Source organism: Malus domestica, chromosome 15 (assembly GCF_042453785.1).
Source record: "Malus domestica chromosome 15, GDT2T_hap1".
Lineage (NCBI taxonomy): Eukaryota > Viridiplantae > Streptophyta > Magnoliopsida > Rosales > Rosaceae > Malus > Malus domestica.
This window is the reverse complement of record NC_091675.1, coordinates 49604671-49670913: the sequence shown is the minus strand read 5'-3', so window position 1 is coordinate 49670913 and position 66243 is coordinate 49604671. Positions and strand designations below refer to the sequence as shown.

General features: G+C 38.2%; 1 protein-coding gene, 3 long non-coding RNA genes and 1 pseudogene across 4 annotated transcripts; 4 read left to right on the top strand and 1 right to left on the bottom strand.

The window, feature by feature from the left end:
* Positions 1-11114: 11114 nt before the first annotated feature.
* LOC103425276 (uncharacterized) lies at positions 11115-18007 on the top strand. Its single transcript, XM_008363361.4, has 11 exons — positions 11115-11277; positions 11357-11572; positions 11771-11866; positions 12582-12670; positions 12757-12885; positions 14131-14251; positions 15670-15748; positions 15858-15967; positions 16981-17159; positions 17324-17420; positions 17596-18007. The coding sequence occupies exons 1-11, from the start codon at positions 11197-11199 to the stop codon at positions 17890-17892; spliced, it is 1494 nt and encodes a 497-aa protein (XP_008361583.2). The 5' UTR covers positions 11115-11196; the 3' UTR covers positions 17893-18007.
* Positions 18008-18494: 487 nt separating this feature from the next.
* On the bottom strand, positions 18495-35464 carry LOC103425275 (phosphoglycerate mutase-like protein; annotated as a pseudogene).
* On the top strand, positions 21507-22446 carry LOC139192186 (uncharacterized). The gene is made up of 3 exons (XR_011576134.1): positions 21507-21689; positions 21773-21936; positions 22038-22446. It is a non-coding gene; the product is annotated as an uncharacterized lncRNA (long non-coding RNA).
* Positions 29828-30129, top strand: LOC139192187 (uncharacterized). The gene is made up of 2 exons (XR_011576135.1): positions 29828-29951; positions 30035-30129. It is a non-coding gene; the product is annotated as an uncharacterized lncRNA (long non-coding RNA).
* Positions 32375-34119, top strand: LOC139192188 (uncharacterized). The gene is made up of 4 exons (XR_011576136.1): positions 32375-32507; positions 32609-32677; positions 32779-32847; positions 33883-34119. It is a non-coding gene; the product is annotated as an uncharacterized lncRNA (long non-coding RNA).
* Positions 35465-66243: the final 30779 nt, after the last annotated feature.

Genomic DNA, 66243 nt, shown 5'->3' with positions numbered 1-66243 from the left:
ATATTTTGGTTGGGTTTTTGTCATCTGGATTTCTCAGAGCTTTTTTTTCATCTGGGTTTGGCAATTCGAGCATTTTGGATGCTGAAATTGCAAACCAGAAGCATGTTTGATGCAATTCGAGCATTTTTTAAGAATATAACTTCGGTTTTGTCATCTGAGTTTTATCAGATACGGTATCAAAAATCAAATAGTTGTCATCTTCCTAGGCCCCAAATCCGTTAGCGTGAAAATCAAGGCTTTAATGGCGGAGTTGTTGAGCTAACCAGATGCAGAGGAAGCAGGTCTTAGCAATCCGGATGTTTTTGGGGGGTCTCGCTAATACCACCTAACGAGGGTGTTAGTCGAGGCGAGTCCCTCGTAGTACCATTAAAAGTAGTCCCTGCTTGGAACAAACATTGGACTACACTAAGAGTTAGTCCAGTCCAGTCCAGTGAACTTTAGTGAGGGAAAACAAACACCCCCTAAATCTTTGGGACCTTGGACTTTGACTTTACCTTGGGCTTTTTGTGGCTTCTTACCCGCCCTGCACCATTTTATGGGCCTAAAAGTTTCCAAAATAACAAAGTTCAAGAAAAGAAGGGATTATCGAAATCAATTTCTTTTGACAATTAACCACCCAAAATGAGGTTTTTTTTTTTTTTGAACAAACGATATTATCTACAATAAGGGGTGGGAGAGTGGGCTAAGCCTTACAATGAACTATTAATAATGTGGTTCAAATTCCCAAAATGGAGAATTTTTGTCAAACGTAGTGTGTATCACGTGTGCTCCGTCATCGGGGCATTAAAACATTCTAGCATTGAACTCTCTAAAATTCTACAAAACGGCTATCATTTAACTCTTTTCTTTTCCACAAAAGTATATCATTATAAGTTCAACTATTTTCTTTTCCACACCACTTAATACTACGCTATAGTGGTATTCCTATTCATTTGTAAGCGATAGGTCTTAGGTTTGATTCTTGCCAAAAACAAATTTGAACCAAATCATTGCTAGTCCATTATGAAGCTCAATCCACTCACCCACCTTGTAGGGTAGATAATATCGTTTGTTAAAAAAAAAAAACTTTTTTGTTTTCCACAAAAGTTTATCATTAAAGTTTATAGTATTTTATAGAGTCTATAGTAGGAAGAAACTAGGTTTTCATCCCTCAGTTTTCTATTTCATTAATTGGAACCTTATTCATTTTCCATTTTTTTATTAAGGTCCCTTGACTTTTATCCACACAATTATTCCAATAATAAAAGATTTACATGTCAGCATATTTTATATTTTATATTTTATAATTAAAAATTATTTAACCATTTCAATTATATCCATTTATTGTTAGAACGTTACATTTGATATATTTATGGCTAAATTGTGTACATATATTTCTGTTTTTAATTGTACCCATTTTAATTTGTAACAATTTTTTAATCTGTACCAATTTCGTTTTTAGTTTTAACTTGTACCCACATATTTAATTTCTTTTGTGCCCATATTTTAAACTTTTATTTGTACCCATACATAATTTTTTTTTATACCAATAAATTATAATGTATCCATTGGTCCCATTCATATATCTATATTGTACCCATATTTCATAAAATAATGAATCACTTTTTTTGGTAAAATGTATTTTTTTTTTATGAAAAATCTATTCACTTATTTTATCGATTAAATACATATATTTTGTAATAAAAATGTACCCTTTTTTAATTTAAAGCGTACCCATTTTAATTTAAACGTATCATATTTAAAAACAAAAAAAAATATTTTATTTTAAAATATAAAAAAATGGAAGCTATATATAGAGGTAACAATTTTTACTATATTTCAAGGAACTCCACTAGTTTCTAACCATGTCAAGGAGAGACAAAAGTATCAAAACAATTAAAGCCATACCAAAAAATGTGAAAACAATGTTTTAAAATACCAACCATACCCCTAAGATTTTAGGCTTTTAATAGAACCCAGCCTTCACAACTCCAACAAAATTAATATGTGCCATAAGCTTAACCAATCCTCGACTATTGATGCAGGACAAGTTTTGAAACTATAAGTAGTTTGAGTTTAGTTCATTTATTACTATAATCAGTTCAATCAGTCCTGAACCATTTTTGCAGAATCAGTTCAACCTGTCTTCAACAATTATTGCAGAATCAGTTCAACCAGTCCTTGACCATACCATTTTTGCAGAATTAGTTCAATCCGTCTTCGACCATTGTTGTAGAATCAGTTCAACCCATCATCGATCATTTGCAATATCAGAACAACTTATCTTCGACCATTTTTGCAGAATCAGTTCAACCCATCCTCGACATTTTTTGCAGAATTAGTTCAACCTGTCTTCGATCATATTTGCATAATCAATTTAACCTGTCATCGACCATTGTTGCAGAACCAGTTCAAATTGTCTTCGACCATTTTTGCAGAATCAATTTCAAATACATGTAAAATTAGTTTTGTATACTTTTTTTACTTAAAATATATATATATATATATATATATATATATATATATGCAACTTAATTGACTTTAATACTTAAAATATATATATATATATATATATATATATATGCAACTTTCTTACTCATGCAAGGGAGGTGAAGGTTACAAAAGAATCAAGAGCATCGTAGAGCACGAAATTGAATCAGTTTTATATATTTTTTAATAGAATCAATTTGTATAGTTTTAGAAGAATTAGTAAAGGGGAAGCTTAGTTTGTGTTGAGTTGGGTTAGATTGATTCTTACTTGGTACTTGTAAGTTCCAAAGAATTTACTTTTTTATCAATCAAATTAATTTCAAAGTTAAGTAACATCCTCCTTCAAATTAAATTAATCATTGTGTATTAATTTAATTTCTCTTGTGCAAGCTCCATCATGTGTTCAATCCTTTGAAAGTTGATTGAACGACGTCCAAATGTATAAGGATATAAGATTGATGCTTGTTTTGTAATTTGGTATTTTGTTCACTTGGATCAATTTTTCTTATCCTTTTAAAAAGTTGGAGGGCATATTTGATGTACCTGAAACAAATAAATTTGAATTAGGTTTTCTAAAGTCTTATTCCTAAGTGTAAATATAATTGTTTTAGCTTTTGTACTAGTTAGCCTCACCTAATGATGGGAAGCTCTTTCTTGCGGCAAAAAGGTGTAGATGCCCAACCTTTACATACTACATCATTTCTTTGAAGTTTGAACCCCGAGAAACAAGGCGCCTAGGTGGCACGAACAACTTCAATGCTGTAGAGAGAAATGTGAAAAGATACCAAAAATAAAAAGTATTTTCGTAAGTTAAACTCTAGAGAAAAAAAGAGCAAATGATGTCATCTTTCACATTTATTATTTCTTATCTCTCCTTGAAATGTTTAAAAAGTGTTATCTCAATATAAAATTAAGTATTAAAAGTATGCTCTATGTGTAATTTTTCCTAAAAAAATCTGATCAGATTTCACACAACTTAAAATTGAGGGAAAAATTAAAAGCCCCTTTGGTATTAATCTTTGCATGCTTTTAGAAGGAATTTTTAATTTTTGTTATTAAATTTTTTAACTAATACTGAAATTTAACATTTTCTTCCTCATGTAAGGTATTCAAAATGATATGATTCAATCTAAGATTTTGATCAACCAAGTAATGGAACCAAAGTCTTCCTTATAATAGTATGTAAAAATCTATCATATTCGTGAAAGTCAATCACTTTTAAAATTGAAAACAAAAGTCCATATAAAACTCAAACAAAAGTCAATATAAATCTCAATACACTACACCCCTAGTTTGGTTGGGATTTGTTGGGCAAGGAATAATAGAAGGTAAAACTTGATCTGATATGTGATGAGCAGTTCTAGAAGAGTGGTTAGATAAAAAGAGAAATATTAAAGCACTAACTTTTCTTGAGCATTAGAAGATTGTTCAGTAGGAAGGAATAAAATTTGGGTATAGATACAAGCTAACATTTTTTTTTGGATAAATACGCACACTCATAATAGTTTTTAGGCTTTGAGCAAACCTTGTACACTTAAAGGGTGCAACTTAGGTTGAGTCAACTTACACCGGTTATATCGTTCTTTGAGAATTTAAATAACTGTGTCCTTGTGTTATTAATATTCTCAATCTGATGTTGAACCCACTCTCTTTTGATTGTTCGAAAATATAAAATTTATTAAATGAAAAATGACCGACTTGATTGAAAATATAACTCCAATTATTACTTCAACATAGCATGATCTTGTAAAGATAATTAGCCATGGAGCATAACAATTAACAATCGTGTTTATAACTACATAGTCACTCCGCATCAATTGAAATTTTCTTTCCCTTTTCACAATAAGATCCACTAGCACTAGGTATGAAATAATTTATACCTTTCTTTAACACCACATGATCGTTTCTTGAATGATATCTATCCATCCCCCCAGCATACTGGTCACAATGCTCGAAGCTATATTCGTTAGCAACTACATAGAGATTAGGATCGGTATATTTGAAAACTATTCCAAAAACAATAAAGAAAATAAATTGAGTAAAACCAACTAATAAACTTGATGATGCATGAAAACAAATTGAAAACAAGTCTTGTTATCCAGAACATCTCTAGCCTTGAACTTCTTGCCTTGAGTCCAATAAGACAAGTCACCATGAGATAGGGATGGCAACGGGGCGGATTGGGTTCGGATGTGCCATCCCCATAACCGAACCCATTTGTTTTCCCAGTACCCGAAACCGTAAAAAACCCGAACAGGTATTCACCGTAACCGAACTCGTTGGGTAACAGTTTTCCCATTATGAATTTATGATATTTCTTTGTTATGAAAAATGAAGCAAGTGTTACAACACACTTGCTAAAATTTAACTAATTAAACGGTGATTCTTAAACAAACAAAATGGACACTAAAATGATCATATTCAAAACATCAACCACTTTCAAATGGAAATCTTAAAAGCATAACAACAATACTTAGATGTTCTGGAAAAGTTGATCATAATTCAATATACTCCAGCAAAAACAAGAAATTTAGTTGCAAAAAAAAAAAAAAATCCAAAATGCTCCACCTAATACCTTGCTCACATAACATAATAACTAATATTTTTGTCGTGTCCACAAAACAAGCAACTATAATTCATGATGTTCCAGTTCTTCCCTCAGAACCATCTTCACATAACTCAATGAAAACAATGAAAAATAAATAAGCATGATTTAAAAAATAATCCGTTACAAAAATTTAATATGCATAATTCAATGTATGTACAATTCGGTGTATAAAACTATGAAAAAAGAAATAAGCCAATGTATGTAACTATTCAGTAACAAAAATATAATATGCATGATTACCAATACTTACCTCATCCACATCCACATCCTCAAAGTTGGAGCAGCAGTCAGTATGCTCATCGGAAGAAGAAGTTGTTTATAAAAGAGCAAACTTACATTAGCTTGTAAATTGAAAGTATATTAATAAAGTAGATTTAGTATATAAGAACAAAAAATATAATACAATGCAGATAATATTAAGACTTTGAATACCCTTAATTTCATTTCATAACCAATCTTGAGCACATATTAAGGCTTCTAACGTTTTCGGATGAAGTTCATTACGGTGAGGACTTACAAACCTCCCAACTGTAGACACTGGAATTACCAAAATATCTTTGGCCAAAGAGCTCAAGATTAGACATTTAGTGACATTTGATTTCCACCAACAAAAAATGTTTAAGTCAGATGTTCTAGGCAAAATAGTCTCATTCAAATAGTGGTCAAGTTCTGACTTCACATTATATGTGGTCGTCGTACTAGAGACAAAACGATCATAATTGTCCATTAAAAGATCAATATCTTCAAATTCAAACAAATTCAAGTATGATGAAGAAGCAAATAATGTTTGAGACTCCACGTTGGAGTTGAGATTGGACCCATACTTTTTCACCAACTCATAACAAATGTTGCGAATTTTCTCAATTTCACTTGAAGCACTTCTTCCATAGATGAGAGGAAAAAAAATACTCAATCAACTTTATCTTAAATCTGGGATCCAAAACAGTTGCTATAGCCATATGTTTTATTTCATCATATGGAGAGTCAAGCCACCATGACAATGAAATTCTAATCTCACATATTTTTGGAAAATAAAGATTGACAGTGGGGTATTTAGTTCCAGAGAACAACTCTGAGATATTATAAAACAATTACAACTTCTCACAAGTCTCTTTTCCCATCAATCAATTTTTTTCCTCCGGTAAACACTTATATCATGATTCTTGTTGTTTTAAACGATAAAAAACATCTTTGTAGATCAAGGTAGTTTGAATTATAAAAAACGTGGAATTCCACCGAGTCTTACAATCAAGCACCAACTTCTTTGTAGTTGAAATTTTCAATTGACGTGTTGCCTTTTCAATTTTTTCCTCTCTTTTGTGTTGTTGACCAATAAGCAACACTATCATGAATTCTCTCAACACTGCTACCAATCATTTCCAAGTCATCCTTAACAATCAAACTTAATATATGTGCAAAACAACGCATATGAAAAATTCTTCCAGCTAGCAAAAGTGAACTAGTAGAAAGCTTTTCAAGTATTTGTTAGATCATGGAATCATTCGTAGTGCAATTATCAACAATTAAGGTAGAAAACTTACGATTAAGGTTCTAATCTAGCAAGCAATCCATCAAAGCATTTGCAAGTGTCTCAGTGGTATGAGGACAACGACATAGATAAACCTGACGAAAAAATTACAAGAAAAATAATTATTAAAAAGAATCCAATCAAGTTTTATGCCATCTACCTTTCAGACTTGCAATCACACAAAAATTTCAAAAACACCTTATGAAACTACCAATCTTGACATGGGAACCCCTCTGAAATATGGTACAACAATTATCACTATCTTAGTAAATTGGCTAGGTTGTTTAGTTGTTTTAGATTAGGTGTTGGTATGTTGGGCAAGGATGATGAAAAAGATATGAAATATTTTTTTTTCTTCAAACTTTGGACTTATTTTTGTTCTAGATACTTTGTACTATATCTACCTATAATTTATGCTTTTATGTTTCTGGAATTAAAAGTCTAAGTTTTTGTTTTTTTGTCTCTAAACAATCCTAAAATTAGAAGTTAAATGAACATGATAATAATAAAAAAAAAATTACCTTATAATTTAGCTCTGTAACAACCAAGAGTCATCAATAAAATGTGTTGTAATCACCATGTATCCCCTTTTCTAGTTATTTGTAATCCACATATCAGTAGTTATATCAACTCTGCATTTTATCTTATCCAACAGTTGCATTGTTTTGGACCTCTCATAATCAAAAATTTTAAAAATATCACTCTTGATTGTGTTTCTTGACACCAACTTGAACAATGGTTGAACAACAGTCATGAACCTTCGGAATCCAAAATGCTCCACCATGGAAAGAGGGTCCTCATGTAATATTATCATTATAGCAAGCTCTCTCATTGCAGTGTCTTGATCAAATGCATAGAGCTCTACTTTTCCATCTCCTCTATTTTGTGTCAATGTTTGCTTCAATCTTTTTTGTTTATGATACACACATACCTTTAAATGATTTCGCAAATGGTTGGTGCCGTTTACGGTTGCTCCACCAAGTTTCTTTTTACAATACATGCATATTGCCATCATTTTTCCATCAATAAGTTGTCTAGTGAAATGTTTCCATACCTCACTTCGGAGATTCGATGTATTACATTCACCTCCAAGTTCCTCAACCATTTTCTCACCCTAACCTTCTAAATCTTGAGTATCAACCACATTCGGAGTTGCTATATTTTGGGGCTGAGTAGTGTGATTTGGTACTTCTTGAATCTGAATGATTGGATTTGGTTGAGATTCTTGATTAGAATCAATTGGATCATATTGTTGAGAACGAAATTTCCTTTTAGTCATAATGGATTACTGCAAACAAAATTAAAAGAATAAAAATTAACAACAAAGTAATTAATTAAACAAGAAAGAACCAATTAATTAAACAAGAAAGAACAAATTAATTAAACAAGTACACAAGTGTTTTTAACAAGTACACAAATATTAGGAATGCCATGACTTTCAAAGTACTTGATCCAATAGATATAGAAATTGAACTCAAGCGAAGACTGCTTAGATGACTGACCATTTGATTCATAAACAAGCCCAGGTTTGTCATTCGAACCTTGTTTTTAATTCCCTTGGTCATTTAAGTGAGAGCTTTTGTCTAGTTACCTAAACCCTATACTAGGTTAAAGCCCTCTCCTTAGAGAAGGCAACTCTTATTTTCAGAATTGAGGTATGTTGATTATACCTATAACTCTTTTGTTATGAAACTTTAATATTCAAGATGATCTATCTGAGGGACATGACTAAATTTATGCATAATGCAAGCTATCTCGCGGTTGTTAGATGAAAGCAAGTCATTCACCGAATTTTCCGCTACCTCATCAAGGGACATAGAATCGAGCAGACCTTTATTTGAAGAATAATTTGAAGAAAACATAGAATTTTCCGCTACGAAATTTTCAACCCCAAAGAAGAATAATTTAAAGAAAACATATATATTGATGGATTCAGAAACTTCGAGATTTGCAAAAAGTTGAAGGCTTGATTCTTGAAGCAATATCTGCGGCTGCTAATTTGTAAGAGAAAACAAATAGGTTTTTCTCCCCAAAATTGAAGTATTGAACCATCTTTTCTGACCTTTGAGTTCTTTTAGATTCCATGATTGATTGAAAGCATTACAATTTTTGGAATAAAGTTAGTGTTACAGACCTTTGAAGTCTTGCACGCTTAAGACCTTTGGAGTATCCCAGAATCCCTCAATTGATGATAAAAGTTGTTGGAGAAAAAAAAGGGGGATTTCATTCTTTTATAAAAAAAAATAAAAAATAAATATTTATATTTTTTATTAAAGAATGAAAACGGGGCGGGTTATGGTACGGGTTCAGGGCGAATACCCCTATAACCATAATTGAACCCGAAACCGAACAATTTACCCAACGGTTACCCATAACCGTAAAAAACCCAATATTTGATCCCCGAAATCAAACTTTTTGGGTTGATTACCTATGGAGATCGGGTTTGACGGATTAAATTGCCATCCCTAGCATGACGGCTCCATCCTTTCTCACCCCCACTATATATTCTACCGCATCAACTTCTTCACAATGGAGTAGTAAACTAACCAAAACCCCAATTCCAATCACCAAAACTTTGTTCATTTCAGTTGCTTGATTTGATTTGATCCCAATACAAAACCACATTACCAATCAATTTAATACAACATAAGCAACTCTTTAAAAATATTGCAAAAGTCTATCATTTAACTCTTTCTTTTTCACAAAAGTATATCATTAAAAGTATGAAATTTTATAGAGCTTTTACTGGTGAGTAAAAATCTATCAAATCTGTGAGAGTCTATCACTAAAAAACTCAACAAAAGTTCATCTAAATCTCAATACACTTCACCCCTTAGTTTGGTTTGCGATATGTTATGAGTAGTTTTAGAGGAGTGGTTAGATAAAAAGTGTAAAATTTTAAAACATTAAGGACTTGTTTGATACTCTACTTGAATCCAACTTTTTAAACTAAAAAACAATTTTCAAGTTTTAAGCCTTAAAAACTTGTTTGGTAGGACTATTTTCAAAAAAATGAACTCAAGACTAACTAAAAAATATAGTCTATTATCTAAAAACATAAAAAGTGAGTTTTTAGAGTTTTTTAACTTAAACTCACGTTTTTCTTTTCTCTCCCTCCTCCCCTCTCACTCCAAATCTATCTCTCTCTCTTTTCTTCTTTATCTCTCCTTTTTTTTACCTTTTTCGTCTATTCCCCAATCCGCTCTCTTCATTCTTTCGGTTATTTCTCTCACTCTTTTTCCTCTCTATCTCGTCCGATCATCTCTCTTCTTTCTCTTTCCTTCAATCATCTCTTACTTTCTTTCCTCCTCTCTCCTCTTTCTCCCCCTCCTACGACCCCCTCTTTTTATATCTCTTTGTCTATTTTAAGTCATAAGATTTAAAATTTTCAAATCACAAACCAATCAAGTTTTTAAGTTTTAAAGAAAATTGTTTTCAAGAAATGTTCTTAAGAAATGTTTTGAGAAATGATAAAAAATTTCAAATAGGATACCAAACAGGTCCTAAACTTTTGTTGAGCATCAAAAGTTTGCTTAGTAGGAAGAACTAGAATTTGGGTACAGGTAGAAGCTCCAAAAAAACCTTTTTGATAAATACACACTCGTAATAGTTTTTAGGCTTGAGCAAATCTTGTACGCTTAGGGGTGTAGTTTAGGTTAGATCAACTTAACTCGCCATGTCAAATTCTATTTTAAATTCAATTGGGTTGGTTAAAATGAAGTAAAAACTCATATGCACGCAACGCGATCTCAACTCGATCTTTTGTTTGTTGGGGCTAGTTGTACCTTGCCTCCCATGTCAACCCATACTTAACATGATTTATAGTCCATATTCGCTTGTCCATATATTACTTACTACACTTCCTATTATCTAAAGCTACGTATAAATTTTTAAATAACAATACTTGAAATTTGTTGGTGTTTTTCATTTGTAAAAATGAGTTATAGCGTTGCCTTTACTCTTCTTTCGGTTGAAGCTTTTTTGTTGGCATATAAATGATGATTTTGTAAGTTAATTCAACTTTTGCATGGTTGACACGAAAAATGGTCTTGATGCTATTTAGGGCTGGTTTGGTATTGCTGTGCTTTGAAAAAAAGCTGTTGTGAGAATAAGTGGCTGTGAAATAAATCAGCATAGTGTTTGGTAAATTTTTTTGTAAAAGTGCTTTTGGAAAAAAAAGCAGTCTGATAATGGGTCTTTTCATTAAAGAAGCACTGTAGCTCTGTGTGTTTTGAAAAAAAGCCAGTTTTCCAAAGCTACAAATAGCAGCTTCAGCTTTTTCCTTTGATTTCAGCTTATTCTCACAGCAGCTTCCAAAATAAGCCTTTTTTTTTTCAGTTTACCAAACGCCTAAAACCCTCACAACTTTTTTTCATGGGTGCTTTTTTTTTAATCACCTCACTCCCAAACCACCCCTTAGTAAAATCTTATGTCGCCAGCTGATTTTGATTTAATGGGCCGACCCGTGATCATGCTCTAATTTGCGCGACTCGCAAGCCCGGCCCGGCCATTAACACAAAACAAACGACTCCTGTACCGACTGCGAAGAAGCTCATTGGTCCGGCCACAAAATCATAGCGTCCGTGCAACAATGGTGAAAGCCGTCGTCGGCGAGGAAACCCAGCTCAAACTAGCCGAGGATCGCCTCGAGAAATCCTCCACCCCCGTGCAGGTTCTCTTTCTCTCTCTCTCTCTAAAGATTGTTGCTTCTGAGTTTTACGGTTTTTGATTTGTTGGTTATGAAAATTCAGGTGGGGCTCCTCATAGGCAAGCTCAGCTCCTCTCTAGACCGAGGCTTCGTCTTCGATTTGATCCCAACGCCGCCGAACGACGCCGGAGCGCCTGCTTGCTCCGTCCTCGAGCCTGCCAAGGACGACAAGAGAAAGGGGCCTAAACCCAAATCTCAGCCCTCCGATTCCTTCTCTCTCTCCATTGACAAGGACTGGGTCGCTGAACATGCCCGTCAGGTAAACAATAACATATAAAAAAAAATGTTCCTGTATATATCTATGCTTGCATATTTATATTCCTATTTGTGTGTGTGTGTTGTGTTGTGTTGTGCGTTTGTGTAATTTACAATATTTGATCTGGTTTCTGGGTTTTGCTCATTGTGCTTGTGTATTTGTAATAAGGGTTGTGACGGCGCAATTTATTTGATGTTTCAGGTGTCTAGAATGTTAGTGGGTGGCATGAAAGTGGTTGGCATATACATTTGGGCTAGTGATAGCGCTTTTAAGAATTCGAACATCACGCTTTGCCAGGTATTCTTTTGTCCCGAATTCGATTGGTCTTGTTTGATATATGGATGTTTCTTTGTAGAGCTTGATTCTGGTTGCTAAAATGTTGATCAAGCATTACTTTGTGGACTGTGCTCTCTGAGCTTGGTTGTGTGTAGAAGGTGATGTAGGATACAGTTGGGCAGCGAATTTAGATAGTGTAGCGGAAGAGAAAACGCCAAAAACTGAAATTAAAACAAAAATAAAAGATATCTGGTTTTGACTCTTTAGGAAATCAAAAGACTAAAACCCTAAATATTAAAATACTAAAAGCCTAGAGATTAAAAGATTAAAACACCCTTTGATTTAGGCCAGACTCCACTTTGGTTCCGCATCAAAAGGATGGTGGGTTTAACTGTGCATAAATCCCTGCTTAGTCACGGTGAAATATGTTGGAAGGATAAATATGAGATTGATTGGTGAAGGCTTGGTTTCCATAGTCAGCTTTTGGCTGTTGGATGTTGATGCGATCTGTTAGGCATATCAAGTAAAGCTGGAATTCATGAAATTAGGTCTTATACAACATTTGGAAATTTTACAGTTACCATAAATCAAGTAGTAAAGAAATCTTGGCTTGTTATAATGGGTCAGCTATGATCAATACAGGACTGCCTATATTCATTTTAAACTTGTAGCTAACATATGCAAATCTGTGGAAAAAAATGATTTTTTTATTTATTAATGGAAAAGGCCCTTGCAGACTGTAATGGGAGTTGCCAAAGCAGCGCCCCTCTCAGAGATTGATTGGGATGAGAGACTGCTTATTCACATTTGTTATAGTCCAAGGAGGTATCTTCCAACCTGAGTTGTCCCAATTATTCCCTCTTAAATTGTCAAATTTTATTTCAGGCTGACTAAAGAGGTTATTTCTGTAGGTGGACATGTCGAAATTGTGCAGTAGCTTCAAATATTACATCAAGTAGCCTAAGGCCTTGTGACTTCAAAATGGGAAGGGTCCTAAATTCCCTTCAACATTTTAGGTGCATGTACAACTTTGATATCAGGTACTGTCAGCTTTTCTTATTTAATGATCTTTATTTAAAGTAGAGGATTTCTTTTATTTATGGCTTCTGAATATGTAGGAATTTGTTTTTCCTCTCAATAGTTCAGGTTGTTGAAAGTCCTGCCTACCAGAGTGCTCTTGTGCTATATTTATATTTTCTTAAAACTTAAAAATAAATTTTCCTGTGGTTTTCACACACACCTAAAATTTTGGACCCTTTTTTTAATATACTTTTCCTTTCAGTAGCCCAATTGAGGATAATTTTGAAATCCCCTTTTCATCATGGATTGAAATTTTAAAACACCCGATGCCATTTATTTTGATTTTGAAAACACCCAATTTTGTTGATCGAAAGAACATGAAAGGATACAGATTCCGTCAAACATGAAGTAAACGATGAACTCAGTTCAAGGAAAAGCAAACAGTGAGCTGATTATCCAACTGTCAAGTATATTAAACTATCAATATCTAACCAAGATGCTATCTTAGTGGCATACCTTATTTATCATCTCAGTTGATTTCTTATCCACTATTGAGTCATATCCAAAGCCAACACTGAAGTTGAACCTTGAATCTAAACCCTTTGCCTTTTGCGGTGTTCGAGTATTCATAGGAGCTTTCAAGACTTTAGAATGCTAAACCGGCCAGAAGCAGACCTATGTCAGTATAACCCTTCTTTTAAGCACTTTGACAGTGATCCTGGATTGGAATGAATCCACATATAGACTTTCCAAAAAACTGGTTAACAGACGACATTCAGATGGATTGGACAGAATCCACATAATAAAGAATTTCCAAAAAACTGGTTAACTGATGACATTCGGATCACAATTCTATTTTCTTTTCGTCTTAAAACCTTGGCACAGATCTAAGCTACGATCCTCCCACATGTTCAATCTTTATTTTAGCGGTTTCCCCAGAGATCTTTATCATGAATGCAACCTTCATTTTGCTCCGCCGTTCACTGGGGCTTCGGTCACCGGCTCCCCTGTCATTTGGTCACCCACTTCCTTGACCTTCTGGCATTAAATAACGAGAGATATGTAAAAGCAGGTCCGGTTACGCCTAATCCTAAATTGAATGTAACTTGTACTGAGCTTCTACCTCTCCCACTTGATAGATTGCATTCTCATAGTACTGCTGGTCTATCCAATTTAATAATAGTATTTTTGGTTGTTGATGCTTAGTTACAACACTAGTACTATAGTGGTATTTGGGTTTTCTCATGGTAGTTATTCTTTCCCAGATTGCCCATATTTCACAAGAATTCATCAAATCTCCAAACTTTTAGTGAAGCCCTTTGTCATGGTATTTCAGTTCATGCGAAAGATTTAAGAAGTGCAAAAGCCATGTTTGATGGAAATTTGGTAAGTAGGCCATTGACTTGTTCCTCTGAAAGTGAAAATTACTGTGCACATTTTTTTAATATGCAAAACTGTGGTACCTCAAATGCCTGTTAATGTGCTGGATTCTTGTGTGTAAGCTAGTGCACTGGATGCAGTGTTTGTTAATGCTCTGGATTACCATGGGTTGGTTCTATTGATTTGTATGTTGATGATATCTGTGATGTAATGGTATACCATATATGTCTTAAATTCCAAAGTAAAAGTTTTTTCAGTCTTCATTGCATGCGCAACTTCTTCTTTTCAACTTTGATGTTTTCTTTGCAAGTTGATAGAAGTATTCTAAATCTGGTAGCGATGCCTGTAGGAATGTGCTGTAGAAAGTTACCTATAATATCTCTAGACTTTTACGTTTTGTTTATTTCAAGTCGTTGTAGGTGAGAAAGTTGATGCAGCTCGTCATATTAGAATTTTGTTTTGTGCTTCTCAAAATTAGGTTTAAGCCAGATTTTAACAACGATTTTCATCTATTAGCAAATAGAATTATCATAAACACAAATTTATCCACAAAGTGATGAATAAACATTCATCATTTTGCGGATAAAAAGTTCCTGTGTGCTTTATTGGACCTGGTTTTGACATATATGCAATTGCCACAGAAGTTCAATATATCTCTAGTAGGCTGACAGAATCTTGGTTACCACTAGGTTCGAGCCTATATATATTTTTCTTCTATTCAGGTGAACCTAATTTGGCTCTAAGACAAATTCAAGGTGTACTAGTGTTCTCTTGCTACTCTAGGGAGTAGGGACTATATTTAAAGCAATCAGCCGGACTCTTAAAAGTTTTCGTTATCATTTAAACCTTTATAGGTGATATTAGAAACCCATGTTCTTGTTTGTGAAGTAACTTTTTTCTTTTATTTTATTGCTACCTCTATGATTACGATCGAAATATGAGGAATTTAACCATATTCTAGCTGTGGTAAAAATAACACAAAAATTCATCAAAAGGCAGTCAGCAGAAAAAATTAATAAATAAAACCTTGATCTGTGTCTTAAGGTGGTGCACTTTTAGTCATAGATTCAACTTCTTTTAAACAAAATATGACCTTTCCTTTGAGTAAATTATTATCGTCCTTGAGTTAAGCTTGCTTGCTACAATTTTCCCTGAGTTTCTGCCTTTTCATATTTGCATGCGATACTAACCAATTTCAACACCAACATCACATATGTAATCAAGTCCCTCTCAAATTGCCTATACTGCACAAATTCAATTTTGATTGAACCTTGTGGTTAATTTTACATTTTTTAACTGATGCAGACTAAACCATTAATCATATTTACAGCTTAAAGCATAGTGTTTGAATTGTGCTATCCCCTTGTTGAGTCTTTTAGCCTCAAGTTCTCATCCAGATTTCTCTGTTTTGCATACAACTTTAGGTTGTTAACGATGATCTATGCACATCGGATGGTCTGCATGAAGTCGAGTTGCTTCTACCATTTATGAAAGATACTGAAGGTTTGTTTATGCATTATTAATTTTCCTGTTCAGGTTTTTTTTTTTTTTTCCATGAATTGCTTCTTCCATTTTGAGTTTCTATTTTAATATGCATCTATATTGTGTAAAGCTTGCAGCCAGAAGGATACTGCTGGTGTTGTTGATTTTAGCGGTTCTGTGTGTTCCTTTGCATTTTTAAATCCCAAAGAACCAATTTCACAAGCTGTTGCTGATATTAAGGTATACAAGAGATAGTCACTGTTATTTAGCCATTCCTGATGTTACACTGAAAATTAATATATGTTTTAGTCTGCTAACACTGAACATTTGAAATCCACATTTTATCATTAGTTGACTGTACTGCATCCCATTTATCATTGACTGTTGCATTGCCTTTTTAGAAATTCGGGTAAATGTTTTCTTTTATCCAAATGTAAAGTTTTAATTTTAATTTTAATTTTGATATTTAATTTAGTTCTGGTAAATAAGGAGTTGGGGTCCATTGTCTCTGTGGAAGGTGTCAAGTTTCATTTTCAAAGTCCATGTTACTAGGATTTCCTAAGCAGAGTCAGGTAGCAAAATATCTATTGCATTTTGGTTTCAGAATTGCAGTAAAGATGTTGAGAAGCTTCATTCTACTAGATTTGAATCCTTATCTACATAGGTCATTTGAATCAATTGGCAGTATCTTGTGCATATTGTGGAAATCCAAGGGTCTATGTATTTAAGGAATTTTTTGTTTCCATGATATGGTGTTAAATTTTTAAACTTTGAGGCCTCATTTGATAATGAGGATTGGTTTAGGTAGGACTATTCACTATAATTGAAGGCATTTTAAAGGAAGAAATGAATGACAAATTACTTATTTTGTCCAAGTTGAAGGTTACTCATGAAGAATATTTGTCCCTACTAATCCCCACAAAAAAATGATACGATTAACAGGGACAACTATTCTTCATGAGTAACCTTCAACTTGGACAAAAGAAGGAATTTGTCATCCATTTCTTCCGTTAAAATACCTCTAATATAGTGAATAGTCCTATCCAAGCCAATCCTCTCTGTCAAACGAGGCCTGAGTGTTTTCTGATGTGGTAGAAAGAAAACTTTTGCAGTGTCTTGTGTTAAATGTGGTGTTGCTTGCAATTATCGCACAAAGGCCTTGTTTTGATATTTCCATGATATGGTTTTTGCTAGTTTTAATTCCTCGTAGTGTTCATATCCTGTAAAATCATGGATTGCTTGTATGTTTGTAGGATGACATAATCACGAGTCTGCAGAGTAGACTAGATATCATCTGTGATGAGGCAGATGGCGAGGTGGGTCCAACTGAAACTAGTGGCCAGCAAGCAAGAAATGGTGCTGATATTCAGGAACCAAGAGATGGGATATCCAGTGAAACACCTGTTTCTCAAATTGTTCTTCAATCATTCAGGTCTGTTAGGGCTGTTATGTTTTAATAAACAGAGATTTTCACTACGAATTTGAATTATGCCTGATTATATGCCACTCTGATTTTCCATAGTCCTGTAATCTGCCGCTCACATTGCTGAATGTAGGTCACCGTACTGACCACATTTGTTATGCATTTTAAAACAGACAATCATGCAATCTTTCACTTCCCCGAAGAGTCTTTGTTCCTTGGTTAGCGGGTACATTTGTGTGTGACTACCTACAGCCATCCGAGACATTTGAGGTTCGTACTTATAAACTAAAGATATATTAAGGAAATTGGAAAAAAGATGATGCTCCCTTTCCGTCTCTGGTTCTGAAGAACTCTATTTGGACTCAATCAAGCACGAGTTTTTCAGTTACTCTCTTTAGTTCAATGTGTTAGCAGTTCTGACCTTTTGCTTTCCATGGTTGCTTAGGTTCTGAAAGATCGATGTGTCGAGTTGTTGTCTATGGAAGCTCCAGCAGATGACTCAACAATCTTGGAACCAGAAATAGACGCCCCATCTGCAGTGACCAAATCTTTCTGGGATGTGGTGGTGCCGCTTCCCTCGGCATCTGACTCCTGTTTGGAGAAGAGTGGAATCGAAAAATTAAGGGGAGAAAGTAGCCGAAAATCTACAGAGTTCTCTAATGTCAACGTCATGGCTGCTGGTATATTCCTTCTTCTCTCTATCATTATAGGATACATTCTCATATTCGTAAGGAGATCGTAGTTAAAGCAAGCCTCACTTGTTCACACTAGTTAATTTTTTGTGGTCCTATAAAATCAATTTACTTCTTCCATTGAATTTCCTATTACTTATACAGTAAAAATATGCAGTTGCATTAGATGTGATGAGCATTTTTGATACCGATGATTACGTATTATTGAACATTAATATGATAAATTCTTGGAATCCCTTTTGCTTTGATCTCTCATTCCACGTATAATATGAAATCATGCGTACATTAACAAACCAAGGACCCAGAAATCCAGATTATCTTGCATTGAAGTGCCGAGGCTAGCATTCGGACGATGTTTTCTAATTTCCAGGCTGATCAAAGTCCGACGCAATTCAAATTATGGTACGTACTTAGAATTCCGTTGAATAACCATTTTGTTTTTAGCTATTAGTTTTCACCGTCTAGCGTGGGAAGAGGGAAGAAGAGGAGTGGTCGAATTATACAAGTCTATGACTTGGAGCTAAAGAAATACAAAGCCCTTTAGGATTACAAAACCTAGCTCAATAAATCATGACCGGATAAACAGAATTCCACTCTTAAGCTTAGCAGTTCCAAAATTAAAAAAAAAAAGAAAAAGAAAGGGACTCGTTCTCCCTAGTTTAAAGAATAAATATCCGAGATGCGCAGAACATTTTTTATACACATAAGATTATAAACATTACCCTGTGCTGCAGAATGCAATGTGCATGCTCTTGACCTAAAAGTTGGGATAAAACAACCACCATAACACTTGGTGCATATTTCGCTCTTGATAGACGGATGGCAATCATTTCCAAAAGCACTCAAGGTATGAAACAAGAATCCACTGTGACTAACAATTGCAATCTCCTTCTCTTTACGCGTCCACAACCTGGACCAATTGAGAGAAGAGAAAAAAAAAAGAATTAACAGTTAACACCTTTCCACATTGCCAATACAAGAACACTTGTCAAAATAGCTGAAATCTATAACTTAAATCATTAACATGTAACTTGACGAACTTGTGCGATCTATAAGATTTATTGTAAAACTAAACACCTTAAAAACTTGGAGAAAACTTGGATTACAAGACAGCATGCCAACACCTTAAAAACATGAATTGGCGCAGCATACCTGCAACATAACAATTTTCCTGTAGGCACCAAGAAAAGAATTCATGTTGCTCGCCACAATTTTAAGTTAAGTTTAGATATCATTCTCTTTCTTTTCACCTTTTCTTTTCCTCGATGATTCTTTTTGTGGTCATGAATAATAAAGAAAGCAGTTACCAAAAATGCAATGGAACTTAAGAGTAATTAAGAGATCACCAGTTCAAAAACTTCAGTCCCCTAGCTGCCACTTGTTCATTTTTCTCTCTAATGTCAGGCGTCCACAAAATGTCGTCCTCATTTTCTATCTAAACAATCAATCAAAGTTGATGGTTAGACAAGCACACTGTTCTAAAAATCCCCGCCTAGGCCCCGCCAAGGCGCTAGGCCCCAGCCCACCATCCCGATTAATGCCTAGGCCCCAGCCCACCGCCTAGCCTGCAACTCACTTAGATAGAAAATACATAACTTTCATTTTGCATTTTGTTTTTTTCCAATAAATTGTAAGAGACTTATTGCATACTTGAATGAACAAACATTATATCCTTATTTCACATGTTTTCATTATGTTTCAATACTTTATGATATATATGCATTCTATTTTGTAGTTTATGATGAAATTATATATATTTCAAGTAGAAGCAGACACTTATTTACATGAAATATGATAGATTTACTTAAATCCGCCTAGCCTGCCGCCCGACTAGTACCTAGCGACTTTTAGAACCTTGGACAAGCAACCAAAACCAAAGCTAGTCAACCGACGGCCATAGCTTTTGTCAATTTAATTGCAACAAGTCACTTGCCAGTGAAAAATCAATTGCAGGAAAAAAAGGCCGATACTCGCTAATGCTTCTCCTCTTGTCACATGGATGAACACCCTGCAGGAGAAGAGAAAAACACACATTTAAGTACAATGTCCAGTTAAAACCCAGTGGTTGTGTGAAGGGTGAGAGAAGGAAATTTTGAAATGAACCACTTTACTCAATTTGTGTGAAAAATAGCTGAATAAAATATGTTCAAAATAAATCATCACAGAAGTTTGTAATTCTGGACGAGCAAAAGGGGGCCGGCTCAGAGTTCTGTATAGGTAGTGTGGATCCAGGTATCAAATTTGCATTAACATCTAACATGACAAGCCCTTGACAGGTCAGAATAAAATAGAATTCTTCTATTTAAACCGCATAAGGATGTGCCGTAATGTTACACCATTGAGAATAAAAAATAACTACTGAAATCAGGATTTTCAAATCCTTTTCCCTAAGGTTTTCTTATTTTTATTGCATGAGTGGAGTCCAAATTACCCAAACCAGACCCCATCACACTCTGTGTTTCTTTGTACCTTCTATACATAGCCTACATAGCTGTTACTAGTTTTAACTTTTAACATGGCATACCAAACGTTCGCGGCAAAGCTTCACTGCTATAAATGGTGGGGAGTTTAGACTTGAAATTGCAGGATGGTTACTGTTCCCAGCATTTGCAACCATTAGAGGAGGTACATCTATCCCATCTGTGTATGCTTCACCCCCAAAAACACCCACTGCTGTCTGCATGGTCCTACAAGGCAACTATTGGTTAGAAACAAAAGTGCCTTAACAGCAGCTTAATGTTTCAAGGAACATATACTTATCCAATCATTCAATAATTAGTCAAGTGCAAAACTGAAATAATAATTCTAAAAGCAAAAATAAATGTTCACACTATTACATGAAACCACAAAAAAAAAAATTAATTTCTCTAGCTGGCGATTAGTTGTCATAGCCACTATCAGTTTTCAAAAGAGAGATATCTAAAGCAAGACTGTATGGTTAGCAGTGTCAAGTTTCTAAATACCTGCAGCTGTTCTTTTTGTTTTCTTTACAAAATACAAGAAACAAATGTTATAATTATACAGTGCAAGATACAAAGCTCTTTTTTGAGACATGAAGGGAGCCCGACCAACCTAATTGAAAAGGTAGTATCCTTCTTCATTCAGAGATGGAAGCAAAGATGATCTTAAAGATGAAATAGTAAAGAAATAAAGGCTTGCAGCATGTCCCCTCTTAAATTAAACTGGTGCATAATTTCACCTTTCTCATAGAATCTGTCATATAATGCTATTGGTTATTTTCTTTCCACAAAGTAAATGGGTTTTTACAAGCTTATGTATTAGAGAATGAGTGCATGCATTTCTTCCTTGAAATTCTATCATAAAAGTAAGTGTCATGAAAGTTCACAAAAAAAAAAAAAAAAAAAACACAAGAAAAAGTGGGACTGCTCTAATGATATCCATGCAGAACCTGATCATAGAAATTTTAGGAAAAATTAAAATTTGAACAGGAGATGTCACAGCCCATTCCGGAATTTCATTTCCGAAGACGTGAAGTTACGAAATTACCCTTGGTCGTCAAGTAGGGTTGTGTGTATGTGTGACTTTATTAAGTTGATTTTTGGATGATTTTACTAAAGTTGGACCTAAAGTGAACTAGAGACTTAAAGAAAGTTGGGTTCTGGTTTGATTTGGATGATCACATACGGGGCACGTACACACCCACAGAAACCACCCTCTTCTCTCTCTCCTTCCCCGCACCCTCTCTCTCTTCTCTCTCAGCTTTTCTCTCTCTCTCTGCAACTCGTACGGACGACACCCATTGACCTTCAAATATTTACAGATCGAGGAAACAAAGACCACTATCGTCTTCATCTCGTCGATACAAGTTCATCCATACCCATTTCAGGTAAGAACTTCAACGTTTTCACGTCGAAATCATAAGCACCGAGTTTGACACTATTCATCAACTTTGTATTGGTTGATTTTTAGGAGTTTTCAAGCTTGTAGGAAGATTCGTGATGTCCTTAGGAGGCTTGGGGTAGTTCGTTGGAGGTTTTTGGACGTAAGAATATCGAGATCGAAAAGTTCAAGTTTGACCCGTGCCTTTCGAGGCGGTTTCCGGCCAAACCACGGAGAGTTAGACGTCATGCGAGGTACCATTCTCTTCGTCTCTTCGAGAACTACAACTTTCGTTTTTGTTTCACCCAATTTTGTTGAGTATTAAAGAAGTTATACTCATTTGAAACTTATCCAGTTTCCGGCGAGTCCGACGGCTTTCGAGGCTTTTTCCGGTGAATCCCCGGCGATTTGGGGGTCGAGGAAGGTATGGATGTGTTCATCTCGTCAAGATCTTCATTTTGATATAAAGAACGTTGAAAATGGTGAAGAAATGACAAAGTTATAGCGATTTGAAAAACTGCCCAGAAACCGGCGAACCAGTCCGGCGAACCAAGGTAGGAGACGCGCGTGGGGGCGCGTGAACCCGTGCCCCTCTTGGCGCGTGGGGGCGCGCGAAAAGCCCAAAAATTATTTTAAAACTTTTTCGACGTCCGTGACGTCGAGTAGGTCATTGTGGTATATTCATATACCCAAATTGAGCACCGTATGAGAAGTTATTGAGAATTGTTGGTTATATGCTTTAAATAACGTTTATATAGTATTCACCACGGCGGCACGTGGCCAATGGCCCACCAATGTCATTCTTAGCATGTGTTTAAGGTTCTAGGTTCAGTTTTGATAATTGATGGACGTAAATTGAGTAATTGAACCTAAGTTGGTTACGATTCGTGGTTAGGTGAAAATGTGAATTGACGATCCGACCGTTGGATCGTCATCAAACTTTGATACGTTGTAATACGTAATATTTGAGGATTATAGGAACTTACGGATTGGGAATCTGAGTTACTGATCATCCGGAATTGGAGTTGTAAGTTCATAAAATAGAATGTTAACCGTCACTTGGTTTTGGAAATTGACGGAGATCCGACCGTTGGATGGTAATGAAATTTTAGGATGTTGTCCTAGAGGTATATTGTGGACCTCTGGAAGTTATGGATTTGAAATCTGAGTTGCAGATCTTCCGGATCGAACTGCGTAGTGACGTGTTTTATATAAGTTATATATTCTATCGATATGATTTCTGAGGTTGGATTTGATTATTGTTTTAGGCGCCGATCGTCATGACGCCTTGATGTATTGTACTAGGGAGTTGTAGGGCGAACTCCAGGTGAGTGGGCAGTTTTTGTTTTTTTCGTATTACCTATATACTATTAATTGCCCAAGAAATTGAATTTATATGAAAGTATGTTTTCAATTGCCATGATGCATATTATAATTATATGAATTGATATTGATGTATATCTGTATATATATATATATATATATATATATATATATATATATATATATATATATATATATATATATATATGTGAATTGGTGCTGTGGACGCACAAGTAAGTATCAGATGAGTTTTATGTTATTCATGTGAATCATTGATGATGTATATTATGTTGATAGCTCATAACCTGCAATCATGGTGTTAGTGCTTATATTATTCACCACACCGCACGCTCGCCTTGGATCCAAGTAGGTGGATGTCGTACAGACCACTAGAGGTGGTTCCGACATGCCAGTCGTACAGACCATTAGAGGGGTTCCGACTGGTAGGTGACCTTAGATTATGCGCGCCGATGATTGATGAGATGCACTAGAGCGTATTATTTCACCATCTTAGTCGTACAGACTATTATAGGTAGTTCCGACCAAGGAAGAAAAAATCAATAATATCGGCGATATTTCGCCGATATTATCGTTTTTTTGAAGATCCGATATTTTTTTAACTATCCAAATAATTTTTATCGATAATATCGCGATATTTATAAAATTATCGATAATATCGCAATATAATATTCAAAAATACTTTAAAATGTTGAGAAATCTCAACACATACTACACTTGATCAAAGCCCAAAGGCCAACCAAGCCATGCTTTTCTCAGCATGTGAATGTGCCTTTTATAGGCGTTCTTGGCTTGCTCACTGCCCTCGCTGGGCGATGTGGGACTCAACCAAGGAAGAAAATAGGAATTTCGGCCGAAAATCCACACCCACTTTAAACGGCCATAACTTTGTCAAAACTCAACAAAATCAAGCAAGACAAAAACGAAAGTTGTAGCCCTCGAAGAGACGAAGATAATGGTACCACACATGACGTCTGAATCGTCGTGGTTTGGCCGGAAAATGCCTCGAAAGTCACTGAGGTCGCCGGAAACTGGGTAAGATTCAAATGAGTATAACTTTTTCAATACTCAACGAAATTGAGTGAAACAAAAAGGAAAGTTGTACTACTGGACGAGACGAAGAGATTGATACCTTGCACGCCGGCCAACTCGCCGTGGTTTTGCCGGAAATTACCTCGAAAGCCACTGAGGTCGCCGGAAACTGGGTAAGATTCAAATGAGCATAACTTTTTCAATACGCAACGAAATTGAGTGAAACAAAAAGGAAAGTTGTAGCCCTCGAAGAGACGAAGAGAATGGTATCTCACACGACGTCTGACTCATTGTGGTTTGGCCGGCAATTGCCTCGAAAGCCACTGAGGTCGCCGGAAACTGGGTAAGATTCAAATGAGTATAACTTTTTCAATACTCAACGAAATTGAGTGAAACAAAAAGGAAAATTGTACTACTCGACGAGACGAAGAGATTGATACCTTACACGCCGGCCAACTCGCCGTGGTTTGGCCGGAAAACCAAAACGTTTTGTCTCAAGGGCTGGTACATGTGAACTTGTGACTCCAACTCGGTAAGAGCCAGATCTAATTTAGGGCCTTCTATCCTATATTTGTGGACAACCATCAAATGCTAAAGATTAAACAAACATAATATGTTCTACTGCTTAGCAAAAAAAACTACAAACCCTTTGCTTATCAACAAAAAAAGACAAGTCCTTGCACTAGATATACTTTCAAATTACGTTGAGTAGCAAGGTGATATATGTATTCGGACGAATTATAAAACAATTGACACACTCCTGACTTCCAAAATTCAATTCTTTTACTTTATATAAACTTGAAAAAACATAATCGGCATCCAAATTAAAGTTTAGTCTTATTCAATGTATTGATTTTCAATCGTTAATTGATATACTATAATTTGGAACTTCAACGCCTAGACGCATGCTTATCTGTAAGAAATTTAAAGTGTCAAATTCGGCACATTATTCTTCATCATTTTATTCACTTCCCTTTTTTTTTTTTTTAATATCCTAAATAAAACCTCCAAATATTGTACTAATTCATTATATATAAATGATTATGGTGTATTTAGACTTCTTTCATTAATTACTACATATTTTCTACACTCACAATGTTTGTCAGCTCGCTATATAATCAACTTGATAATGTTAAATCCATCATGCAATGCATTTCTTTCCAATTTTTTGTGATAAACTAATAGATAATTGACTAAATAAACATCCTACAAAGTTTCAATAAACATTTCCAAGTTTTTCTTACAATTTCCGTGGTTTCCATGTAATTTTTATCGATATCGATATTTTACCGATATTTCCATCGATATTTCCGTGTTTTCGGACTACCGATATTTCCGATATTACCGATATTTTCTTCCTTGGTTCCGACTTACGTGCAGTGTAGTGCCGTACAGGTCACAGTTGGTGACTCCGGCAGGGCCGTACATGTCACAGTTGGTGACTCTGGCTGGATGGGATATTGAGCTATAGAATCAGCCGTACAGGACCATTGTAGGGTCTCCGGTTGATTTATTATTTCACCTGATTTATATTGATGCATTCATATTATATTTTGGCATATGGCATGGCATGGCATGGCATATTCTTTCTGAAAAGCGTTGAAGGATTGTAATTTGAGCTTTTGATGATATATATATGTTTATATACTATTTTTCTAGGGAAGTATACATGTTTTATAGCGAGGGGTTAGAAATGTTTTAAATGAAAGGTTTTCGAAAAACTTTGTTTTACTGACCCACTCAATTTTGTTTTGCGCCCCTCCAGGTTCTAGATAGCAGAGCTTTGGTGGCCACGAGGAACCCAACGGTGTTCTGACAGAATTCATAAAAGTAGGACTCACCCTCGGGTGTTTCATCTTAGTAATTGTATTTTTAAAGCTTCCGAACTGTGTAAATGGTTACGTCACTCTCACGTGACGGCCAGCATGCCCTCCTTCGGGACGGGGTGTGTCAGTTGGTATCAGAGCCTAGGTTGCAATTCTGGACATCTTGAGAATTTCCTAGTGTCTTCTGTCAGAACTATACCGCCTCGTAGCGAGCCACGTAGTTCGGATGGGCCTAAATTCCCTGATATAATAGTTTGGGGGGAAACTATTGCCATTGTGATTCAGTATATTATCAAAAGGAACCTTTGAGGCTGGTTATAAGTTAAATTTGAATCACTTTAGGGAAATGAAGAACCTAAGGGATCAGATTGATGGCTTAATCATTTGGGAAAAAGGCGTTTCGGATTATGCAAAGTCAAGGGAATCTTCCTCCCGACAGGTGGGTCGAGATGACTACCTAGTTTCTGAGTGTTGAATCTGCATTTTGATGGAGATAGGAATGTTATCCGATGTTATCGGAAGAACAGCTGTTTGGAAGGTGTTTAAAGAATTGTTTAAGGAAAAGTTAATTCCTCCGGCATATTATTATAGAGAGTTTACAGACTTGCCTTGTTTCCATTCGGATGTTGTTGCTAATCCGGTCGAGGTGTTATGTCGTTTTTGGCTGGCTGGATAATATGAAGAAGTGGCGTTCTTTGGCGACCACTATTCATTGTACTTTTTACCAGGAGTTTACGAGATGTTGTTGAGCATTGAGGACTCTGAGAACATGATCAGCGAGAGTAAAGAGGAATAAGAAAAGAATGAGAATCAGAATAAAGACGATAAAGTTAAAGATCCGTCATATCAAAAAGCCTCGAAAGCCGTCGGACTCGCCAGAAACTGGGTAAGTTTCAAATGAGTATAACTTCTTTAATACTCAACGAAATTGGGTGAAACAAAAACGAAAGTTGTAGTTCTCGAAGAGATGAAGAGAATGGTACCTCGCATGACGTCTAACTCTCCGTGGTTTGGCCGGAAAACGCCTCGAAAGGCACGGGTCAAACTTGAACTTTTCGATCTCGATATTCTTACGTCCAAAAACCTCCAACGAACTACCCCAAGCCTCCTAAGGACCTCACGAAGCTTCATACAAGCTTGAAAACTCCTAAAAATCAACCAATACAAAGTTGATAAATAGTGTCAAACTCGGTGCTTGTGATTTCGACGTGAAAATGTTGAAGTTCTTACTTGAAATGGGTATGGATGAACTCGTATCGACGAGATGAAGACGATAGTGGTCTTTGTTTCCTCGATCTGTAAATATTTGAAGGTCAATGGGTGTCGTCCGTACGAGTTGCAGAGAGAGAGAAAAGCTGAGAGAGAAGAGAGAGAGGGTGCGGGGAAGGAGAGAGAGAATATGGTGGTTTCTGTGGGTGTGTACGTGTCCCGTATGTGATCCATCCAAATCAAACCAGAACCCAACTTTCTTTAAGTCTCTAGTTCACTTTAGGTCCAACTTTAGTAAAATCATCCAAAAATCAACTTAATTAAGTCACACATACACACAACCCCACTTGACGACCAAGGGTAATTTCGTAACTTCACGTCCTCGGAAATGAAATTCCGAAACGGGCTGTGACAATCTCCCCTCCTTATAGAATTTCGTCCTCGAAATTCATACAACCAATCAAGCCACTTAATACACATAAAACAACCTCGGATACATTTCTCTCATTCGATCTTCTGTTTCCCAGGTAGCTTCTTTCACTGAGTGGTTCCTCCACAATACTTTTACCAAGCTCACTGTCTTATTCCTTAGAACCTTGTCTTTCCAATCCAAGATAGTGACTGGTTCCTCATTATACGTCAAATCCAGATTAATCTCCAAAGGTTGAGGAGGAATCACATGCGAAGGATCTGAAACATAATGTCGAAGCATCAAGACATGAAACACATTATGAACCTTAGATAACTCCAGAGGCAATTCCAATCTGTAAGCAACTTCACCAATCCTCTCAATGATCTCATAAGGTCCTATATATCTAGGACTTAGCTTGTCTCTCTTTCCAAACCGTACTACACCTCTCCAAGGTGACAATTTCAAGAATACCAAATTACTCACATCATAAACTCGATCAGAAATAAAATTCACTGGAACTCCATGATACCTCACAATCTTTGTGATGAACAACTTAGCCAATTTATTCAGAGGATACTTCTCCTTCACTGGAATGAAGTGTGCTGACTTGGTAAGCCGATCTACAATCACCCAAACGCCATCAAATCCATTCTGAGTACGTGGGAGCTTATATAATCAAAATCCGTAGTTATATTTTCCCATTTCCACTGAGGAACGGGAAGTGGCTGCATCCGACCAAAAGGCTTCTTTCTTTCAGCTTTGACTTGCTGACAAATAATACACCTACTTACATACTCTGCAATTTCCCTCTTCATACTCGGCCAATAATAAAATGGTCGAATGGTATGGTACATCTTGGTACCTCCAGGATGCATTGTATAAGTTGAACAGTACGCAAATTCCAAAATTGCTTCCTTTAATTCCATAACATTAGGTATAAACACCTTGTTCTGTTGCATAAGCTTGCCATCTGATTCTCTAACTCTGAGGTCTTCCTTTTTCCCGTTATTCCTTGCTTTAAATAAATTCTTGAATTTCTTCGTCAAACGCTTGAGTCTCGAGTACGACCTACCAAATAGGCCTAACTTGAAAATTGGCAAGTACATTTTCTTTTTTATCTTCCATTCCCCACTTTACTCCAGTAGGTCTCAAATCCACAAGAAGACGAACATGGCAATCGTACCAAGCATTAATTCTCGCTGGGGTCTTCCTACTAAAAACATTGGCCACAACATTTGCACGATCACCCTGGTCGTGCAGTCATAATCACTAAGCAACTCAATCCACCTTCGTTGCCTAAGATTAAGATACCTCTGAATAAACAGATATTGGAAACTCTTTTGATTCGTAAAAATCTTGCACTTTTCTTCCCATAAAGACAATGTCTCCAAATCTTCAAAGCAAATGTGGTAACTGCTAACTCCAAAACATGAGTAGGGTAATTCATTTCGTATGGTTTCAATTGTCGTGAAGCATAGGCAATCACCTTATCCGATTACATCAACACGCATCCAAGACCACTCAAAGAGGCATCATGGAGTTCCAGTGAATTTTATTTCTGATCGAGTTTATGATGTGAGTAATTTGGTATTCTTGAAATTGTCACCTTGGAGAGGTGTAATACGGTTTGGAAAGAGAGACAAGCTAAGTCTTAGATATATAGGACCTTATGAGATCACTGAGAGGATTGGTGAAGTTACTTACAGATTGGAATTGCCTCTGGAGTTATCTAAGATTCATAATGTGTTTCATGTCTTGATGCTTCGACATTATGTTTCAGATCCTTCGCATGTGATTCCTCCTCAACCTTTAGAGATTAATCTGGATTTGACGTATGATGAGGAACCAGTCACTATCTTGGATTGGAAAGACAAGGTTCTAAGGAATAAGACAGTGAGCTTGGTAAAAGTATTGTGGAGGAACCACTCAGTGAAAGAAGCTTCCTGGGAAACAGAAGATCGAATGAGAGAAATGTATCCGAGGTTGTTTTATGCGTATTAAGTGGCTTGATTGGTTGTATGAATTTCGAGGACGAAATTCTATAAGGAGGGGAGATTATCACAGCCCGTTTCAGAATTTCATTTCCGAGGACGTGAAGTTACGAAATTACCCTTGGTCGTCAAGTGGGGTTGTGTGTATGTGTGACTTAATTAAGTTGATTTTTGGATGATTTTACTAAAGTTGGACCTAAAGTGAACTAGAGACTTAAAGAAAGTTGGGTTCTAGTTTGATTTGGATGGATCACATACGGGACACGTACACACCCACAGAAACCACCCTCTTCTCTCTCTCCTTCCCCGCACCCTCTCTCTCTTCTCTCTCAGCTTTTCTCTCTCTCTGCAACTCGTACGGACGACACCCATTGACCTTCAAATATTTACAGATCGAGGAAACAAAGACCACTATCGTCTTCATCTCGTCGATACGAGTTCATCCATACCCATTTCAGGTAAGAACTTCAACGTTTTCACGTCGAAATCACAAGCACCGAGTTTGACACTATTCATCAACTTTGTATTGGTTGATTTTTAGGAGTTTTCAAGCTTGTAGGAAGCTTCGTGAGGTCCTTAGGAGGCTTGGGGTAGTTCGTTGGAGGTTTTTGGACGTAAGAATATCGAGATCGAAAAGTTCAAGTTTGACCCGTGCCTTTCGAGGCGTTTTCCGGCCAAACCACGGAGAGTTAGACGTCATGCGAGGTACCATTCTCTTCATCTCTTCGAGAACTACAACTTTCGTTTTTGTTTCACCCAATTTCGTTGAGTATTAAAGAAGTTATACTCATTTGAAACTTACCCAGTTTTCGGCAAGTTCGACGGCTTTCGAGGCTTTTTCCGGTGAATCCCCGATGAGTTGGGGGTCGAGGCAGGTATGGATGTGTTCATCTCGTCAACATCTTCATTTTGATATAAAGAACGTTGAAAATGGTGAAGAAATGACAAAGTTATAGCGATTTGAAAAACTGTCCAGAAACTGGCGAACCAGTCCAGCGAACCAAGGTAGGAGACGCGCGTGGGGGCGCGTGAACCCGTGCCCTTCTTGGCGCGTGGGGGCGCGTGACAAGCCCAAAAATTATTTTAAAAATTTGTCGACGTCCGTAACGTCGAGCAGGTCATTGTGGTATATTCATATACCCAAATTGAGCACCGTATGAGAAGTTATTGAGAATTGTTGGTTATATGCTTTAAATAACGTTTATATAGTATTCACCACGGTGGCGCGTGGCCAATGGCCCGCCAATTTCATTCTTAGCATGTTTTTAAGGTTCTAGGTTCAGTTTTGATAATTGATGGACGTAAATTGAGTAATTGAACCTAAGTTGGTTACGATTCGTGGTTAGGTGAAAATGTGAATTGACGATCCGACCGTTGGATCGTCACCAAACTTTGATACGTTGTAATACGTAATATTTGAGGATTATAGGAACTTACGGATTGGGAATCTGAGTTACGGATCTTCTGGAATTGGAGTTGTAAGTTCATAAAATAGAATGTTAACCGTCACTTGGTTTTGGAAATTGACGGAGATCCGACCGTTGGATGGTAATGAAATTTTAGGATGTTGTCCTAGAGGTATATTGTGGACCTCTGGAAGTTATGGATTTGAAATCTGAGTTGCAGATCTTCCGGATCGAACTGCGTAGTGACGTGTTTTATATAAGTTATATATTCTATCGATATGATTTCTGAGGTTGGATTTGATTATTGTTTTAGGCGCCGATCGTCATGACGCCTTGATGTATTGTACTAGGGAGTTGTAGGGCGAACTCCAGGTGAGTGGGCAGTTTTTGTTTTTTTCGTATTACCTATATACTATTAATTGCCCAAGAAATTGAATTTATATGAAAGTATGTTTTCAATTGCCATGATGCATATTATAATTATATGAATTGATATTGATGTATATATGTATCTATATATATATATATGTGAATTGGTGCTGTGGACGCACAGGTAAGTATCAAGTGAGTTTTATGTTATTCATGTGAATCATTGATGATGTATATTATGTTGATAGCTCATAACCTGCAATCATGGTGTTAGTGCTTATATTATTCACCACACCGCACGCTCGCCTTGGATCCAAGCAAGGAAGAAAATATCGGTAATATCGGAAATATCGGTAGTCCGAAAACACGGAAATATCGATGGAAATATCGGTAAAATATCGATATCGATAAAAATTACATGGAAACCACGGAAATTGTAAGAAAAACTTGGAAATTTTTATTGAAACTTTGTAGGATGTTTATTTAGTCAATTATCTATTAGTTTATCACAAAAAATTGGAAAGAAATGCATTGCATGATGGATTTAACATTATCAAGTTGATTATATAGCGAGCTGACAAACATTGTGAGTGTAGAAAATATGTAGTAATTAATGAAAGAAGTCTAAACACACCATAATCATTTATATATAATGAATTAGTACAATATTTGGAGGTTTTATTTAGGATATTAAAAAAAAAAAAAGGGAAGTGAATAAAATAATGAAGAATAATGTGCCGAATTTGACACTTTAAATTTCTTACAGATAAGCATGCGTCTAGGCGTTGAAGTTCCAAATTATAGTATATCAATTAACGATTGAAAATCAATACATTGAATAAGACTAAACTTTAATTTGGATGCCGATTATGTTTTTTCAAGTTTATATAAAGTAAAAGAATTGAATTTTGGAAGTCAGGAGTATGTCAATTGTTTTATAATTCGTCCGAATACATATATCAGGTTGCTACTCAACGTAATTTGAAAGTATATCTAGTGCAAGGACTTGTCTTTTTTTGTTGATAAGCAAAGGGTTTGTAGCTTTTTTTGCTAAGCAGTAGAACATATTATGTTTGTTTAATCTTTAGCATTTGATGGTTGTCCACAAATATAGGATAGAAGGCCCCAAATTAGATCTGGCTCTTACCGAGTTGGAGTCACAAGTTCACATGTACCAGCCCTTGAGACAAAACGTTTTGGTTTTCTGGCCAAACCACGGCCAGTTGGCCGGCGTGTAAGGTATCAATCTCTTCGTCTCGTCGAGTAGTACAACTTTCCTTTTTGTTTCACTCAATTTCGTTGAGTTTTGAAAAAGTTATACTCATTTGAATCTTACCCAGTTTCCGGCGACCTCAGTGGCTTTCGAGGAAATTTCCAGCCAAACCACGGCGAGTTGGCCGGCGTGCAAGGTATCAATCTCTTCGTCTTGTCGAGTAGTACAACTTTCCTTTTTGTTTCACTCAATTTCGTTGAGTATTGAAAAAGTTATACTCATTTGAATCTTACCCAGTTTCCGGCGACCTCAGTGAGTTTCGAGGCATTTTCCGGCCCAACCACGACTATTCAGACGTCCTGTGAGGTACCATTCTCTTCGTCTCTTCGAGGGCTACAACTTTTGTTTTTGCCTTGCTTGATTTTGTTGAGTTTTGACAAAGTTATGGCCGTTTAAAGTGGGTGTGAATTTTCGGCCGAAATTCCTATTTTCTTCCTTGGTTGAGTCCCACATCGCCCAGCGAGGGCAGTGAGCAAGCCAAGAACGCCTATAAAAGGCACATTCACATGCTGAGAGAAGCATGGCTTGGTTGGCCTTTGGGCTTTGAACAAGTGTAGTATGTGTTGAGATTTCTCAACATTTTAAAGTATTTTTAAATATTATATTACGATATTATCGATAATTTTAAAAATATCGCGATAATATTGATAATATCGCGATATTTTGACAAAAATTATTTGGATAGTTAAAAAAATATCGGAATTCTAAAAAAACGATAATATCGGCGAAATATCGCCGATATTATCGATTTTTTCTTCCTTGGATCCAAGTAGGTGGATGTCGTACAGACCACTAGAGGTGGTTCCGACATGCCAGTCGTACAGACCATTAGAGGGGTTCCGACTGGTAGGTGACCTTAGATTATGCGCGCCGATGATTGATGAGATGCACTAGAGCGTATTATTTCACCATCTTAGTCGTACAGACTACTATAGGTAGTTCCGACTTACGTGCAGTGTAGTGCCGTATAGGTCACAGTTGGTGACTCCGGCCGGGCCGTACAGGTCACAGTTGGTGACTCTGGCTGGATGGGATATTGAGCTATAGAATCAGCCGTACAGGACCACTGTAGGGTCTCCGGTTGATTTATTATTTCACCTGATTTATATTGATGCATTCATATTATATTTTGGCATATGGCCTGGCATGGCATGGCATATTCTTTCTGAAAAGCGTTGAAGGATTGTAATTTGAGCTTTTGATGATATATATATGTTTATATACTATTTTTCTGGGGAAGTATACAGGTTTTACAGCGAGGGGTTAGAAATGTTTTAAATGAAAGGTTTTCGAAAAACTTTGTTTTACTGACCCACTCAATTTTGTTTTGCGCCCCTCCAGGTTCTAGATAGCAGAGCTGGTGGCCACGAGGAATCCAACGGTGTTCTGACAGAATTCATAAAAGTAGGACTCACCCTCGGGTGTTTCATCTTAGTAATTGTATTTTTAAAGCTTCCGAACTGTGTAAATGGTTACGTCACTCTCACGTGACGGCCAGCATGCCCTCCTTCAGGACGGGGTGTGTCAGGAGATACCTTAACAAAGGAGATGTTATGACCAAATCAATTTTCTTGGAAAGTCAACATGCTTGAACATGCTTGTGCAGATTATCAACCTGTTATGACAGAAAAAATTTATTACATGGCATTTGTTGATTTATTGTGGGATAAATAAAAAGACCACTTAGCAGCAGACACTAGGAACTTAAAAACTTACAGAAATATTGGTTCAGTACAACATTAAACTTACAGAAATATAAAAAAAAAAAAAATACAGTATTTCTAGTTCAGCCAGCATATACTGAACAAACCCTAAAACTCTTATCAGTTTAAAGAGTTTGAAAAGATTTACAGTAAAAGCATTTTTTATACCAAACATAAACTCAACTAATCAGTTTCATTAGTAATTACCTGACTCCAGCCAAGAGGGGTAAGATGTGCATCAAAAAGATCATAAGACAAGTATGCCGAATGATCCTTCTCGCCTTCCACATTGTGAATCCCTTGTCCATGCCTTACCTGGATATATGATCACTTAGTCAGAAAACACCTGAATGCACTTCAAAGACCACGAGTTAAACGAAAAAAAGAAGAAGGAAAACACGAATTAAGCCTGTAACAAACCAGGTGAAGAGTTTTAGACCGGTGCAACGGGTAGAGAGTTGGACCCGTAGTGGCATCCATATCTGCATCAATCAAACCCCCAACCCCACAAAAATTAACACAGAAAAAATCCACAATATAGAGCACAAGCATATCTCAGAAGCATATTCCACGAAAATGAATGACATAAAAGTTTCAAAAGAACATGGCATAACATTCGTGTTTGACACTAAAGCTACAAATAAAGGGCAAAAAACTAGCATAAACTACAACTATTCTGCTTTCTAACTGAAAAGGAAGGAATAAAAAATAAAAGATTTCACCTTTTTGACTAGTTTTTTTTTATTGGTGCAATATTGTTAATTAACTAATCTAAATTACGGAAAAGGAGATGCAAACTTGTGCTCATATACACTGTTCTAGCTAACTTGGCTCTGCGAGTAGAGGATCTTAAGAAGGAATAAACCGATGGATATCCAATCACATTACTACTTAATCATCAACAAAAACATAAAAATATTAAAAACTAAACAATAAAATCATAGAAAAATGGTTAATTGCGGTACCAATACCGTAAAGCAAAATCCTTGATTCTAACTAATTAACGCTAGAGATGGAAGATCAAACTAAGATATCAAAACGCAGAATTGAAATACAGAAGGTAAGAGTTAAGGAGGAAGACAACTGCAGTACCTGGAGGAGAAGAGAAGCAGAGGGCGGAAGAACGCCGCGGCGGTTGTGGTGGAGGTAGTGTAGTGAGATGACCTTTGGAACTTAGAAATGGGAGCGGGGACAAAGAGGCGGTCTTGGGAGAGGAGAAATGGAAATGGTCGTGGTCGATGGCTGAATTGGTGATTGGTTAACTTATAGTGACACGTATGAAAGCAATGAAGCACCTTTGTGATACGGGTTGCGCATACCCAAGAAATTCGAGAAATTTTTCTTTCCGCTCGTAATACAAGTGATACATCATGGTTTTTTTTTTTTTTTTGAGAAAGTACAATATTCATTAAGAAAGTTTGAAACCATACAATGGGAGGATACTGTGTACACATGAGCCTCAATAAAAATCTTGTCGAAGATTTTAACCTGATCGAAAGAAAAAAGAGCATTCCGCACAATTAACTAAAGGCTATCCTCACAAATAATTTACAATGGAAAACGATTAATAGGAAACTTCTTCAACTAGTACATCCGCAATTAAGTTCGAAGGTTCATGCCACAACAACACTTGAGAACTACCCATCCCCGCACAAAAAGTCTATGGGCAACTTGATTGGCCTCTCTTTTAACAGAGTATTTATTAATAATAGCCAAAAAACACTTTGAAAAATCTCTCCGTATTATAAATTCTTATTTTTTGGTATGACCCAAGTCAAACTTAAGTTTATTTAGCTTTTTAAACATATCATCATTTTGCGCCACTCATATTACAGTATAATGGTATTCATTTTTATTTTTAAGTAAGAGGTCTTAGGTTCGATTCTTATTAAAGATGATTTTAACCACATTGTTATTAATTCATTGTAAGACTTAACCCACTCTCTATTTCCTTCGTGTAGATAATATCATTTATTAAAAAAAAAATCATCACTTTGTATCTTCTGCCTATTTTGTAAAAAATTAGTGGAGTCTGCTGATGTGTAAGAATTATGAAATGGTTACGTGGCGTCCATATAAGCATAAGAGAGAAGGGTACTTCAGTCAAATCAATCATCGTCTTGTTCCTCCTCTTGGGACAAGGATCCTCTCCTGAGCAATTTCGTAGGGATCCCGCAATCTTGTCCGTTCATCGTATATCGTGTAGTCAGAAATCATTTAAAATTTAAATTTTAAAATTCAAATATGAATAGTACCTAACGAAAACTGATCGCACGATATAAAATGAACGGACAAGATTGCGGGATCCCTAGGATCCCTAGGGAATTGCTCAGGAGAGGATCCTGGTCCCTCCTCTTGGATCTTCTTCCATAAAATTTAAATTTTAAATGATTTATGACCATACGATATACGATGAACGGACAAGATTGCAGGATCCCTAGGATCTCTAAGGAATTGCTCAGGAGAGTAGGATCCCTAGGGAATTGCTCAGGAGAGGATCCTGGTCCCTCCTCTTGGATCTTCTTCCATCTACCCACACTGTACCTCAAAGGAAACGACGCCACTTCGAGTCTGGATCTGAAGGCGCGGTGCGCAAGAGAAAAAAAAAATTGGTTCCAATATCCCATTCTCAACGAAAAAGACTGAAAAGTAAAATTAAAAAAAAATAAAAAAAATAAAATAAAAAAAAAGGAAAAGAAGAAGTAAGGTACCAATAAACACCCTCGTCAGTCGAGGGACGTGTAGTGATTTATGGATAAAGGGAAAGGAGACAGATTGTTTGCCCTTGGGTGTCTTTTTCATCTATTCCTATTTTGTAAGGTCACGGTTAAGTTACATCAATATTTTATATTAATTTTTTTTATAGAGATAATAAGACAAAAAGTAATAAAAATATAAAATGTTGACGTGGTTTAACCGTGACCGTACAAATATGAAAGGATGAGAAGAGGACCCAAACAGGAGGGCAGACAATCTGCCTCCAAAGGGAAAAGGGAGGTGGAGTGGGGATATATAGCATGGATAAAGGGAATAAGATTAAAGTGATGCAAAAATTGAGTTTTAAATTGTAAAGCACCAATATTTTTGTTCCAAATGAAAAATACGATTAACTTTAAATTTCAGGGGGCTTACCAAAGATTAACTAAGAACCTAGAAGTTGGACAAATGTTGTTTTAAATTTCACACTATTACATGAAACCACAAAAAAAAAAAAAAACTAATTTCTCTAGCTGGCGATTAGTTATCATAGCCACTATCAGTTTTCAAAAGAGAGATATCTAAAGCAAGACTGTACGGTTAGCAGTGTCAAGTTTCTAAATCATTTCAACAGCACCTCGTCATCTTAATGTCTATTTGAATCCAACTAGCTTCAACAAATGTAAATTCTTAACTAAACCATTGAAGCAAGAGTACCTGCAGCTGTTCTTTTTGTTTTCTTTACAAAATACAAGAAACAAATGTTATAATTATATAGTGCAAGATACAAAGCTCTTTTTTGAGACATGAAGGGAGCCCGACCAACCTAATTGAAAAGGTAGTATCCTTCTTCATTCAGAGATGGAAGCCAAGATGATCTTAAAGATGAAATAGTAAAGAAATAAAGGCTTGCGGTATGTCCCCTCTTAAATTACACTGGTGCATAATTTCACCAGTCTCATAGAATCTGTCATATAATGCTATTGGTTATTTTCTTTCCACAAAGTAAATGGGTTTTCACAAGCTTATGTATTACAGAACGAGTGTATGCATTTTGTTGATGCACAAAATTAGTGAGGACTTTGGTACAACATAAAGTGTTAAGTTTGTGACCTTCGCTAGATTGCTCCGGTCACTAGTGTGGATAAGTATCAAATGAATAGAGACAGAGAAGCAAACACAAGATGTACGTGGTTCACCCAGATTGGCTACGTCCACGGAGTAGACGAGTTCTCATTAATTGTGAAGGGTTTACACAAGTACATAGGTTTAAACTCTCCTTTAGTGAGTACTAGTGAATGATTTAGTACAAATGACATTAGGAAATATTGTGAGAGAATGATCTCTATTTATAAAAGAGAGTTTCTAGTTTCATTCTGACATTGACACGTGTCGTGTTGTGATTGGCTTCTGATGTTGACATGTGTCACGTTATGATTGGCTTCTGATGTCGACACGTGTCGCGCTGTGATTGACCTCATGGTTGGAGGGAAACTCTTCTGGGTCCTTGACGGTATAATGTTGACCGGTGCTCAGTAGTTTCGGGATTGGTCAAGTATGGTACAAACAATGCTCCCTTAAGTTCATGAGTGAGGGAAGCTCCTCGGTTGAGGGCTTGCAAGATCCAAGCTATTGAGTAATCACGAAACTTCTAAGTACCGAAGTGTGGTATCATTTTCACTTGCCTTATCTGTCTCATACGTAGATGTGACATCTTCTTTGGAAGTACTTTTCCTCCATCCAGGGGTGGTATCTTTAACCGATGAAGATGCACAAGGTAATGTATCAATTTCACTTGAAGCTTACTTGTAGTTTCGGGCTTGGTTAAGTGTGATACAAAACCTTATAGTAGGAGTCCCTCAAGTCACCGAGCTAGGAAATTTGCCGAAAGAGGTAACAGACAAAGTAAGCAATCAGACTTCCAAGCAAGCAACCTGGATCGGAGGTTCGACTTCGGCTTCCGGTTGATTGTTCTCCTTCTCTTTGTGTCGTAAACAGCAACAAGGATAAGGAGAAGCAAATGGAGAAGAGATGATATGATATACTTTTGCTTTTGAAGAAGTAACTTTCCACATGCTTATTCTTGAACTGGGCTGGAGGGTTTTCTGGTTTCCTCCAGAGTATAAGGCCGACTCAAGAATTTGAGGGTCAAAACAAGTCCATCAAATCAAGAGTGCGTTCGACCATGATGATATGAGATACTTTTGCCGTTGACGAAGTAATAGATGAATCGGCACGTGTTCTGTTGCGCTTGTCTCCACATGCTTCCTTGTATCCTTCTCACTTGCCCTATTTGTTCCTCAGGCAGATGTGGTATCTTTTCTAGAAGCATAAGATGTTGAAGATAAGTACTCGAGAGCAATACCAGGTAAGTAATCAGGCAAGGGGTTCCAGGCAGTCAGTTCCTGATTGGAAGCTTTATTCAAAGTGCTAACTGATTGCTCTCTTTCTCCTTGTCTTGCAGGTAAGAACAAGTGCAAAGGAAAAGGCAGGGAAAAAGCATGATATGGGATACTGATGCGAAAATTATCTTCACACACAAATTTAACCCTCTTTTGACAATTGTAGTACAAGTATAAGTATGGATCGTTCTGGACCGGGGATTAGGAGGGCTTGCTAATGACCTCTAAACTGACTCAAAAACATAAAACTAAACTTAAAAACACTTAACAAGACTCACAAGACTCAAAGCAAACTTAAAATACTCAAACCAGCTTAAAATAACCAAATAAACTTAAACTAGACACTAGGAATGACTTTGGACGAAAATTGACTTTTACTTGAATCAAAACACTTAAAAACACAAACTAAAACAGATTTGAAACACTTTGAAACAAGAAACTAAAATGGGGGTTTTGATTTGGATGAAGTTGAAACAAACAAACAAGTATGAAAAACTAGACAGATTGTAAAACAAATTTGAGAAATAAGATGATGGATGGGATAGCTAGAGGCTTTTTCTCCACACATGACATGTATGCAAATAACTTGATTTCCAGTTACTACTTCATTGAATTATGAACGATAATGCTCCAAATTAACTGTGACATCACTAGATAACTCTCAAATTTTCCTTGTTTTATTGGATTGGATGACATCACTTGACAACCCAAAACATTCTTCAAAAGTTCCCTACATGACATCATAATAGAGATACAATCAAAGATCATTACGTTTAATGAAAATCATAAGCATTGACAAAGCACTTGCAACTATGACATCATGTCGCTTATGCTAGGAATTGAACTTAACGCGATCGTTTATAAGCGACCTTCACTACATGGGAATATAAGTTTGTAACGATTATGTGAAACTTCCTTATATTCTAGGAACGGATTTATGCATGCCAATTACGTATCGACCCTTAATTAACAAATACAAATAAGTTATCAATCAAATAGTTAAGCAAATTGCATTCATGATTCAAGAGTTCATAACTGGAATTTATCAAATTATATTGCACACATAATCATGGCTTTGAAATCACCCCTAGCCAAGAGGGGTTTAGCCACTCATATTTACAACAAAACGAAAGGAAATGAATTTAAACATTAGAAACAAAAGAAAGAAAACACCTAAACGCTCCAACGATCCAAGTTGGACAGCAAGCACGTCCAAGCACTTTCCTTCCCTTCCTTTGCTACGGCACAAGGTGTTGGTGAGTGTTTGAAGGTTTGTTTGTATGGAGGAATGGATGTAAAGATAAATGGATGTGTTTTGATGAAGGTTGTATTGAAATGGGGATGAATGATCAAGTCAAAAACTAAACTATATGGCTGCCACACACACTTCCTTTTATAGAGGAAGTGCACGGCAATGAAGGGAAATTGGTGGTGTATGCAATGATTCAAGGGTAAAAATGAATTAATGATGCAAAACATGGGGGGTAAAATGGAGTGGTGTTGCAGCAATGAGTGCATTGAGTGGTGTTTGAAATGATTCAAAGGTGAAAGTGAAGTGATGATGCAAAGCATGGGGGGAAAAATGGAGTGGTGTTGCAGCTAGGGAACATGAATGATTGTGCACATGGTAGAGAAAGGAAATAGAGGTGGAATGGTGCAGAAATGAGTCAAAGATGGAGCAAGACTGATGATGCACAACATGGGATTCCAAATGTGGTGGATGGTGCATCAATGAGTACATGTAGTGGAGGTAAAAGTTGTATGAAATCTGATGGGTGAAGGGGACAAGAAATGTGTAGCAATTGAGTGCAATGATTCAATGTTTTGATGCATGAAATTAGAAATAATGAAGGAGACAAGGGTGGTTATGCATGGCATGGGTGGAAAGGTGAGTAAATGGTGAATCAATGAGTGCAAAGAGGTGAAAGGATATTGTGCACATGGTAGACAAAGGAAAGGAAGTGGAATGATGCAACAAATGAGTCAATGGAGGGAACATGGATGATGATGCACGGCATAGGAATCCAAAGGGAGTGCAATGGTGGTGCACGGCATAGGAATCCAAAGGGAGTGCAATGGTGGTGCATGGCAATGATGGAAATGTGAATTGTGGAGTGACACCCCTTTGTGGCTGAGTTCTTTGTCCTTTTTACATTAATTCTTCTTTCTTTTTAACACATTCCTAGCCTCTTTAGTCTTCAATTTCGTCAATCCACCTTGCTCCATGCATGTGCTATCCATTCCAAACCCAAAACTGCTCCAAAATGCATCTTATTGCTTTATAAGGCCTATGGACCTACAAACACACGAAAATAGCTTAAAATACATAATTAACTAAGAAATAACAACATAAATGCATGAGAACAAGCTAACTCAGTCGCATAAATATGCTCCTATCAAATTCCCCCACACTTAGCTTTTGCTAGTCCTCGAGCAAAACAAAACAAACGAAATAAATAAAACACAACCTAGACCTTCCAACATTTTCCTCAGGGATTTTTAATGAAACATGACATGTTAAAAATCATCATTCCTACATATTTTGGTCATCTTTACACTTGAGCACATACTTAATTACAGTCACCACTTACTAGTTCACAATTAACCAATTAAAACAATGTTTTGAATGTAGTAACATGCCTTAGAGAATTTGCTCAATTCCTTACAAGATACTCTCTATTTTCACACACATTTTCTGACTACACACCCTACACTAGTATATGTGAGAAGATTGATGTAAACACGAAAGACTATGACTCACATATGTTATAACAAAGAAAGCAATTTTCTGGAGTTATTAAGCATGTTTAGATATGATCTCATGAATGGAATGCTACTACTTGATAGGAGCATATTTATGCGACTTAATTGGCTTGTTCTCGTGCATTTATGTTATGTTTTGTTAGCTATTTTAGTGTTTAAAGTTACTTTTGTGTGTTTTCAGATTCTAAAGGCAAAGTATGATTTTTGGAGCCTTTTGGAGCAAAATGGAGCTTGGAATGATTATCACATGCTTGGAGCAAAAGGAATGGATGAATTGAAGACTTGAAGAAATTAGGATTCCTAATCAACCAAGGATTCCTAATCGAAGAAGGATTCCTAATCAAAGAAGGATTCCTAATCGACGAAGGATTCCTAATTGAAGATGGATTCCTAATCACATGAGGATTCCTAGAAGAACAAGGATTCCTACTCAAAGAAGGATTCCTACTTGAAATAGGAAAGTTAAGCCAAGGTTTCCTACTTTGGTTTGACCTTTCCTAAATGTTCCTAAGATTTATCAACTTTGAAGGCATCCTAAGCATTCTAGGACATCAAATACACCTCTCTTGCACATTGTAAAGCCTTGCCGCACCTTGTGAAGGTTCCTTGCCTTTCCTCTTCCTTGCCGTGCAAGGGAGCTTTTGTCCCTTTAGTTTTAGGTCATTCACACCTTTCCCTAAACCTAGCCGCACTTCCCCTAACCTTTATCTTCCTTGCCGTGCAAGGGAAAGGTTATCTTTCCTGTTTCCTTGCATTTAACCCACATTCCCTTTAATTTAGTCATTGCCGCATATCCCTTGCCCTTTTCCCTTAAGTTTCTGATTTTGTTTCCTAATTCTAGAGCCTTAGACTTAATTTCTGTTTGCCTAATGAACCTAGGGTTTTAATTTCCAAATCCCTTTAAATAAACTCATCCTTGTGCAGCCAAAATCATCCCCAATCATCCAGAAACTCACCATTCACGCCAGAAACTGAACTCCATCTTCAACAGCCCCATTCTTTCACCATTCACCATATTTTCTGACCCAAAACCACCCTAGCCGCACCACCCATCAACCCTAAACACTTCCATACGTCCTCCATCCATTCTACATCATTCAATAACCCAAGAAACCACCAACATCCAATCTGCCGCAAGCAAGGAAAGGGGACAGATTCACTCAATTGTTTGGCTCTTCATTCTGAGTTGTTGAACAATTTTAGGTGTGTTCTATCTTATATTTCAATGTCTAATTCATGTAATCTTTGTTTTGCTTTAAGTATGATTGGCTAAATTCGTTTTTGCTAAGGGTGTATTCAAAACCATGATTATATATGTGAAATAAGTTGATTACTTTCAGTTATCGTTGCATAAGTCGTGAATACAATTTGCTTAACCGTTTGATTTAGAACTTATTCTTGTATGTTGATTAAGAGTGCACGCTTAATTTGCATGCTTGAATTTGATGCTAGGATATAAGTTTGTTTCACCTAATCGTTATGAATTTATATTCGCAAGTAGTGAAGGTCGCAAGTAGTGAAGGTCGCTAGTCACGATCGTGTTAAGTTGATTCCTGGCAAGAGTATCATGCTTTTCATAGTTACAAATGCCTTGTCGATGCTTATGATTTCCAAAGAACGTAATGATTCTAACTTGTGTCTTTATCATGTTGTTCATATAGAGAACTTGTTAGGAATAATTTGTTTGCGATGCATATTCATCCAATTCAATGATCCTAGGGAAATCTGAAGGTTAATTTAAGCGGACCTAATTAACTTGGAGTGTCGAGGTTCACAACTTATTAAATTGATAACTGAAAATTGATTTACGTTGCATATATTTCATGTGTGGAGAAGAACCCCTTAGTTATTCCATCATACATTGATTCATCACAATTTTGTCTTACAATCTGTTTTCTTTTTCAATCTGCCCATTTAATTATTTTCGTCCAAAATCAATCCCACCTTATTTCTTTGAGTCATATTAACTAGAACTTGTCTTAGAATATGTTTTTAGGTGTTTTAGGTCATTAGAAAACCAAAATTCGTCCAAGTTGTGTTAGAGTCCCAAAACTGCCCAGAAAGTGGTTTTTAGGTAGTTTTGAGTGTTTGTTTGCTGTTTTGAGTCTTTTGGTTTGTTTTAGTGTTTTAGATTTTAGTTTTGCATTCTTTGAGTCTAGTTTAGTATTTTAAACTTTGTTTTACATATTTAAGTCAGTTTAGAGTGTTTTAGCAATCCCTCCTAATCCCCGGTATAAGAACGATCCCTACTTATCCATACTACAATTGTCAACAAGAGGGTTAATTTGTGTGTTTAGTTATTTTACGCATCACTACTTAGATGCGAGAACCAGTGACACCATATGCTCATACCAATTTCGAACTCCACAAATTGAAATGCACAACACTCAAGATTGAAGTCAAGGGTTGTAACATGGCTTGGGGGTAATGGCTAACAAAGAAAGGATAGGGATAACAAACGTTCTTAAAGCGATAGCAAGCAAAGCAATGAAATAGACATTTGGAAATCACTTTAGAATGCAGAATCAACTTTTAAATACAAAGGGAAGGTTCATGCAACGCTTAGGGCCGAATTCAATGTTTTGGACCCTTTTTTAACAAACAACTCTTTTTCATACTCTTTTCAATTCCTTTTTTTTTTCTTTTCTACCCGTGCCTTATTAAGGACTTTGGCACACACACACACAAGAATCACTTCCCCCACACTTGCTTTCTGCAATACATTGATAAAAAATGAGTTCATTTTAAGTCATGCTTTACTATGCTTTAAGAATAAGGGTATGGATGGTCCTAAAACTAGGCTAGGTAAGGATAGTGTGGGTTAACCAAGAACATAGGCTTAACAAGGCTCAACGGGGTTAAACTTAAACACATAATGAAATAGAGGCACGACAATTTGGCTTTGGTGGTCACTACACAACTTCATCTTGAATATGTGTTATGCAAATCAATAACATGCTTTGAATGAAATAGGCATGAGTTCTAGCATTTGGAACTAAATGATGAAACGCCTTCTAAGTAGCAACCAAGCAAAGAATAATGAGATCATGCAACGACTTTAGAAAACAATGATGCATAGATTATTAACTCTCCAAATAAACGTTTAGGCTCAAGTCTTACAAGGTTGTAGCGTTCATTTGAGTTCCTTCCTTCAAGCATGTTACAAAAACTGATTTTTCCTTTATGATTGCATGTGAATTCATAAATTATAACCACAACCAAGTATACACCAAAGAGTAAATCAAATTTTCATCCATGTTTATAACTCTTTTTAACAGTCATGTAATTAAAAACCAAATCATCATCATTGTGTTGGAAGGTACCCTAAGACACAAACAAACACATAAAAACAACTCTTTTTGGGTTTTTCAAAACAATTCTTCAAATTTTTATGAGATTTTCGGATTTTTATGTCAAAACACACTAAAACACTCCAAAACAGCTTAAAAACACTTAAAACAGCAAAGAATAACACTAGAAGTAATGGGTGATAAACTCCTACGAATTTCATGCAAAACAATGGTTACCCCCCCACACTTAAATCAAACATTGTCCTCAATGTTTCAAGCATAAACTCACACAAAAACAAGCAAACAAACAAACAACGAATAAACATGACAAGTATAGCAAAGTAAAAACCAGACAGAGTAGAGTTTAAGAACGCAAATCCGGTTTTGGAGATAGATGATCTTGTTGACTTTCCACAGCTTTGATCTCGAACTGGTTTGGAATTCTGAACGAGGAATATTAGAGTTCCTTGGTTGTGCAGTGTGCATTCTTCTCTGCTTGTTTCTTCTTCACGGCAGGCAGGCACGAGGTAGAGGTGTTGGTTTGTTTCTTTGTTCAATCTGTCCAAGTGCCGACCATTTGCTTTCTTTCTCCTTGTCCCTAGCTGAGGATGAATTAGCACATTGTCTCCACATGCTTCGAGGTATCATTTTCACTTCCCTTATCTGTTCCCCAGGCAGATGTGGTAGCTTGAGGAAGCATAAGATGTTGAAAATGAGTACTCGAGAGCAAGGCTAGGTAAGCAATCAGGAAGGGGTTCCAGGTAGTCGGTTCCAGATCGGAAGATTGATACCAAGTGCTGGTTGATTGCTCTATTTCTCCTTGTCCCGCAGGTGAAAACAACGACAAGGAGAAGGACAGGGAGAAAGCATGATATGAGATACTCTTTCTTTCAACCTTCATGATATGAAATACTTTTGCTTTTGATGGGTTGTTTGCAGAGGTATCCCAGGGAATAAGGAACACTGAGTGACTCAAGAGGCTTTGTTGGGAAGGCATTCTCGGAGAAGAAGGGTTATGTATTTCTGCCTTGCAATGGAGGGTGAAGGTCGACATTTATATGAATTAATAACCGGTACTATTCTTTCACTCTTGTCGGCAACCGTTGGATGATTGAATAGTAATCTTCACGTGCTTTCTACGTCACCAGAAATCTTCGACAGATTGCCCGTAATTTCCGCAAGGCTGAGTGTGCATATGACAGGTGCTGACACGTCTGAAAAAGCAGGTGCCTCTTCGATATCTGAAATCGACGATTCGACAAATTGCCCGTGATTTCCGCAAGCTGAGTGTGCATGTGACAGATGCTGACATGTCTGGAAAAGTCAATGCCTTTCTGATTTTTGAGCTTGCCTCTTCGATTTCTGAGCTCCGTCGAGTGCAGAGGTTGCATGTGACAAGTGCGGACAAATCTGGAAAAGAGGATGGCCCGTGGTTTCTGAGCAAGCCCAGCTTTTGAGAAAGCTAGTGCCTCTTCGATTTTTGAATTGGACTCTTCAATTTCTGAGCTCGCCTCTTCGATCTCTGAAATCCCATCGAGTGCTGATTTTTATAGAGGCACGCAGTTCGTTTCTAAGCACACTTGAATTTCCGCCCGTAGAAACTCCCTTCTTGCACTTATAAAATCCTGATTTGTCCGACCTCTTCTTTCTTCAACACCTTTGAAAATGTCTGGCCCCTCCGACTGTCGTTTTGACTTGAACCTTGGTGAAGAGGCATCCATGCCTTCTCCAGACAACATATGGCACCCATCCTTCATATCCCCTACTAGTCTTCTTACCGTTGGGGATTCGGTGATGAAAAATGATATGACCGCTGCGGTGGTGGCCCGGAACCTTGTCACTCCCAAAGATAACAGACTTCTTTCCAAACGATCTGATGAGTTGGCTGTTAAGGATTCTCTGGCTCTCAGTGTGCAGTGTGCAGGTTCTGTGTCCAATATGGCCTAATGTCTATTTGCTTGAACCCGTCAAGTTGAATCATTGGCGGCTGAAGTGATGAGTCTCAAACAGGAGATTAGAGGGCTCAAGCATGAGAATAAACAGTTGCACAAGCTTGCACATAACTATGCTACAAACATGAAGAGGAAGATTGACCAGATGCAGGAATCTGATGGTCAGATTTTACTTGATCATTAGATGTTTATGGGTTTGTTCCAACAGCATTTGCCTTCGTCTTCTGGGGCTGTACCGAGTAGTGAAGCTCCAAATGATCAACCTCCGATACCTTCTTCTTCTGTGGCTCCGCCGATTACTGAGGCTCCGCCGACTACTGAGACTTCTCCTAAGCAGCCTTTGTGAAGGCTCCCTCTTGTATTTTTCTGCCTGCTGTTCATTTTCAATGAATTTTAATATAAAATACCTTGCATATCTGTCAATGTTTCAAAAATAAACCCACAAAAAAAAAATTAAACAAGCAACAAATAAAAATGACAATGATGACAAAATAAAATTACAGAAAAGGGAAGGCTTTTAGGAACACAAAACATGGATAGGGCCCACGGCACTGAGTGGGACGACTTGCTTTAACGTCTTGTAGCTGGACGAAACTTCCTTCTAAGCTTGGATAGGGCCCACGGCACTGAGTGGGATTTCTTCCACAATTTGCCCTACATCACTCTCATAGTATAGCTTCAGGCGATGACCGTTCACTTTGAATTCGTCGCCGTTTCTTAAGCTTTTAACTTGGACTGCACCATGGGGAAAAACATTAGTGACAACAAATGACCCAATCCACTTAGACCATAACTTACCAGGGAACAATCGTAGACGGGAATTGAATAGTAGCACTTTCTGTCCAATTGAGAATGTTTTTCCCCGAATCATTTTGTCATGAAACGCCTTTGTTTTCTCCTTGTACATTCGTGCATTCTCATAGGCTTCGTTCCGTATCTCCGCAAGTTCATTCAGTTGGAGCTTCCTATTCATTCCAGCAGCATTTAAGTCCAAATTGAATGTTTTTACAGCCCAGTGCGCTTTGTGCTCCAGTTCCACAGGTAGGTGACACGGCTTGCCGTAGATTAGTCGAAATTGAGACATCCCTAGAGGTGTTTTGTAGGCAGTGCGATATGCCCACAGTGCATCTTCTAAACGCAAGCTCCAATCCTTCCGGTTTAGCCCAACAGTCTTTTCCAAGATTTGCTTGATTTCTCTATTCGAGACTTCGACTTGGCCACTTGTTTGAAGGTGGTATGCCGTGGAAACCCGATGCTTCACATTGTACTTTTTAAACAGCGCCTCAATGGTGCGATTGCAAAAGTGGGAGCCTCCATCGCTTATGAACACCCTCGGCATGCCAAATCTGGAAAAGATGTTAGCCTTGATAAAATCTGCCACCACTCTAGAATCGTTAGTACGGGTGGCTTTGGCTTCCACCCATTTCGACACATAATCAACGGCTAGCAAAATATAAGTAAAACCATATGAGGGCGGAAAGGGTCCCATGAAATCCATACCCCATACATCAAAGATCTCCACATTAATGATGGGGGTTTGCGGCATTTGGTCCTTGGCACCTATTGTACCTGTTCTTTGGCATCTATCACAAGTTATACAAAATGTTCTAGCATCCTTAAACAATGTAGGCCAATAGAAACCACTATATAAAACCTTAAGGGCTGTCCTTTGGGTGCCAAAATGACCCCCACATGCATAACTATGACAAAATGCAAGAATTGAATTAAACTCGGAATTGTGCACACATCTACAAATAATTTGGCCTGGACAATACTTCCACAAATATGGATCATCCCACACATAAAATCGTGCATCATTTCTGAGTTTATCATGCTTGTATTTATCTAGATTGCTAGGAACTTGTTTTGTGACCAAATAATTGACCAGATCAACATACCAGGGCTCACTTACCTCTAGGGACAGCAATTGCTCGTCAGGGAAGGTCTCTAGAATGGGTAAGGAGACCTTCTCGTGCACCAAACGGCTGAGGTGGTCAGCCACCACGTTTTCACTCCCCTTTTTGTCTCTTATTTCAATGTTGAACTCTTGAAGTAGGAGTATCCAACGAATCAGCCTTGGTTTGGCCTCCTTCTTGGTGAGAAGATACTTCAACGCTGCATGGTCAGAATATACAATCACTTTAGTGCCAAGTAAGTATGAACGAAATTTATCTAAAGCAAACACAATTGCAAGAAGTTCTTTCTTAGTGGTAGAATAATTCAATTGAGCATCATTTAGGGTTCGGGAAGCGTAGTGGATGACGTGGGGCTGTTTGTTCCTCATTTGGCCTAAAATAGCACCAATGGCATAATCAGATGCATCACACATTAGCTCAAATGGAAGGCTCCAATCTGGTGGCATGATGATGAGGGCTTAAGTCAACATGTCCTTGAGGGTTTTGAAAGTGGTCTCACACTCCTTGTTGAACTCGAAGGCTACTTCCTTTTGGAGTAAACGGCAAAAGGGTTGGGCGATTTTTGAGAAATCTTTGATGAATCTCCTATAAAATCCTGCATGGCCAAGAAAAGAACGAACCTCCCTCACCGAAGTGGGAGAGGGTAAGTGACGTACAAGATCTATTTTAGATTTATCAACCTCAATCCCTTTTTCTGATATGATATGTCCCAAAACTATACCTTGTTTTACCATAAAATGACACTTTTCCCAATTCAAGACAAGATTAGTTTCGATGCATCGTTGTAAGATCAGAGTAAGATTATTCAAGCATGCATCAAATGAGTCACCAAAGACACTAAAGTCATCCATAAACACTTCAATGATAATTTCCACAAATTCTGAGAAAATACTTACCATACACCTTTGGAATGTGGCTGGTGCGTTGCATAGCCCAAATGGCATGCGTCGATAAGCAAAGGTACCAAAGGGACATGTGAAGGTAGTCTTTTCTTGGTCATCGGGAGCTATCACAATCTGATTATAACCCGAATAGCCATCAAGAAAATAATAAAATGAATGACTGGCTAACCTTTCCAGCATTTGATCAATAAAGGGCAGCGGGAAATGATATTTTCTTGTCGTAGCGTTGAGCTTCCGATAGTCAATACAAATTCTCCATCCGGTTTGGATTCGGGTGGGCACAAGCTCATTATCTTCATTTTTTACCATAGTGACTCCGGACTTCTTAGGAACAACTTGGACCGGCGAGACCCAATGGCTATCAGAAATTGGGTAAATCACTCCACAATCTAGTAGCTTGATGATTTCCTTCTTCATAACGTCCATCATGGGTGGATTGAGCCCGCGTTATGCTTCTCTAGATGGTTTAGCTCCTTCTTCCAAGAGTATTCGATGCATGCAAGTGGTAAGGCTAATTCCCTTGATATCAGCCAATGTCCACCCAATGGTAGTTCTGTATTCCTGAAGCACCCTCACCAACTTATCCTCCTCTTGTGCAGTGTGTGAAGAAGAGTTGTACATTTCATCACTTAGTTGGTGGCATGAAGGAGAGTACGGGTTGTACATTTCATCACCTGGTTGGTGGCATGAAGATGAGTGCCTTCTTCACATTTCATCACCTGGTTGGTGAGAATAAGGGCAAGGTGTCGAGGCACATTGTAGCAAGTGTCCAAGACACAAAGTATGTTGAACCCTTTCGAAGCACAGTTGGCTTATGTATGGATGTGTTGGAATGTATGATGTTTATGTATGAATGTGTTGGAATGTATAATGTTTATGTATGAATGTGTTGGAATGTATGATGTTTATGTTGATTGATATGAGTGATGCTTATGAATGTTTTGCTATGCATGAAGGGATGCATGCTTTTGATATGTGAACCATGTTGGTTGTAACACGTAGTATCACATACTTTATGTCAAAGTATGCATGTTGAAGCTCTGAGTTGGAGTATAAGGGTAGGTCATCGTAGACCAAGTGTTCCAGTGCTAGGAAAGCAGAAGACTCAGGAGAAGTTGTCTGAATTCTGTCTTCTTTAAATATTTACCGAATGGCTTGTGTGACAAAAGGTCTCAACCGGTTGAGAGACAAAACATTTGTAATATGTATGCCTTCTTATAATAGAATTTCCTTCAGTACCTAGTCCTTCACTTTGAAAGAGTGAGGCTTGGCCCTATAGTCATAATAGTCGACGGTACGTTCACCCCTGGTTGTCTTGATACGAACTTTTATCCCTCTTGTTGTAATAGGCTTGCTGAGAGTAAAAATCCTTCATCTTACCAAGAGACAGATACGTTTGGTGACTTAGTGAGTAGCTAAATAAGGCAGGAGATAATGCAATAGGTGTCTGAATGGCCAAGATCTCCTAACTTGGTAGAACTTGACTTCCACTTCCCACTTGTTGATAGGGGTTAACCATATGGGGGTTCCCTTTGTATGTCCTTGCTTCGGTGGAGGCATGGTTGTAAACCTATGCCATCACCTCAGAGTAAGTCTTCCAAGTGTTGGCATTGATCATGTACTTGAAGAAACAATCACGTAGGCCTGCCGTGAAAGCCTTGGGGGCGGTCTTGTCATCTGCCTCAGCGTAGCGAGTATACTTATAGCTGAAGCGACCGGCATACTCTCGTAGTGACTCGTCCGGCTTCTGGCAAATAGTGTACTAGTCATATATAGAATGCAAGCGATCGATCTGGAAGATGTGTTGAGAAACAAACAGTTTCCTCAGTTCTTTAAATGAGTCTACTGTTTCAGGTGGAAGACTGCAATACCAGTTTAAAGCTCCACCAGATAGGGTGGAGGGGAAGAGGAGACATCGCTCTTCGTCGGTGGGCATCCGATATGCCATGGTGGACTCAAAGAGGTTAATATGTTCAATTGGGTCCTTTCTTCCAGTATATAGTTGTAAACCAAGCTTTTGTTTTGTCTTCACTTGAAGAGGGTGTCGAGGATCTTCCTTGTGAGAGGGCCAGGCCTAGGTTGGTTCCAGTCAGGTATCTCAGCCTGACTTTCGGCCTTCAACTTGTTTACTTCTTCAAGGAGTTGTAGGACCAGAGGATCCTGAGTGGAGCCATGTACTACTGGAATTTTCTTTCGTAAGTCTCCATCGCCTCTCGGAAGTAGGAAAGTTTGAGCAAGGGCGTGTGGTTTTTTCTTGGACTCGTCGTACAAACTTCTAGGGTGAGTCTATTGAAATACCTTAAAGTCCCATGTACCTTCATGTTCCTGTGAGACTTATTATTCATTCCCTAGATTGGCAGCGGGCCTGGGTCGTGGGAGGGGACCGAGTCTTTCAGAAACCCTTGGGTCATTGATCTTCGAGCATATGTGGAGGGGATTCTCTCGACGTTGCTTTAGGAAGTCTCGGCAGTCACGATAAATGGCTTTCGATCCTTCCAACCCTTCTGCAAGGATGTGTCTTCCTCCACTTTTCCTGCTTCAGGTCGAAGCATCTGGGTTGAGAGAAGTCTCATGTTGATCAATGTTTTGATGCTTAGCTTGCTCCTCATCAGGGATACCCATGTCAAAGGGAGGTGACCCTCTGTGTTGGGGGGTACCCAATTGATGGTTGATGTCCATAAGGGCAACGAGCTCGCGTGTTTGAGTACGCCTAGTTTCGTATAGCATCTCAAAGAGCTTCTCATACTGCTCCTAGATGACCTCATTCTTTATTGCTATCTTGTTGTTCTGAGCTTCTAGCTCATCGACTTTAGCTTGAAGAGCAACCCTTTTTCCTTCCTTCTTTTGTTGCTTCGCACTAGGTGCAAGAAGGGTGTCATTCTGTGTGTTGTGGCTTCTTTCGCTCCCCATGTTGGAGAGGGATGCCTGGTCAAAAGAGAGTGTACGAATGGTGGAAACCAGCTTGGCAAAGTTGAAGAGAGTGGGAATAAATGTCGTTCCCACAGACGGCGCCAAATGTTGATGCACAAAATCAGTGGGGACTTTGGTACAACAGAAAATGTTAAGTTTGTGGCCTTAGCTAGATTACTCCGGTCACTAGTGTGGATAAGTATGCAAATGGATAGAGACAGGGAAGCAAACACAAGATGTACGTGGTTCACCCAGATTGGCTACGTCCACGGAGTTCTCATTAATTGTGAAGGGTTTACACAAGTACATAGGTTCAAGCTCTCCTTTAGTGAGTACTAGTGAATGATTTAGTACAAATGACAGTAGGAAATATTATGAGAGAATGATCTTTATTTATAGAAGAAAGTTTCTAGTTTCATTCTGACATTGACACGTGTCGTGTTGTGATTAGCTTCTGATGTTGACACATGTCGCGTTATGATTGGCTTCTGATGTTGACACGTGTCGCGCTGTGATTGACCTCCTGGTTGGAGGGATACTCTTTTGGGTCCTTGACGGTATGACGTGACCGGTGCTCAGTAGTTTCGGGATTGGTCAAGTTTGGTACAAACAGGGACAGTTGTGGAACTGAGGGATGAGAATTGGGACTTTCCGATCTTGGTCTAGGAGTGGTTAAATCAAAGGCAAAGAAATTTGGGGAATGAAGATGTGGATATTTTAGATTTAAGTTTCAATGTATTTCTAATAAGTGTAATGTACAAGATACAAGGTATATATATGAAAGAGGAATGAGATAAGAGGTTCGGGTAGTTAGCTGCAACAAGTAGCTGACATAAAGGAAGAAAAGAGGGTTGTCTATCACAGCCAATTAGAGCTAACCTACCTCACCCAATCAGTCACCTTCCTTAGATTAAGGAAAGGCTTTATCTACTTTACACTAATCAGTCACTTCCCTTAAATTAAGGAAAGACAGATTTACAATAAGTATAAGCTTAAGCTTACAGCTAACCCTAAACCCATCGGAACACACTTTAACACTCCACCTCAAGCTGGATCGAGGAGGTTAATTGAGCCAATCTTGCCCACAAAACGATGAAATGGAGCTGATGCCAGTGCCTTAGTAAAGAGATCTGCCAGTTGATCATGACTTTGTGTGAAGATGGTCTGTATGACTTGAGTTTGAACTTAAGCTCTAATGAAATGGCTGTCCACTTCGATATGTTTGGTTCTTTCATGAAACACGGGATTGGCAGCGATGTGCATGGGTCCTTGATTATCACATATAAGGGACATAGAGGATGGGGTAGGGAACCCTAAGTCTAAAAGAAGCCCTTTAAGCCAAATAAGTTCACAGGCAATGGCTGCCATGCTCAATATTCAGCCATTGTGCTGGAACGAGCAATTATTTGTTGCTTCTTGCTTTTCCAAGTAACAAGATTGCCCCCCCCAACAAATGTATAATAGCCTATGGTAGATTTTCTATCAAGTGCATTCCTTACCCAATCTATATCTGTGTAGCCACTAATGGCAGTGGACTTATTATTACGCATGATGATTCCTTGCCCTATTAACCCCTTGAGATAACGCAAAATTCTTTTAACAATGTGAAGGTGATCAACAATGGGAGATTGCATAAATTGGCTTGCCAAGATCACTGCATATATGATATTTAGACATGTGATGGTGAGATATATAAGCTTCCCTACTAACCATTGGTAATAACTCACATCATGCATAGCTTCTCCATTTGTATTAAGCCTCAGTTTGCAATCCATGGGAATGATGGCAGGTTTTCGATCAAGCATGTTTGCTTCTTGAAGAAGATCTAATACATATTTGTGTTGATGTAGAAATAGCCTATTTGAAGATGTTGCCATTTCAATACCCAAAAAATACTTGAGCCGCCCTAGATCTTTGATAGCAAATGTTTGATGTAGTGAACGTTTCAGTGCCTCAATTTCAACAGCATTGTCTCCTGTGATAATGAGATCGTCCACGTAGATGAGAACCACTAATTTCCTATTGGTACCAGTTCTTACAAACAGTGAGGAATCAACATTACTTTGTGTAAAACCAGCCTTCTAAAGTACTGAACTGAGCTTGGCATACCAAGCTCTTGGGGATTGTTTCAGTCCATATATTGCCTTGTGCAATTTACACACCATGTTTCCTTCAAGACCATTATAGCCTGGAGGGGGCTGCATATACACTTCATTTTGTAACTCTTCGTGAAGAAAAGCATTCTTCATATCCATTTGATAAAAGGACCACCCACAATTTACAGCAACTGAAAGTAAAACCCTTACGGAATTCATCTTGGCCACAGGTGCAAATGTTTCTTTGTAATCTACCCCAAAGATCTGGGTGAAACCTCGAGCTACAAGTCTAGCCTTATCTCTCTCGATAGAACCATTAGCCTTGAATTTGATCTTGTAAATCCAACGACTTCCAACATCTTTTTTTCCTGGTGGTAGTTGAACTAAACTAACTCCGCCGTGTAAGTTTATCTTACATTGCCGGTCCCAAGCCCGGATAAAGGAGGAGGGGGAGGGCGTCAGGTAGTCGACAGCCGGCACTCCATGATCACGTCGAATCCTTATGAAAATGAATCCAGAACGAAATCGCGCTAAAGCTAGGGCGTCACCCGTAAGTGGCGCGCTGTGTGGCCCGAGCACAGTGATAAGTGAGCAAGGGTCGCTGTATCTCCATCGGCACCCGGATGCAGTGTTAAATGAGCAAGGGGGCTATAGAAACTTCTTTTCGAACGACTCCACTCAAAGTTGTTTGGGAGCATATGCTCCTATCAACTTTACACGGGACACACAAAAGAAGTACTTTGATCCTATTAGACGGGGAAGGGTGAAGAAGCTAGGACAGAAGGGTAGAGTTCAAGAGAGCAAAATGCGTTTAGGAACGTGGAGTATAGGAACCTTGACGGGAAAATCTATGGAAGTAGTAGAAGTTATGGTGAGGAGAAGGATAAATATTATGTGCCTACAAGAAACCAAGTGGGTTGGTAGTAAGGCAAAGGATCTAGAAAACTCAGGGTTTAAACTATGGTATTCGGGCACAAATAGAACGAGAAACGGTGTTGGCATCATCGTGGACAAGACCTTGACACAAGATGTTGTAGATGTCAAGAGGGTAGGAGATAGAATCATGGCAATCAAGATTGTAATAGGACAAGAACTTATCAATGTGATTAGTGCGTACGCACCTCAAGTAGGGTTGGATACGAGTTCGAAGGAGAAATTTTGGGAAGACCTTGGAGACTTGGTGCAAGGAATTGCTCAGACGGAGAAGTTATTTATAGGAGGAGATTTAAATGGACACGTGGGCAGGGAGACAGGCAACTATGGAGGTTTTCATGGTGGCCATGGTTTTGGGGAGAGAAACGAGGATGGGGAAGCTATCTTGGATTTTGCAATGGCATATGATCTCTTCTTAGCCAACACATTCTTTAAGAAGAGAGAAGAACATGTGATCACCTACAAGAGTGGGTCGTTAAAAACACAAATAGATTTTCTTCTATCGAGGAAAGGGGATCGTATAACTTGTAAGGATTGCAAAGTTATACCAGGAGAGAGCGTGGCTAATCAACATCGCTTGTTGGTGATGGATGTACATATCAAAAGAGTGAGAAAAAAGAACAAGACTTGGAAGTGCCCAAGGACTAGATGGTGGAATCGAAAAGAAGAAAAACAAGCCATTTTCAAAGAGAAAGTAATCACCCAGTGTGTGTGGGATAGAGAGGGGGAAGCTAACCAAATATGGGATTCCATGGCTAGTTGTATCCGAAAAGTAGCAAAAGAGGTATTAGGAGAGTCCAAGGGCTTTGCCCCACACCAAAAGGAATCTTGGTGGTGGAATGAGGAGGTACAAACAAAGGTGAAGGCTAAGAAGGAATGTTGTAAAGCCTTATACAAGGATAGGACCGATGAAAATGGTGAAAGGTATAGAAAAGCGAAGCAAGAGGCAAAGAAAGCTGTGAGAGAAGCTAAGTTAGCGGTTTATGACGATATGTATAAGCGACTAGATACCAAAGAAGGAGAGTTGGATATCTATAAACTAGCTAGAGCAAGGGAAAAGAAGACAAGGGACCTAAACCAAGTGAGGTGCATCAAGGATGAGGATGGAAAGGTTCTTGCTACAGAGAACGCGGTTAAAGACAGATGGAAAGGTTATTTTCATAATCTTTTCAATGAAGGACATGAAAGGAGTGCTTCTTTAGGGGAGTTGAGTAACTCAGAAGAGTGTAGAAACTACTCTTTTTATCGTAGAATCCGGAAGGAAGAAGTGGTTGTAGCTTTGAAGAAGATGAAGCATAGAAAAGCAGTAGGCCCAGACGATATACCAATCGAAGTGTGGAAAGTTTTGGGAGAGACATGTATAACATGGCTCACTGACCTTTTCAATAGGATTTTGAAAACGAAGAAGATGCCAAATGAGTGGCGAACGAGCACTTTGGTGCCTATCTACAAGAATAAGGGCGACGTACAAAATTGCATGAACTATAGGGGTATTAAGCTAATGAGTCATACAATGAAGCTCTGGGAGAGAGTCATTGAGCATAAATTGAGGCAAGAGACATGGGTTTCGGACAACCAATTCGGGTTCATGCCAGGGCGCTTAACCATAGAGGCAATCTATTTATTACGAAGATTGATGGAAAGATATAGAGATGGGAAAAAGGATTTACACATGGTCTTTATAGATTTGGAAAAAGCGTATGATAGGGTCCCAAGAGACATTCTTTGGAGGATTTTAGAGAAGAAAGGAGTACGAGTAGCATATATCCAAGCTATACAGGATATTATGAAGGAGCAAAGACTGCCGTAAGAACTCATGAAGGACAAACCGAAAGCTTTCCCATAACTGTAGGATTACATCAAGGCTCATCCTTAAGTCCTTACCTTTTTGCGTTGGTAATGGATGAGTTAATAGGACATATTCAAGATGATATTCCTTGGTGTATGCTTTTCGCAGACGATATAGTGTTGATAGATGAAACTCAGGAAGGGGTAAATGCAAAGCTTAACCTTTGGAGAGAAGTGTTGGAATCTAAAGGTCTTCGCCTAAGCCGATCAAAGACAGAATATATGGAGTGCAAGTTCAGTGCAAATGGAGGCCAAAACGAGTTAGGGGTGAGGATCGGAGATCAAGAAATACCAAAGAGCGACCGTTTTCGTTACCTAGGATCTATCTTGCAAAAGAACGGAGAATTAGATGGAGATCTCAACCATAGAATACAAGCTGGATGGATGAAGTGGAAGAGTGCATCTGGCGTGTTGTGTGACCGCCGTATGCCACTGAAGCTCAAGGGAAAATTTTATAGGACGGCAATAAGGCCGGCGATGCTGTATGGCACCTTATGTTGGGCGGTGAAGCATCAACACGTACACAAAATGGGTGTAGCGGAGATGAGGATGCTTCGTTGGATGTGTGGGCACACGAGAAAGGATAAGATTAGGAATGAGGATATCCGAGGTAAAGTAGGAGTAGCCGAAATTGAAGGAAAGATGAGAGAAAATCGGTTACGGTGGCTTGGACATGTGCAAAGAAGGCCTACGGACGCTCCGATTAGAAGATGCGACTATGGGACAGAGGTTCAGGGCCGAAGGGGTAGAGGAAGACCTAGGAAAACTTTGGAAGAGACCCTAAGAAAAGACTTAGAGTACTTGGATCTAACGGAGGACATGACACAGGACAGAACACAATGGCGTTCTAAGATTCATATAGCCGATCCTACTCAGTGACTTGGATTTTCCAAGTCTCCAACCGAGAAGTTTTCCTCACTCGGGAAATTAAGGGAACACTACCTCAACCTACATGCTCCACTCACAAAGCTTCAACATATAAGCTTCAACAAAAGAAAATTCAAAGAACTTAGCGAAGAAGGCTTTGGTGTATTTAACACAATACGTTGAAATGAAGGAAAGCTTATTTATTGATATCCCCGATAAGTTACAAATATGTACATATACTTGAGTCAAAATAAACAAACAAGAGGGAGCCTTCATAAAGGTGGCTTAGGAGAAGTCTCAGCAGTCGGTAGAGCCCCAGAAAGAGAAGGCACCGGAGGGGGATCATTCGGAACCTCAGTACTGGACAAAACCCTAGAAGGAGGAGGCATCAGAGGTTGATCATTTGGAGCTTCATTACGCGGTACAGCCCCAGAAGACGAAGGCAATAAATGCCTTTGGAACAAACCCACAAATCTCTGATGATCAAGTAAAACCTGACCATCAGATTCCTTCATCTGGTCAAGCTTCCTCTTCATGTTTGTAGCATAGTCATGTGCGAGCCGGTGCAACTGTTTATTCTCATGCTTGAGCCCTCTAATCTCCTGTTTGAGACTCATCACTTCAGCCGCCAATGATTCAACTTGGCGGGTTCGAGCAAATACGCGTTGGGCCATATTAGACACAGAACCTGCACACTGAACACTGAGAGCCAGAGAATCCTTAACAGCCAACTCATCAGACCGTTTGGAAAGTAGTCTGTTATCTTTGGGAGTGAGAAGGTTCCTGGCCACTACCGCAGCGGTCATATCATTCTTCATCACAGAATCCCCAACGGTAAGAGGACCAGTAGGGGAGACGAAGGATGGACGCCATATGTTGTCTGGAGAAGGCGAGGCTGCCTCTTCAACAAGGTTCAAGTCAAAACGACGGTCGGAGGGGCCAGACATTTTCAAAGGTGTTGAAGAGAGGAGGTCGGACAAATCAAGACCTAGAAGTGCAAGAATGGAGCTTCTACTGGTAGATATTCAAGTGTGCTTTGGAACTTAATGTCAGCCCCTATAAAAATCTGCACTCGACAAAGCTTCAGAAATCGAAGAGGCGCCTGCTCAGAAATCGAAGAGGCGTTTGCTTTCTCAAAAGCTGGGCTGCTCAGAGACCACGAGGGTCGATCTCAGAAATCGAAGAGGCGTTTGCTTTCTCAAAAGCTGGGCTGCTCAAAGACCACGAAGGCCGATCTCAGAAATCGAAGAGGCTTGCTTTCTCAAAAGCTGGGCTGCTCAGAGACCACGAGGGCCGATCTCAGAAATCGAAGAGGCACCTACTTTTCCAGCCTTGTCAGCACCTGTCACACGCACACTCAGCTTTGCGGAAATTATGGGCATTCTGTCGAAGATTTCTGGCGAAGTAGAAAGCACATGAATCGTACTGTTCAATCACCCACTTCCCACATGCAACAGTAACTCATGGGTACCACAGATAACTTTGCCAAAGTTCTCTGACAAAGTTGAGACACATGAAGCTTGCAGCTCCCGCTACATCGCTCTGACCAAGAAGGGTAAAAGAATTGCAAAGAAACAACACTAACAAAGTTTAGACACATAAATTTTGAAGGTCTAGCTACCATATTATTACCCACAAGGGTAAAGGAACAGTACCACTGCTGGATAATTGGAAAGTCCCGGTGTGTCAACCTCTGTGCTTCGTGGCAAGGTAGACTAGCAAACATGCCCAACCTGTACTCACATTCGAGAAAACACTCCCAACAGGATTGCTTGCTCCAAAATCGAAGAGGCACCGCCCTCCGAACCTCGAGAGCCAGACTCCCAACATGATTACTTTCTCAAAAATCGAAGAAAGGGTAAAGGAACATTACCACTGCTGGATAATTGGAAAGTCCCTTTGTGTCAACCTTTGTGCTTTGTGGCAAGGTAGACTAGCAAACATGCCCAACCTTTACTCACATTCGAGAAAACACTCCCAACAAGATTGCTTGCTCCAAAATCGAAGAGGCACCGCCCTCCGAATCTCGAGAGCCAGACTCCCAACATGATTACTTTCTCAAAAATCGAAGAGAGGGTAAAGGAACAGTACCACTGCTGGATAATTGGAAAGTCCCTGTGTGTCAACCTCTGTGCTTCGTGGCAAGGTAGACTAGCAAACATGCCCAACCTTTACTCACATTCGAGAAAACACTCCCAACAAGATTGCTTGCTCCAAAATCGAAGAGGCACCGCCCTCCGAATCTCGAGAGCCAGACTCCCAACATGATTACTTTCTCAAAAATCGAAGAGACACCGCTATCCGAATCTCGAGAGCCAGACCCCCAGCAGGTTTGCTTTCTCAAAAATCGAAGAGGCATCGTTCTCCGAATCTCGAGAGCCAGATCCCCGACAGGATTGCTTGTTCGAAAACCGAAGAGGCACCACTTTCCCAACTTCAAGAGATGGACCTCCTTGGATAAAGCTTGTCTGTAATCTTCACACGCAACATCAGCTTTCCAGATACCACAGACCACTTTTTCAAAGTGCTCTGACAGAGTTAAAACATGTGAAGCTGGCAGCTCCCACTACCGTGCTATGACCAAGCAGGGTAAAGGAATAACATTATTACTTGATGTTAGGGAGACTCCTATATATGTCGACCTCTATCCCTAACGGACAGGCAGACCTGCAAAAATGTTCAACCCTTTCTCTTATCTGAGAGGGCACTCCCAATGAAGCCTTTCGAAATATTCAGCTTTCTTTCCCCCCGATAATACCTCTGTAAACAAGCTATACTAGAGCAAGAATATCTCATATCATCAGGGTTAAAAGCAAGAGTATCCCATATCATGCTTTTTCCCTGTCTTTTTTTTTTGGCCTTGTTCTTACCTGCAAGACAAAGAGAAAGAGAGCAATCAGTCAGCACTTGGAATCAAGCTTCCAGCCAGGAACTGACTGCCTGGAACCCCTTACCTGATTACTTACCTGGCATTGCTCTCGAGTACTCATCTTCAACATCTTATGCTTCCAGGGAAGATACCGCATCTGCCTGAGGAACAGATAGAGCAAGTGAGAAGGATACAAGGAAGCATATGGAGACAAGCGTAACAGCACACGTGCCGATACATCCACTACTATGTCAAAAGCAAAAGTATCCCATATCAGCAGGGTCGAACGTACTCTAGATTTGATGGACTTGTTTTGACCCTCAAATTCTTCAGTCGGCCTTATACTCTGGAGGAAACCAGAAAACCCTCCAGCCCGGTTCAAGAATAAGCCTGTGGAAAGTTACTTCTTCAAAAGCAAAAGTATCCCATATCATCTCTTCTCATTTTTCTTCTCTTTATCCTTCATGCTGCCTGCAAGATAGGGAGAATGTGAACAATCAGCCGGAGCTCTGATTGCTTACCTTGTCTGTCACCTCTTTCAGCAGATCCCCTAGCCCGGCGACTTGGGGGACTCCTACTACATGGTTTGTATCGCGCTTGACCAAGCCTGAAACTACAAGTAAGCTTCAAGTGAAATTGATACATTACCTTGTGCATCACCACCAGTTACAGATACCACCCCTGGATGGAGGAAGAGTACTTCCAGAGAAGATGCCACATCTACCTATGAGACAGATAAGGCAAGTCAAGACGATACCACACTCCGGTACTTAGAAGTTTCGTGGTTACGAGATCATTCTCCCACAATATTTCCTAATGTCATGTGTACTAAATCATTCACTTGTACTCACTAAAGGAGAGCTTGAACCTATGTACTTGTGTAAACCCTTCACAATTAATGAGAACTCCTCTATTCCATGGCCGTAGCCAATCTGGGTGAACCACGTACATCTTGTGTTTGCTTTCCTATCTCTATCCATTTATATACTTATCCACACTAATGACCGGAGCAATCTAGCGAAGATCACAAAAAGTGACCGTTTTCGCTACCTAGGATCTATCTTGCAAGAGAACGGAGAATTAGATAGAGATCTCAACCATAGAATACAAGCTGGATGGATGAAGTGTAAGAGTGCAACCGGCGTGTTGTGTGACCGTCGTAGGCCACTGAAGCTCAAGGGAAAATTTTATAGGACGGCAATAAGGCCAGCGATGTTGTATGGCACAGAATGTTGGGCGGTGAAGCATCAACACGTACACAAAATGGGTGTAGCGGAGATGAGGATGCTTCGTGGGATGTATGGGCACACGAGAAAGGATAAGATTGGGAATGAGGATATCCGAGGTAAAGTAGGAGTAGCCAAAATTGAAGGAAATATGAGAGAAAATTGGTTCCGGTGGTTTGGACATGTGCAAAGAAGGCCTACTGACGCTCCGGTTCGAAAATGTGACTACGGGACAGAGGTTCAGGGCCGAAGGGGTAGAGGAAGACCTAGGAAAACTTTGGAAGAGACCCTAAGAAAAGACTTGAGTACTTGGATCTAACGGAGGACATGACACAAAACCGAGCGCAATGGCGTTCTAGGATTCATATAGCCGACCCCACTTAGTGGGAAAAGGCTTTGTTGTTGTTGTTGTTGTTGTTGTTGTTGTTGGTAGTTGAACTAAACTCCAAGTGTTATTTTCTTCCAGTGCATGAAACTCATCTGCCATGGCTTGATTCCATTATGGGAGGAGTGATGCTTCTAAAAAACTCCTAGGTTCACAATGTTTATCAATTTCATTGAGAAATGTAGCATAAGATGTAGCGAACTCACGAAAACTGATGCTTTCAATGATAAGACGCCGTGAGGCAGAAGTAACATAATCTTGCAACCTAGTTGGAGGTTTCCTTGTTCGAGGAAGATTTCTTTTAATCACTTGAGGCTCTGTGAGAGGTTAAGAGTGATAAGAATGAGACTCATCATTCTCTTCACTAGCAAGAATCAAACTAGCAATGACTGAGTCAGTTTGCACTTCTTGATAGGAGCATATTTATGCGACTTAGTTGGCTTGTTCTTGTGCATTTATGTCGTGTTTCCTTAGTTATTTTAATGTTTAAAGTCATTTTCGTGTGTTTTCAGATTTTAAGGACAAAGTAGGCAAGAAGATGCATTTTGGAGCATTTTGGAGCAAAATGGAGCTTGGAATGCATGTCACATATTTGGAACCAAGGTTTGGACGAAATTAAAGACTTAAAGAGGCTAAGAATGTGAAGAATTAGTATACAAAGGATCATGAACTCAGCCACAAAAGGACACACATCCTTGCCGTGCAATCCATATAGCATTCCCTTTGGATTCCCATGCATGCTTAATCATCCTTGTCCCCTAAAATATTTCTGATTTCATGCCTCACTACACTCAATTATCACACTCAATTGCTGCATACCTCTTGTTCCCTTCACCCATCAGATTTCACACATACTTTCACAACCATTCCATGCACCAATTGATGCTCCATCATCCACATTTGGGATCCAATGCCGTGTGCAACACATGTTGCTGCACCTTTGACTAATTTCTGAAACATTTCACCTCCCCTTTTCATTTCCATGCAATGAACACAATCATTCATGCTCCCTAGCTGAAATACCACTCCATTTTACCCTCCATACTTTGCATCATTGCTCCATTTTCATCCTTGGACCATTGCACACCACAAATTCACCCTCATTGCTGTGCATTTCCCCCACTGCCTAATCTGATTCTCTAGGGTTTTTGGGGCCTATATATACATGTTTACAACCCTTGGCAAAGGGTTGAACCTCCCATATTCATCATTCATGCAGAAAATTCGTCCATACTCACCCTAGGCAGCAAAACACCCCAAAAACACCATTCTAGTGCCCAGAAAACATAACAGCCACTCCACCTTATTCCACCATCTTTGCCGAGTTCTCTACCACCCTCCAACCATCAAACACTCCTCCACACTCACCCTAAACCTTTCCATACCATTCCCCATCCATTCTACACCATAAAACTACCCAAAACCTGTCCATAACCCAATCTGCCGCAAGCAAGGGAAAGGAGGAATCTTGGATACACTTGCTGCCAAGTTGAAGCATTCTAGGTGTTTTCTTTCTTTGGATTTTAATGTCTAATTCATGTAATCTTTGTTTTGCTTTAAGTATGATTGGCTAATTTCGTTTTTGGCTAAGGGTGTATTCAAAACCATGATTATATATGTGAAATGAGTTGATTACTTCCAGTTATTGTTACATAAGTCGTGAATACAATTTGCTTAACCATTTGATTTAGAACTTATTCTTGTATGTTGATTGAGAGTGCACGCTTAATTTGCATGCTTGAATTTGATGCTAGGATATAAATTTGTTTCACCTAATCGTTATGAATTTATATTCGTAAGTAGTGAAGGTCGCTAGTCACGATCGTGTTAAGTAGATTCCTGGCAAGAGTATCATGCTTTTCATAGTTACGAATGCCTTTTCGATGCTTATGATTTCCAAAGAACGTAATGATTCTAACTTGTGTCTTTATCATGCTGTTCATATAAAGAACTTGTTAGGAATAATTTGTTTGCGATGCATATTCATCCAATTCAATGATCCTAGGGAAATCTGAAGGTTAATTTAAGCGGACCTAATTAACTTGGAGTGTTGAGGTTCATAACTTATTGAATTGATAACTGGAAATTGATTTACGTTGCATATATTTCATGTGTGGAGAAGAACCCCTTAGCCATTCCATCATCCATTGATTCTTCATAACTTTGTATTACAATCTGTTTCTCTTACAATCTGCCATTTAAGTTTATTTTCGTCCAAATCAAATCCCCAATTATTTTGAATTCCTAGATTAATTGGAAAGTGTGTTGGTTTATGTTTTTAGGTGTTTTAGGTCACTAGGAAACCAAAATTCGTCCAAGTTGAGTTCGAGTCCCCAAACTGCCCAGAAAGTGGTTTTTAGGCAGTTTTGAGTGTTTGGTTGCTGTTTTGATTCTTTTGGTTTGTTTTAGTATTTTAACGTGAGTTTTGCATTCTTTGAGTCTAATCTAGTGCTTTAAACTTTGTTTTTACATTTCTAAGTCAGTTTTCAAGTGTTTAGCAATCCCTCATAATCCCCGGTCTAGAACGATCCCTATTTACATACTTTGCTACAATTGATAAAAAGAGGGTTTAATTTTGTGTGTTAACTTATTTTTCACATCACTTCTTCACCATTAGAAATGATATAGACTGAGTTTTCTTCCAACACAGGAAGATTAAAGTTCTGAGGGAATGGAAATAATTCAAACAATTTCTCCCCCTGACTTGTAGTAGTTCCTTTGGAAGTGAAATAAGGAAAATTTTCTTCAAACTTCACATTTCTTGACACAATGCACTTATTAGTGGCTGGATTAAGGCACTTATATCCCTTTTATGTGGAAGAGAAACCCATAAACACACACTTGGTAGCCCTGGCATCTAATTTGTCACGATTCAATGCTTGAATGTGAACAAAGCAAACACATCCAAATACCTTAAGGTGTGTCAAATCAATCTTTCTACCT

What these genes read in the sequence shown, in the direction of transcription:
- LOC103425276 (XM_008363361.4), top strand. Translation starts at nt 11,197, where the DNA reads ATGGTGAAAGCCGTCGTCGGCGAGGAAACCCAGCTCAAACTAGCCGAG. An exon ending in ATTTGTTATAGTCCAAGGAG is followed by an intron (nt 12,671 to 12,756) that starts GTATCTTCCAAC and finishes TTATTTCTGTAG; the next exon opens with GTGGACATGTCGAAATTGTG. An exon ending in AAGCTGTTGCTGATATTAAG is followed by an intron (nt 15,968 to 16,980) that starts GTATACAAGAGA and finishes GTATGTTTGTAG; the next exon opens with GATGACATAATCACGAGTCT.